The 70,727-nt window shown below is 43.9% G+C and overlaps 2 protein-coding genes and 1 long non-coding RNA gene across 7 annotated transcripts in view; 2 read left to right on the forward strand and 1 right to left on the reverse strand.

Moving 5' to 3' along the window:
* Positions 1–10,600: 10,600 nt before the first annotated feature.
* On the reverse strand, positions 10,601–12,540 carry LOC148223250 (uncharacterized). The gene is made up of 3 exons (XR_015804930.1): positions 12,398–12,540; positions 10,999–11,090; positions 10,601–10,869 (listed from the first exon to the last, which is right to left on the reverse strand). It is a non-coding gene; the product is annotated as an uncharacterized LOC148223250 (long non-coding RNA).
* EPC2 (enhancer of polycomb 2) lies at positions 12,079–47,245 on the forward strand. Of its 4 annotated transcripts, none has more exons than XM_088168405.1 (14): positions 12,079–12,469; positions 25,161–25,320; positions 30,587–30,732; positions 33,024–33,230; positions 33,809–33,957; positions 34,168–34,300; positions 35,202–35,417; positions 35,641–35,730; positions 36,194–36,339; positions 36,435–36,778; positions 40,646–40,782; positions 42,297–42,456; positions 43,987–44,320; positions 45,903–47,245. In XM_088168405.1, exons 1-14 carry the CDS (start codon positions 12,317–12,319, stop codon positions 45,973–45,975), a joined length of 2,448 nt encoding a protein of 815 aa, XP_088024531.1. In that variant the 5' UTR covers positions 12,079–12,316; the 3' UTR covers positions 45,976–47,245. The 4 variants fall into 4 exon arrangements, with proteins under 4 accessions (XP_088024531.1, XP_014747131.2, XP_088024532.1 ...); XM_014891645.2 differs by having other exon boundaries at positions 35,229–35,417; XM_088168406.1 differs by lacking the exon at positions 12,079–12,469 and adding an exon at positions 12,608–12,678.
* Positions 47,246–53,875: 6,630 nt separating this feature from the next.
* Positions 53,876–70,727, forward strand: part of KIF5C (kinesin family member 5C) — a 67,185-nt gene continuing 50,333 nt past the window's right edge. For both annotated transcript variants that reach the window (XM_088168408.1, XM_014891652.2), the window contains exon 1: positions 53,876–54,058. In XM_088168408.1, coding sequence (XP_088024534.1) covers positions 53,933–54,058 — 126 coding nt within the window. In that variant the 5' untranslated portion in view covers positions 53,876–53,932. The remainder of the gene's footprint in view (positions 54,059–70,727) is intronic.

A 70,727-nucleotide genomic window follows, 5' to 3' on the forward strand; every position in this document is an offset into this window, starting at 1 on the left:
CGTCTGGGTCAGGGCTTAAATGCTCCATGAAAATTGGATTGCCATTCCACAGAGCCTTCCAAAGACTTTGGAAATTTATTTCTCCCTTCAATCTCACTGCTCTGCTTTTCCCGATTGTTCCAGTGCCAGGAGAAGACCTTGCTTGTTTCCTGCATCACTGAGGCTGAAATGTTTTGCTTAATCCCAAAAATTCCAGCCCCAAAATAGTGGTGCAAGGGCTTTGCCTGTGGGGAAGCCTCAGCCAAGCAGAGCATTGAATAATCCTAGAAGGTTTTTAAGCTCCATCAGAGCATATTTGACTTTTGTTCTTACTGTTCTGATTGGGATATCACCCCAAGGCAGCAATTGTCTCCTGATTTCCAACCTCAGCGCTGGTTTCCATCTGCTCTGAGATGTTCAGCCTCTCCCTCGGGATGTGTGATCCCTGCTCCCTCTGCAGCCTTCCTTCCATCGGAGCAGGCCAGGCACACCCCCCTCCTCTCTGTCCCTGTGATTGCTTCTCCAATCATTGGTCATTTGGGCAGCTAAATTGGGGGATTTGTTACCCCTGGAGTTTGAGGAGGAGGAGCTGCACTCCTCAGTAGTCTCAGCAAGACTGGCAGTTTCTGTCCTCAATACCTTTAGATCACCTGAGCCATCCTTGGAGCTTGTGCTGCTGTTGGAATCAAGTGAAGTGTGGAGATGTTTGTTGGTTGTTTCACAATGTTTCTGTTAAAGAACTAGGATTAGTATGTGGCACTGGATTTCAAAATAAAAAATATTGATCTAAAAGAAAGGAAGATAAAATTAATGTTGCTACACAAGAAGACACATGAGGTTTTGTGGCACGGGGTTTGTTCCCTGTGCCATGGGTATTTCCAGGTCAGAACCCTGCCAGCTCCTGCAGGGTTGTGCCCCTCGCTCAGGGTGGCACTTTGCCATGGAAGACAAAGAAAAATTAATTTGCAGGCAGAACTTCTGCAAGCAGCAGCTCCAGCTGCTTCCTAAACAACCTGTGTGGCATGGTCTGGTTTGTCCTGGAATATTTCCTCACATTTCCCATCTTTTGAAGGCTTTGAGTCTCTTTTTGTTCTGAAAGCATCTTTGCTATGCCACAGATCCATGACTTAGAGAAGCTGTGGCTGCCCCTGGATTCCTGGAAGTGTTCCAGGCCAGGTTGGGGTTGGAGTCACCTGGGGCAGTGTCAGGTGTCCCCATGGCAGGGGTGGGAATGGGATGGGATTTAAGGTCCCACTCTGCCATCCAGCACTTTCCCAACAGGAGCTTTCCTGCACTGCTTCCCCTAAAGCAGGAATTTCTCCCTGTGTTTGAATTTTCCATAAACACCCATTCTGGTCTGTCTGGCACTGAAAAACTCCCAGAAAAAGATGACAAAATATTACACTCAACTTGTGCAAGGAAGAATCACAGAATCCCAGGATCACTGAGGTTGGAGATCTCCAAGATTGAGACCAACCTGTGACTGATCCCCACCTTGATGACCCAGTGTCATTTTCCATTTCTCCTCTTTGTTTGCTTGTTAATTCACAGCTCAATCCTCTTTATAGTGGGAGATCCTAATAATCTTCATTTATAGGGGTTTACAAACTATTGGAGAAGCATAGGATGTCCTAAGGTGGTAGGATTTACACATCCACAGAGGATTTTCTGGTCAATAAAAGAAATTAAAGTACAGAATTATCTGTTTTTTTCATCTTCCAGCATGTAAATGTTGCAGTTCTGAATATCACATTAAAATATTGCCTAAATCCCTCTTTTAATTTCCAGAGGACCTCACATCTGGCAGCAACTTGCAAAACATTGCAGAACGTTCTGGAAAAAAAATGAAAGTGTGTCAAAGCTTCACCTTCTGCTAGGATGGGACTTAGCAGAACTCTTCTGTAACAGACTGTGAAATGTTTTCTTGGAGCAAGTAATTGCCTTTATGTCTCATAATATGAACCACTGCAAATGATGTTCCTCCCCTGGATGCAGAGGCAGCTCCCGTTTCTATCCCAATAATATTGAATTAATATTGAAGAAATGTGTCGGATTTCACGTCCTGCACGGCAGCTGCAGCTCCCTCAATCATCGTTCTTAAAGAATATTTGCACACATTGCCACCTCTGTCAGTTTAGACCAATTTTTTGTTGTTGTTGTTCTTTTGCAATTTTGCAAAACAATTTCCCTCCCTGGGTGTCTGCACACGTAGGAAAGGCTCTGCTGATTGAGCTCAGCGAGTGGCACTTTTGGGCTGCCTGTTTCTTCTCAGTAAATCAGCCCGGGCAGGAGTTTCACAGAAAATTAGGAGCTTTGTTTTAAGAAAGTTCATTGTTCCTGCAGCCCTGCTCTCTTTTATTTCAGACAAACAGACGTTCCCTGCTTTGCTGGGATCGATGAGTGAGGGGATATATTGGGAAGTGGTGTGGGTTTGAAGTGGGATTTGCTTTGATATTTCTGTGCAAATCCATGTGATGGCTCACTGACTCATACAGCTGAAAATAGGTGGTGATATCAAGCCCAGAATTCTTTACAGATTTTTTTTTTTCCCCCCCTTTTCTTGCTTAGCTAGCTGCTCTTCCAAAAAAATTCAGGTCATTATTCAAATCTGTGCTTAGATTAAAACTCCAGATAGCATCACTCTTACTCACTGATGAATCACACTGGAGCAAATTTTGGTCCTACTGAACTCACTCTGTGTTGCCTTAGTCATAAGTTTGTTTGGCAAATCACATGTCATGCTCGAATTAAGCATTTGCTTAAATAAGATACTTTTAAAATACATTCAGGAAAGTTTGCACATAAGATTTATATAGATAAGATTTATATTGCAAACTTGTCAAAGCAAAACTAGAGAATGAAAAATTCTGTTAATTCTGAGTTAAAACATGAATTTATGTTGTCAGCAACAGACCTAAAGGGATTGCTGGAAATACATGAAATTAAATTTGTTTTCTAAAGTCTGTTTATAAATTAATTTGAAATGTTGGCTTTTGGGAGGCTTTGGAGTAGCAAACTCCCCCTGGATGTAGTGATGCCACCACCACCCACACGGCTCAGTGTCACCACAGCCTCTGCTCTGCCACTGCTGACACCAACTTGACCTTTCCCAAAGATTTTTTTTTTACATTGCTTTATTCCTATGCCAATATCAAATTTGCACTGAATCTTTTCAACTGACACCACATGGCTCTTCACATTAACAGGGCCATTTTTCCTTGAATGAGGATAACAGGAATTTACTGAAATTATAATTTAAAAGCTAAACACAAAATAGGCAATGTAAATAAAACCATTTCCAAAAATAGTTATAACAAAACAGCTGTGAAATTATATTGAAAGGGAGGGCAAGAACTGAGGTGAGGATGGTTATAATAAATTATAGATTATTAATCTCGTGGCAGATGGATCAGGGTTTGGTTGGATGCATCCATAGCTCCAGCTCCTCCCTGCCCCGTGCAGGAACATCCCAGTGAAATGGGATGTAAGCACTGACACGTTACAGGTATGGCTAAAAGAGGGGGAAAAAATGAGAATTTATTCTATTCCAAGCATGCCCTGAATGATGATGTGTGCATGGGAATAGGCCAAATACAGAAATGAGATTGGCAAATTGCAATTTGGCAAATGGCAGCCAAACCAGAGCAGGATCCATGGAACAATGATCATCCAGTTCCTGAAGCTGCAGCAGCCAAGGGCTCCCATCCCGAGCTGGGGAGGAGGAAAAGCTCTGGTGGTGCTGTGTGGACACACACATTTAGAGAGCTGGGGAATTATAGTTTGGGAATTCTTGTCAGGCCTGGATTTCTCCTGACTCTCAGCTCCCAGGCTGACAAGCTGACTGCAGCTTCAGTTAGGGAGGAGTCTCCCAGGGTGACAACACGGTGACAAACAGAGTGGAATTCATCACCAACATTAACCCCTGGTGTCTTTCCCATAAAATACATCCTGAGGTGCTGTCCCAAGGATGTTTTTCCCAATTGTCCAATGAGCTCCTGTCCTGTCCTTGCTGCACTGACACACTTTAAATACAAATTGTCCATACAATAAATTTGGCCTTTTTCCCCCAAAGAGCTCTGTGTGTGTTGCTGTCCTTTCTCTCTTTTTTTAGCACAGTAACCACAGTGCTGCTCAAACACCAGCAAGGCTCTCCCACAGGAATGGGGAGCTGAGAGCTGCTCCTCAGGAAAGGCATCACTCCATGGTGTGCCCAGACCCACAGCTCCTTGTTGTGGCTGTCCTGTCGTGGGGAGAACCTGCTCCCTTCCCAGCTGGTCCTGGAGCAGAACAAAACCTGTTCTTAAAGAGGTGCCAGCAGGAAAGGAAAGCTGGGCATGGAACCACAGCTTCCCAAGCTGGAATATTTTCATGTGGCCCAGGTGACGTGAGGTCACTGTTTGCTTATGCTTGGTACATTACAAGTGGAGTCTGGATAATCCAGGCAGGTTGGGATCACAACTCCTCCCAGCTTTATGGATCATTTTCCTCAGAAAGATTAACCTGTGACTTCAGGAAAAGCTCACAAAATAGCTGCGTGTTTAAAATCGAGAGAATTGGGAAAAGAAATTAATTAACAACCAACCACTGAATACTTGGGGAAAAATGGGAATGGATTAAGTTGAGCCCCTTCAAACCTACCTATTGCATTGTTTTTCAATTGAAGAATGAAACTCTGATGCAATTTTGCTATTATATAATGGCATTATTTTCCATTCCTTTATTTCTCCTTTGTTTCCAAGAATGATTAATTAGTGACACAACTCAGATACCTGCAGAAACATTACCAAACCCAGCCATTCTTTTGTCTTGGAAGATTTTTTTCCTATATCTGGAGCAGCCAGAAGCACCAAACACCTTTTTTGTAATCTCACAGGATTATTTAGGATTTCAGGGTTAGAAATTCCCATCACGCCTGTGATATTCCCTGAATTTCCTCTGGGATGTCTGTGCAGGTTGCACAGAAATGGTCCCAGGTGGTTTGGGCACTCCTTCAGTTCTTTTGGAAGCTTCAGCTGCTCCTGCTCCTCTCTGCATTGGCTCTCCCATAAATCCTGTCTCTTCCCAAGGAGCTGGCCTTCTGGAGGCTGGGTGGGTGTTTGCAGTGCCCTGAGAAGCACAAATATTCCAGAATCACCCAATCAATTTGATTGGAAAAGACCTCTGAGATCATTGAGCCCAACCTGTGACTGATCACCACCAACTGTCACATCCAGCCTTTCCTTAACACCTGCAGGGATAGAGACTCCAAACTTTCCTGGGCAGCCCCTTCCAATGTCCAATCACCCTTTCTGTGAAGAAATTCCTCCTCATGTCCAGCTAATCCTCCCCTGGCACAGCTTAGAGTTTTGTCCCCTCATCCTGTCACTTCCTTGAATAATCCCTGCTTTTCATTTTCAAGCTTCCAAGACTTACATGTGAAAACCGATTTGGAGGAATTGCCTTTCCCTCACTTTCACCAGTGCCCTCTTGCCCTGTCTGCTCTACCCCATGGCCACAATTCAGTTCCCACTTTTCCCTTTTTTTTTTTTCCTTTTTTCCTTAGCGAAGTTCAGAGGAATTTAACGAGCAGCTCCTGCTCTGTCCGTGCTCTGGTCTGAGACACAAGAACACACAATTCCAGGGATGGGGCAGCCACAGCTTTTCTGGACAATGTGTGCCAGGGCCTCCCCACCCTGACAGGGAACAATTCCTTCCCTGTCCCTGCCCTCTGGAAGTGGGAAGCCATTCCCTGTGTCCTGTCACTCCAAAGTCCTTCTCCAGCTTCTAAAATAAACTCGCTGCTCCCCCTTGCACTGAGATTTTTAACCCAAAGCACAAGAGTGAAGTAGCTGGCCGTGCCAAGGGGCAAAGCTGTCCCCTCTTTTCAGCGGGCATGGTGGAGCCTTCAGCCTTTATTTGAGAGGAAATTCCTGAGCTGAGCACGGCTCCCAGTGCTCCTGAGGAGTAAAGGTGTGAGTCTCCTGGAGCAGCTCTTCAGAGCATTTGTGTGTTTATGAAGATCTGGTTGATCTCAATGAAGGGAGATGAATGGCAATTTGGAAGTGGGAATACTGCATCAGCTCTGCTGTGACTGATGTCTGCACAGTAAAAGTGCCTTTTTTTATACTATTTTCTTTAAAAACCCTTTGACAAGGAAGTACAGCAAAGTGAAGCTTGAATACATCTTTAAATCTGCATGTTGATTGCATAACTCCCCACGACAGCTCCAAACTTCCTTTTGTTATTACAAATGTGTGCACAGAGCACTGCAAACATTGTCCCCACTCCTCACTGCCAACGAAACACTTTCATTTTCCTTTTGACTCTTCTTGCATCCCAGCAAATATTTGTGTTTCTTGATGCAGAGCAACTGAGAGATTCTGGTTTTGCTGTGAAGGCTTTCAGCCCCATTTTGCAGGAAAATGGGGGAAGTGCAGAGCACACGGTGACACTGCTCCCATACAAGTGACAAGCAGCTTCCCTCTGATTTGCATCACAGCCAGATAAATGTAAAACCTTCCTTTCTAGGGAAACATCCTCTGACTCCAATTGGCACCAGCAATTTGGGACAGGGGAATTGCTTCCAGGAGACCTGGGTTATTTGTGCACAGCAGGAAATGGTTCTCACAATGGTTCTACCCCAGCTGGGGAGATTTTTGGGGTTTTCTCTGTATGGAACATTAAACATTCCCACTCCAGATCAGCACAAAGCAATGACATCAACCTCAGAGCAAGGTGGGCAGGGAAAATGTTGCCATTATGAATCAGAAAGAAAAATTGTTATATCCAGGCCATTAATGCAGAAGACAGCAATTGTCAAAGGGAGGGTTTGTTGAGGTTTTGTAGGTGAGCTTTTAGATGGGTTTTATTTTTATAAAAGGCACACTTGTTGTATTTTCTAATTTTTTGCTTTTACCTAGTGGAAGGTGATCCAGCCCATGGAATGGGGTTGGAATTAAATGACCTTTAAGGTCCCTTCCAACCCAAACCATCCTGGGAGTCTGTGATTACAGATAAGTCATGCAGTTGCCTGAAAAATTATTTTTTAGAAAGCAGCCCCACTTCTATCCTTGTGCTGAAATCCAGCAGAACTACAGAGCTCTGAGGGGGAAAGGGAGCATCTCTTACTTCTGAGACAGAGTTTTCCAGAGTTTCCTTTATGGCAAGTCCTTCACTCTGGCTTCTGAAATCTGAATAAAAATAAAAACACTTTTCAATGCTTCATGACTTATTTTATTGATATTTTAAATTGCAGGATGGGGGTTGCTTTAATTTTTTGACACAAGATGGGGAGCTCCCAGCTCCTCAAAACACACTGAATAAAAAAAAATCATTAAAGAATTATCTTGTGTTTGCTTTCTGAGGTGTGAGATTTTGGGATAAATTTGCATACATTTGTAAACTTGGTTTGCATGATTTTTCTCGGCTATGTTTTTCTAAGTAACAGTTGAGTAAATCTCTCTACTCTTATTTTCCAAAGTTAAAGGGCATAAATAACATCCTTATTACGAACTGATTTTAACAATACTTTTCTAGTTCCAGTCATAATTGTAATTTTCTTCACTGGTCACTGCCTTGTAAAGTTACCTTTTTCCTGGTGGTAAAACCCCAGATTTCTGTGGGTTTGAGCTGCACTCCTGCAGGTGCTCAATGGTTTTACTTGATAATTCCAAACCAAACTCCTCTGGTTTCATATCTGCATTATTGTGAACTCACTTGTTGAATTGGGTTGTAAAAGAGCCCAGTCAAGAGTAGATTTATCTTTTGAGTCAGAATCCAAGATTTTATACCACAGGAAACAGCTGCAGCAGGTTCCTTTAAAGAGCTCCCGATGCCTGTGGAAACCTCCACACACAAAGCACAATTCCCTTTCATTTTAAACCCATTTCTTGACACAAATAGTTTTGATATAAAACTCTCAAATAGACAGCTTCCTGCTGCTTTTCATCATTGTCCCTTCCTGCTGTAATTTGGGGAATCTGCTATTTTCATAGCTGCCCTTTTATTTCGTTTTATTTGGTTTGGACTTGAGATTTTTAACTCCATTTTCAACTCTTATAATTTTCATTCAGATCTTGAAATCTCCCAGGAAGCTACTCCAGACTCGATTTCAGGGTTTGGCTGATAGGTTTGGGTGACCTTCGAGGGGAAAATGCCCAGGCTTCCAGTTCCCTAAACCCTTGGAATAATTGGAAATAGAAATGGTTGGGAATGATACATTAACTCTGAGCATTAGGCACTAAGCATGCTTGCTGGCTACTTTGATCAAGCTCTTTTTTTTCCTGACAAAACCCCCTTTGAAATGAATAGGACAGAGGTTCCTTTCACTTCAATCAGAGTTCTCAGACACAGGGAGAAAGAAGGACTTCATAACCTTTAAAAAGACTCCCCTCGTCCATTCATGGATCTCCTGGAAAGCTCAGCACTCTCCCTTGTGCTGGAGTTACTAAGCCAGCTCCTGGATATTTTCAGGCTTCCTTCTAGTGAGGATTTGCTTAAACATGAGATCAACCCCCTCTGTAAAGAGCTGGAATCTGGGATTTACAACAGCAGCACCAGCGACACTGGGGATATTTGGTGATGTGGATTGGCAGCGTGGCTTTTCCTACTTGCACCACCTGGCACGATGCAGAAGATGATTCTTTGTGCACTTCTTACCTTGATTATTTGTGTGTATTTACAGTCAAGTCATCAGCACCCCAAAAATTCCAGTTCTCCTTGAACACCTTGAATGAAGGTTTTGGATACCCAGCACCGTGCCTTGGCAGGGGCCATTATCACTTCTGGAATCTCTGTTTTCTGCACTCTGAGCTTTATTTTATTTTATTTTTATTTTTATTTTATTTTATTTCTTTTTGTACTTAGTGGGTAACAACACACAGAGTAAAGAAGCAGGACCTGTTCCTGCTGGATCAGGTTGCAATAATGTACACTGAGATAATCATCCATAAGTGATGCTTCTGCTTGGAGAAGATTAATGCAGTGAGATATGAAGTATTAGGGGGAAAAAAAAACAAACCCAAAACAACAAATAAACAGGATAAATCTGCAAAAAAAGACCACCAGAAATATCCTAGGATTTAGGCAGCTACGGTGAGAACAAGGATTCTTTGTATTAAATGTCACTATGGAGAAGCAGAAGCAAAAGCAAGGATGTGATAAAGCTCCTGAGCCTATACAGCTCTGATATTTCCACTGGTATATATGTTTCAATAAAATGTGAGGATTTTTGGTCAATCCAGTGTTCAAATGTGCATATTCAATTCCATTACCTCTATGAAGATGAGTCAGAATTCAGCTATTGAACAAATAATTTCATTTGAGACATTGTTTCCTTGATTTGTGCATGAAAAGTAAATAATTTTATCTACAGGTGAGTTACAGCTCATATTCTTTTTTACAGCTACAATTCTTCAGAAAACCTCTAATATTTTAGAAGAGAAATTCTTCAGAAAACCTATAACATTTTAGAAGAGATCAGATTATATGCTTAAAAGATGAATGGTTCTGGCTTAAAGCTAAATTAATGCAAGCTGAAACTTTAGTTCTGCCCATGTTCAGCTCTGTGCAATGGCTTTTTTGACTGCATAAAAAACCCCTTCTGTACCCTACAGGGCATCATTTAAAAAACTTGCATTGCTTGTAGAAATAAAATAATGGGATGAGTTTAGGACTAAGAGCCACCTGGAGGGTAAATATGTTTCATTTTTGTACTTTTTAAAAAATTTAACTATTGAAAAAGAGCAGAACACGCACACAAATGGAGAAGGTTGTTATTATCTATTGTTCAGCTGTGCTGACTGAAAGGGGGAAAAAGTCTTCCAGCAGTGAGTAAAATGCAGAAGCACAAAGAGCAAAGTCGTGGTGTCTTTTAAACTGCTCAAGGAAGTGCTTGAGGAGGAGCTGCCTGTTCCTGTCACAGGGATGTCACCTGTGCACTCCCCAGGTGATGGCACCCAGGTGGAAAATACAGCTCGTGCAGGATGGTGTCACAACCACCCTGTGGAATGGCAACTCTCCTCTGCTCTGCTGCCAGATCATCCTGAATTGCTCCAGGCACCAAACCCATCTGGGCTGTGCTTCTACAACGGTGCTCAATTATCATTTCCAAGCTAAACCATTACAAATTTTAAATATTTACCTGTTAATTCTAATCCAAGGCAAGAATTGTCTATCTTGTGAAATAAAACTACTCGAAGGGAATTATAAATAAGTGCAGTCTACCACAGTTTTGCTTTCTGTTTCTTTTCTCATGTTTTTAAAGCTTGATTTGCTCACATGACTGAATACTTACCTGATGCTTTCATAGCAGTAGTTAATATAATTTCCAGATCTCTTTCCCAAGCTAATTTGGGTCTGTGGCTGATGAACACAATGTTCTTGCTGCTCCTTTTTCCCTCCTGTGTATTCCTGTGCTTGTTTCATCTTCCTTCTCTCTCTCTCTCTCTCTAGCTGACACAATTCTTTATTCTTCATTTTGTTAATCATGTGTTTGTCACAAACAGCAGTTGTATTTGCTATACAAAACCATGTAAATAAAAACCACAACAGGTAACTAAAAAGACAATTCAGAGACTGAACTTATTCATTTTTTTAAAAATGGAAATTAGCTACAGTTGGAACAGTAATCCAAACAGTGAAGTTTTGAGTAAGAATTTCAGTTTATTTCAGAAGGTGATACTGACAGCCCCTGTGAGAGCTCTAAGGTGGAGGTGACAGAAGCAGCTGCTTGGTCTCAGGGTATCAAAATAAAATGGAAGTGAGGAGATATTTGAGGTACTGAGAGCCTTGGATGAAGGGTTTTGCAGACTAATGTCGACTCATGCAGGAAACTCTGGATGAGCAGAGGACTGAGGCTCTGTCCAGGTGAGAATTTGGGATTACTAAATTCCAAGTTGCAGGACATTGCTCCTGGTGGAAAGAGTGATGAAGGAGTTTAGTAAACTAAAACACGAGGAGTTCCACATCCATGAGGGTGGCAGAGGATGGGAACAGATTCCCAGGGAGAGCCTGGAGTCTCCAGAGAAATTCCAAACCCACCTGGGTGTGTTCCCGTGTCACCTGCAACAGGTGACCCTGGTTGCACTGGGTGGCCTCCAGAGGTCCCTTCCAACCCTAAATATTCTGTGAGTCTGTTGAAAAAAAGAATTAAAATACTTGTTCAGGAACAAGTTTATATCTGAAATGTCGTTTTGCGTCCCAACCCTTCTGACCTTTTCATGGCTGGAACACTTTAAGCCCACACTGACCAACACACTGAGGAGACAAACCCGCTGGTTTGTCCAGAGTGGGGACACTGGGGGAGATTTTGTGGGGACACTGTGGGGACATGGCAGGGAGACATTGGGGACACTGTGAGGATACTGTGGGGACACAATAGGAATATTGTGGAGACACGGTGAGGACATTGTAGGGGAAACTGTGAGGACACTGTGGGGGATACAGGGGGGACACTATGGGGACACGGCGGGGACTTTGTGGGGACACTCTGAGGAGATAGTGGGGACCCAGCCGGGACACCGTGGGGATCATAGTGCAGAGACATTGGGAAGACACTGTGGGGACAATATAGGGACACTGTGGGGACACTGTCGGGGCATGGCAAGGACACAGCGAGGACACTATGGGGGCACGGGAGGGACAATGTGGGACGCAGTGGGGACACTGTGGAGAAAACGGCGGGGACTTTGTGGGGACACTATGAGGAGACAGTGGGGATCCAGCCGGGACACCGTGGGTATTATAGTGGGGAGACATTGGGAGAACACTGTGGGGACAATAAATATAGGGACACTATAGGGACACCGTGGAGGCACAGCAGGGACATTGTAGGCACACTGTTGGGGCATTGTAGGGACACTGTGGGCACGCGGAGGGGACACAGCGGGGACACTATGGGCACACTGTGGGCACCCGGAGGGGACACTGCAGGGACACTGTGTGCTCACTCCGGGGACACTGCGTGCTCACTCCGGACGCTCGGCGCGCTCCGCTCCCGCCCGGTCCCGCCACCCCCCTCAGGCTCCCTGAGGCTCCCTCAGCCTCCCGCCCTCGGCTGCGCGCGCAGCGCCGCTCCCGCCGCGCGGGCTGCCGGGAGGGCCGAGCGGCTGTGGTTAATGTCCGCCATGTTTGCCATGGCGCAGGGAGCGGACCGAGCGAGCCCGGCGCGGATCTAGGGCTGCGGGGCGTGCGCTGCGGGCTACGGGCGGCCCCGCCGGGAGCTGCGCCGGGGCGGCAGGACCCTCCATGGTGGCGCGGGCGCGGCGCGGGAGCGGCTGGGAGGCGGCGGCGAGGCCGCACTGAAGGCCCCCCCCCCCCCGCCCGCCCGGCCCCGGGGTGTTATTGTGAGGGGGAGACAATGAGCAAACTCTCCTTCCGCGCCCGGGCGCTAGACGCCGCCAAACCGCTGCCCATCTACCGCGGCAAGGACATGCCCGACCTCAACGACTGCGTCTCCATCAACCGGGCCGTGCCGCAGATGCCCACGGGGATGGAGAAGGAGGAAGAATCGGTAAGGGAGCGCGGCGCCGGGGGGGCACCATTGTTTACAGGCACCCCCCGCACGGGGAACCGGCCGCCGGTATTCACCAAGCGCGCTACGCTCGCTCCGCCGCGGGGCGCGCGGGGCGCTGCGCAAACGGCGCAGCGTAAGCCGCGGTCCGGCGCCGCGAGCGGGCCCTGCCGCCGTCCGCCATCTTCTGCTGCGCGTCCCGGGCGCGGGTGAGCGGGGGGGGCTCGGCGTGAGGGCGGCGGGACGGGACGGGCCGGGCCGGGCCGGCGGCAGCGCGGAGCCGAGCGGGGTGCCGGAGCAGCGCGGCGCGGTGTCAGAGCGGAGGAGCGCGGCGCGGGCTGCCGGACAGGCTCCGGCTGCCGGCGCTGCTCGGGATGTCAGAGCGGTGGAGCGTGCTCGGGTTGTCAGATCGGGATGCCGGAGCCGACTCGGGATATCTGAGCGGCACGGCGGGCTTGGTGTGCCGGAGCGGAGTATCGGAGCCGGGGTGCCGGTGCGGGGTGCACGGGATGCCGGAGCAGCCGGGGATGCCGGGGGTGCTGCAGCGGGCTCGGGATGCCGGCTCGGGGTGCTCGGCGCGTTGTGGACTAAAGCTGATACTACTCCTGCCAACCGTGTTGTGAGTGGCTGTCAAGTCGCTCGGGCTGGAGCTGGGGAGGTGGTGGCGGCGTGAAAGTGCTGGGTGCAGCGTGCTGTGCTGTGCCACTGCACAGGCAACGAGCTTCTCCGTGTCCCTCTCCTCCGGCCGGCTGTCCCCGAGCCCGGCGGCAGCTCCGTGCCGCGGTTTGAGCTGCTGTCAGTCCCTGCGCTTGTGGGGCTGAGGGCACAGCCCTCACTCACTCACACACACACACACACATAAACTCATTGTGCACATGTGGGGCTGCAGGGACGCACAGCAGCTTTGGCTCCCCGTGTGGGACAGTGCCTGTGTTGCTGCAGCCACCCCCGGTGCTGCTCGGGGTTATTTAACACCGATGGTTTGTGCTGCTGCTCGCCGTGCATCGCATGGCAGAGGCGTCAGCTGGACGCGTTGCGTGAAGCGTTGGAGCTTTAATGTTATTTCCAAATCCACCAGCCGCTGTTCGGCGTGGACATGTGATGCGTGTTCTGCTTTGTCCGCTGAGGTGAATTTAAGTTTCTGAGGTTTTTGGTGAGCAGCAGGGCAGCTTTGAAAAGGCTTGCCCGCAGTTGTGGTGTCCTCCGAACGTACTGCTTTGTCTTGCTGATCTTCAAACAGTTTTCTGTAAGAGTAAGGTTTATTTTGTGCTCCTGGGAGTTGTGTAAGCTCAGACAGAGGCTGTCGCCTGATGTGTCTGTACTTGCAGAGCCGATAGTAAATGCACCCTCCAGAATTTCCTCAATGAATCCGTGTCTCCGCCTCAGCCAAACCTCTGTGCCTGTGGATTGGCTTTTCCGAGGTTACAGCTGTCAAAGGAGGCTCCGTGCTTCCCTCATTGCTTTTTCTCACCTGACTGGTGGTATTAAAAGGAATCCTCTGTCTTATCACGGTGGGCTTTTATTTTTTAATTTACTGTGTAGAATACACTGTGATCAAAACTTTAGGAATTCCCCAAGAGTGGCTCTGTTAGAAGCTGGGATTGTAGTTAAAAGGAACAGCACTGGGCTACTAATGAAGCAATATTGGAGACTAATTTGGTTTTCTCAGCCTCAAAAGTCTGTCTTGCAATGCTGTGTTTGCATTTAATATTTAAAGCAGTTCTTTAAAAATGCTGTCATTTTGATAAATCGTGTTTAAAATAAAGTTGTTAATGGAGAATTGCTGTAAGAGTTCAAGCAAACAAGCTGCTTATGGGCTGCTTAAATGATTGAGAAGATTAGATTTATACTTCAATAAAACTACTTTAGTGTTGTCCTAAAAAATTGTTTTTCTGTGAGAGGTTTGTTTTCTCTGCCCTGACATGTGTCTCTCTGTTTGATATATTATGTAATAGTCTCAAAATGAAATGACTGAAGCAATATATAAACATAGTGCGAGATGCATCAGCCAGGCAAGATTATAAACTGCTATTCTTAGATTGTTCAGATTATTGCCATGTGGTGATGGTTTCATTCATGGCTTGTCCTTCTCTCAGTGTAGCACAGATAATTCTTAATTATACTTTTCTAAAAAGTGATATAAAAACCCTTCTAGGAAGGGCGGTTGTGGGTGACAGTAGTTAAAATTAGTAGAAATACCTAAACAGCTTTAATTGATAGCAAATTCCGCTGTGATCGATTTGATGTATTTTTGAAAGGGACTTTTTGGAGGGATAGAGAAATCTCTGCACGCTCATTTCTGTCACCTCAATGTCTGGGATGTCTCAAGGCCTTTTTTTCCCCGAATGAAAGTTGTGTGAAGCCTCAGGGTGGCTGCTGGTTTCCATTTGCTGTTCAGAGCCACAGACCTCGTGTTCCTCTGGGAAGCCTTGGTGGCACCAGCAAGGTCCTGTAGCCCAGTGTGTCATTGGGTCAGACAGCACCTCTCGGGATGTATCGCTCTGAAAATCGTCATTATTTACAGATTTGCAGGATTTAAAACGCTTGAGTGACATGTCTGCCCTGTTCTTTACGACCCAGCCTCGCTGGTGCAGGCATGGGATTTAATTAGTTAGTGATTGATCTTTTGTACATACAGAAGTGCAGATTTTGGTCCATTTATTCTTGATGAATATTCTGGAACTGTTTCTGTATGAGTATCTCAGAGATTTATATCCACTCGCAGCGTTTCACAAATCAGCAGCTCATTTCTCTCACTTGGAGATTCCAGCTGTGAAAGAATTAGGTTTCTCTTCTGTAGCATGTTTATGTTACAAATGTTTATAATTTACTCTAAATTAAACCTGGGGAAGAAAATTATGTGGGTTTGTTCTTAAACTCGCGTTAGAGAATGAAGCAGAAGCAGGAAGGTGTGCTTTTGGGAGTTCAGAAACTGAGCAGGGACACTTGGTTGTTTTGGTTTTTTTTCTGATGAGTAAGACTTGTATTTCCTAATGCTAATGAATTGTTTTGACTGGAAAGGGAGAAAGTTGCAGAATAGATAAGCCCTGGTTTTGTTTCTTCCCACATTATTACTTTGTTTTTATTTGAATGCCTATTACTGGAGGTCGCTGAGTTGCACATGGTGAGGTGAAATCCTGCTTGGTAATGAGGCACATTGACACGGAAAGCTCCGGGAAGTGAATTTACCTGAGGTGTCAAAGCTGAAAATGCGGTGGTAATGGGTGATCCCGGGATTGCCTGGTCAGAGCTGTCTGAGCCTTCATCTCAGTCCTTGTTTGAACATCCATTCATTTCCACTTCGGCTTGGCATGGCATCACAGGCCTGAGGGAAGAGAGGAAAAGTGCAGGAATGGCAACTTAAGGACGTGGTTTGACTCTGCAGAAATGCTGACATCGTACCCCTGGGAAGGGACTTTTTAAGGATTTACTGAAGCTGCTGGTCAGAATTACCTACCTGGTACTCAGGTCTGGGTTTAAAAACACAAATACACATAAATCACTGCCCACATGGACAGAACCTGCTCTTAACTGGATGTTTGTGTGTGGGCTGTGCATTCATAACCTGTGGTTGAACCCTCAAAGTTCCTTACAAACGAGAGGCTTTGTAGAACAAAGAAGCCCAGACAGCAGCGAGTAAAACAGCAGGTCAACAGAGGATAACTTCAGCTCCGACCATGCAAATATTCTGTAAAACAGAAATCCCTCTGAAAGACTACATGGGAATCTAAGTGAGAAACTCCAAGGATTGCATTTTCATGCCAAACCAGGTGAAATCAAGAGAGCTCACTTTGCTTAGGAAAGGCATTGGGTTTGTTTGACTAAAATCAACTGGGTTATCTGCTGGGGAAATGGAATTCCCTGTGTAAGTTATTCCTCAGTTAGAATTAAGCACCTGTAGTTATTTACTTACTTGGGGAATATTTGGAGACTGCTAAGATTACTGAAGTATGTTTGGCATTAGGCAGTGAAATGCTGGGTTGTGATTTTTATTCACTGAATTTTGAACTTCAGTTTTGTCTGAGATCTTTCCCTGCCTGTACTTTTCTCCCTCCCTCCCTCCGAGTCCCACTGCTTTGTGCAGTGATGTTCCTCCCAAGCGCACATTTCAGTTCCATTTCCCAGCCATTATTTCAGTTTTCAGCTCTCATCCTTTATCCTTGCTGTGCTATCACCTGAAGAATCTCTGCTCCCTGTTTAATGTCCCGTTTGATGACGGTGAATCAGAATTAACCCCGAGCACTGGGGAGTTCTGAAACTGAGGAGCTTCGCGTTTCATTTGTTGTGGCTGAAGTTAAGTCTGCACCTCACGAGCAGTTTATTAGGGCTTATCACATTAACACCTATCAGCAAACCTGTCACAAAGTGCTCGGGATATCAGCTTAGCCCGGGACAAATGTCATTGATCTCCGAGTGCGCTTTTAAGATAGAGCTGAGCCAGAGGTAGAGGGGACATTGTGCTTTTTGGGGTTTTGATAAAGGCTGGTGACATCCACCGTGGTCCGGCGGATCATCCTTCCTTTCACGGGCAGCCCGTGGGGCTAGAGATGGCCAGTGGAGAAGCGGTGTCATGCCCAGGTTAGGTGGTTCAGCCCTATCTTAACAGCGCACGGGTAATTTAGATAAAGCCGCGTTTTTGCTGCGGGCCAGAGGCTGCGCGGGGTCAGCGGGCAGGGCTGCGAGAGCCGCCCGGGCGGGTTTGGGTGCCCGTGGCCCTGGAGCACAATGGCAGCCGCCTGGATGTTGTTAATTGAGTCACACCTCGGGTCATTATGCAGGAACTTTCCCTGGTGGGAAGGGTTCCTCGGCGGGAGGTGAGATTCCATGACAAAAGCTTAGGGGAGAGCGCTTTGCGATTCGGCTGCGCTGAGCGGAATGGCTCCGCTCTGGGACGTCTCAAACGCCGCGAGCAGTCTGGTCCTTTTCCTTCAATTTAAGGAAATCTTGGAAAGAAATAGCTCGGGCTTCCTTGGATTTACAGAGTGCCAGATTTCACAGTGCTCCTGCTTGGCAAAACTGAGCAGGAAGCAGCTTGGTACAATTTCTGTTTTGACTGAAACCGGTTGAAATGTCCTGCTTGAACAATTTGGATCAACAGACATTAAATCTGCTTACAGTAACCTGTGTTTTAAATTATTTTTCATAAGAAAGATCATTTGACTGGTGCTAGATGTTCAAAAGATTATTTGCAATTTATTTTACCTTGTTTATGCCATAGCATATTTATCTTTCTAACACTTCAACTTTTAGAAAGATAAATAACTAATTTAATGTTTACATAAACCTTGGGTGTCCTAAAAGCCAGTGATGGTGAAGATCAATTGTAGAACTGAAGTTTCTGTACCAGGTAGAGAAGAATGGAACTAGAACTGAATTCCTGTATATGAAAGGGTGTAAGAAGTAGGAAAAATAATTTTGAAAGTATTGTCAGTATAGAATATCATAATTTTTAAAGTAATGTTGACTAGTTCAGAGTCAAAGAAATAAAGTATTTGAGAATATACTATTTGAAAGCTTTGATTTTTGATCCATTTTGCAAATTCCTATTTGTTAATGTCTAATAATCACAGTGTAGTGAGGCTGAAAGTGTTGGATTAAAATCCCTGTCCTTGGCAGGTGAAGTGCTGCAAATGTAAGGCAGCAGAAATTTGCAGCAAAAAAATCGGAGTTCTTAATTCCCCTGATTTCCTTTGTGCCATTCTCATTGTGATTAACACATTTACATCTCTGGTCTCTCAAGTTTGAGTGCTCAGCACCTCCCCATTGGCAGAATTATTCTCTGTAAGATATTTTTGTGTCATCTTCAGTTAAAGATTTGCTCAGCTTCACTTGTGAGACTCTTCCCCAGTCGGTGAAATGCCATTTTTCCATCAGTTTTCCGTATCAGTAAACTGTCCCCTGGGACACACAAAGTGCTTCATCCACGGCTCAGTTCTCAGCCAGCAGAAACACTTCCTCCCCCCTCTCTGTGCTTGTTTTCTCTTGTTTACATTGGAATTTATAATTTGTTTTTCTCAGCTTTGTGCCGTTTCTCTGGCTGCAGCTCACACTTGGTGGATCTTAGACCAGTCTGTGTTGCATAAAACAAACTGTTTCTACTTTGAAGCATCCCGGTGATGTCGGATTCCCCGTGCCAGACTTGGATGTAAACAAACCACTCTGTCTGTAGTGGTATCCAGAGACTGGATAATTAAGGGAGACATTGATACTTCAGAAAGTCGAAAAAAAATAATAATTTATGTTTTTCGAGTTAAAGGTATTTGGTTTAAAATAGATTTTTGTCGTTAAGATTAGAAGGAATTATTAAAAAATTTCCTAAGTTATCCAAGCTGTACAACCAATCTTGAGCATTGTTTTTAATTATAAAATGAAGGATTTCTGCGTGCTTCAGGTCTCCAGCACTCCAGGTAGCATCACTTTAGCAATGAAAACCCCATTTATTTAAAAACTCCGTAAAATCCAAATTCCCTGTTTTAAGTGCTTGCACCTCAGTTAAATAAAAACCTCTGTCTGTTAAACGTGAGCTGGAAATGCTCCCCCCAGGCCGAGGTTAAAAGCAGAGTGCAGAGGAGAGGGGGGAGAGGTGCTGGAAGCCCCTGTCAGCTCCTGCTGGACGATTCCCAGCTCTCCCTGCTGCAAGGAGCAGCTCTGTGACTCACGGTCACATGGAGCTGGTGGTGTGTGCAGCCCCAAACACAATTACAGAATTTGGGTGCCGTGGGTGATATTTGGTTTAATGCAGGGCAGAGCTCGTTGGTGAGGAGTCTCAGCCTTTAGAAATGCAGAGTTCATGGCATAAAAAATGAGAGAATGTTTCTAAAGGTCAGGGCTTTGCCATGGTGCTTTGATTGGGATAATCAGGATTCTTAATGGCATAATTTTTTACCTTATGAGTGATACCAATGTATCCCAAGGAGCTTTTTGGACTACATGTCACATTATTTGTAACAATATTCTCATAAAGCTGTTTTGGGAAAAAAAAAAAAATCCCACTCTAAAATAAACAGAAATTTCTCATCTAGTACCACAAACAGCTTTTTCAGAAGGATTTTTAAATACTTCAATGTATTGTGATACCAATAATTTTATTATTATAAATATATTCATGTTTTGGTAGACTGGGAATTGTGTAAATAATTGTAGCTTTAAAATACAGAGTTTTAGTTGTTGTGGGATTTTTGACATTTTATAGACAGAGACAGTTGTGTGTCCATATGTTCATAAATAGTGAATAATCATTATTTACAGGGATGGGAGATTGCTCATGCTCTCAGATATCACTGCTGTCCCACTCAGGGTGATATTTGGGATATCTCACAGTTGTTTCATGTCCAATTTGACATGGAATGGCTGAAATCGCATTGTTTCCTTTTTTTCTGAATTAAAGTTATTTAGAGAAACATTTACTCCTTCTTTGCTGTTGTGTGCTGCAGATAGGAACACAAAAATGGTTGTGATGTGTGCTCCTGTCCCTTTATCAGGCTCTGTGGGCTCATTTCCACCCTGATTTCCTAAAGTGCTTCACTTGGCTTTAGGGCCCAGAGGGGGAAGAAAGGCATTCCTGGGAATTGTTTTGGTACAAACTGGATTTTTCCTCGTTTAGATTCACATCTCCTCTCCTTTGGAGACATCTTCACCTGGGCCAGAGGTGTCACCCAGGGCTGCTGGGCTGGGAGTGTTGGGGACCCTTCCTTGGGTTGATCCAACATCAGCATTGCAGAGATACCTGCAGGGGATGTGCTGAAATCCTGCCATTGCAGCTAAAGTCATCCCACATTGACTCTGGTGCTGCTTTGGCAAGTTGCAGTTGTTTAACAGATGGGAAAAGGAAAAAAGTGATGGAAAAGGAATCCCAGCCTGGTTTGGGTTGGAAGGGATCTGAAAAATCTTCTCATTCCATCCCCTGCCATGGGCAGGGACACCTTCCACAATTCCAGGCTGCTCCAAGCCCTGTCCAGCCTGGTCTGGGACACTTCCAGGGATCCAGGGACAGCCACAGCTTCTCTGGGAATTCCATCCCCACCCTTCCAGGGAAGGATTTCACCCATTGCAGGGACCTGTGTGAATTTTTAGGATGGAGCAGCCCAATTTGATTCACTTTCTCCTGCTCCCCTCAGTGAGTCAGTAAGAGCAGCCAGCCCTTAGTACATTTTTTTTTTGGTCTGTAGTCACAATTCAGCAGCCTGAAAGGCAAGTGTGGGGCAGGTGGTTCTTGTGATTTTTTTTTTTTTTTTTTTTTAAGAAAGGGTGGGGGGAATATCATGTTAGAAAAACTTGATGTGGCCAAAAGTGACACTGAGAAGTGGTTCCACAAACCCTTTCCACTTGTGTGTTCTCTTTCTTGAGGGTTTTTTCCAGCTTCCTTCCACTGAGTGTTGGAAACTGCTTCGGGAAACTGAGTGGAGTTGTCCTGAAAGCCTTGGTTTGAGTGTGTTGGTTTCCACTCAATATTTGGATTTTTATGGTTTTCTCAGTGCCCTGCATTACTTGATAATTAATCCAATGTTTTAAGGGGACAGCCTGTGCAAGAGGAAGCAGCTCTGATTCCTGACTAGATTAAGTCTCTATCAAATCAGAAAAATGCGTGTTATCAACTTTGCTAATCACTGAAATGCTTGTTTTTCAAAATAAATTGGAAGTGAAGCAATGGCTTCCAGCTCTCAAGGGTGGGAATTCTGCACACGCTGATTTCCTGCTCTGTATGTGACTCCTTATTTCACTTTCTCACTCATTTCACTCGTCCTCTTTCCATGGCAGAGCAGGGGGAGGAAAGGGAGACGGGTCTGCAGCATTGTGTAGGGCTGAAAGGGTTAACAGCACAAGAAAACAAAAGCTGGTGCTCGACTTTACACTTTTGCTCTTGGGAATCTTCTCTAAAAAAAGTCTCTGTGTGCAGAGAGGGAGGAGATGGGGCTGAGGCTTTCCAAGGCAGGGAGGTTTCTGACCAAATTAGCTTTTGAGCTTCCTGACACTTTTTTTTCTGGAAGTGCTGTCGAGAGGTGTTACTCACTGTGCTCGAGACTTTGCAAGATGAGTCTGCACATTTCCAGCTACAATTCTCTACTTTTAGCTTCTGAATCTCAGTATTAAAGATAAAAATGCCTTTTTAAAAATTTCCTAATTCAAATATCATGTTAAACAAGTGAAATATTTAGACTTCAGTACATTTTAATTGTTTTCTTTGTTTTAATTCTGTTCTTGGTGCAGGTAGACTGGAAGGCTGACTCCAGGTTGGCCTAGAAATAGCTTATTTTGTACAGGAAAAGCTATTGATAAATTCATTTTTCCATCCTACTTGTGTGGAGAGCTGTGGGGTTAAAGCAGTGAAACAACCTAAAGAGTTGTAGCTTTGCTTGTATGGTGTAGTTTTAAGAAATGAAGAAGGGAACAGATAAATTCAATCCTGAAGCTTTGTCCTCTGAGGGTTTGTATCCAATATGGAATTGCTCACTGGAGTTTGATATTTAAAATGAACTTTTCAGTGTGAAGTTGGTGTTCAGCCATGGGCATCTCCAGCCATGCTCAACCAAAAAACTCACAGTTATTTTAAAGTTTGATGAAGTCTGTTTCTCAGAGATTACTTGGAGGGTAACAACAGAGGATTTAAAGATTAAGGAAACCCAACCTGGTCTGTAGAGGGTCCAAGGGCTCTGGTTTTTGGGATAAAAGGAAGTAGGAGCAGTGGGGGACATCTCTGAGATGATTTCAACCCAAACCATTCTGTGATTCCATGATATTGGTGAAAAAAGATACAAAAAGTACCATTCAATATTGATCACTGTCAACAGAAATAACTTTAGGCTAATAGGATCAATACCTGTTGATTTATTACTGTTGTTGGACTCTTTTGTAGTGAAGAAACTCCCAGCAGAAAGTTGAGGGAGAAGATGAGATCTGTGGGGTTTCAGGGATGAGGGGAATGGCAGTGAAGGTTCCTTGCTCTCAGCTGGACTTGGAGCCTGGCTCTGAATGCCTGCAACCAAAACTGAATAGTTTATAGACAGGATTGCAGGAATTTTAGGGCTTTTTCCCTCCTGAGGAGAAATGGAAGGAAGGATTGTGGTGTCTCAGAAAGGCTCAGAGAGCAGTTCTGGTTTAATGTGTAAATGTGTTCAGGCAGCAGTGTTACACACACTAAACATTTACATCTCTCTAATGCTGTTGGTTGAAGAAATAGCCCAGTCTAAGCTGTGTTTGTTTGAAATTTTGTCTTCATGCTGGAGAGAAAGGTCTGAATGTGCTTTTTAAGGAATTAATGGGTAATCACTCTTTGTCAAGAGTTCCTTTTTATTCCCATGGCAGCACGTTCTGTTTGCTGTCATCACTGGTTCTCTAATGTTCCCTTATTTTGTGTAAGACCTTTGGATCTGCTTTACTGCAGAACAAAGTGTGAGCTTAAAATACTGTGTGTCTTTCAAAACCATAAGAAAAAAGTGAAAATTAGACCAAAAGTTGTCTTGGTAATAAATCTATCTGTAAAAACACTTCTTCAGGTTTAATAATTTAATTAGCCCGGCTTTCATATAAAAATCTTCAGGGTTTGTTTAAACAGAAGTGTTTCAGGAGTTTAAATTTTCCTGTGCTTGATAGCTAGCAGATTTGAGGTTTTTCCCCCTAATTTTAAAATGTACACAGCTTATCTATCTGTTTTGGGGCTGTGCTGTTTGAGGAGTGCCAGCAGCCGTGCTGAAAGCTGAAATCTCTGTTTGAAAGCTGTGTTCTGCTCCAAGGCTTTTTATAGTGAAATGAGTACTAACACCTATTGTCAGCCTTCCTCGGGAACTCTGTGTGTGCTTCCTGCAGTGTTCCAACACTGAGAACCTCAATTACTCATCTGAATTATCCTTTCATGGCTGCAGAACCGAAAGGTGATGTGAATTTTGGACAGATCGAGCCCTTCCTTAGAACAGTTCTGTGCTGTGGACTGTTGGTACACAGCTCCAGGGACAGCAGTTGAAAGCAGCCCAGTAATGAAACCATTTTTGTGTTGTTGAATTACTCAGCACTGCCAAGCTCTCCAAGACACGTTTTAATGGTGAAATGACAGATTTACTCAGTGTGGAGTAACTCAGGCAGATCACAGCAGCTATTGGATTGCATGCTTGTCTTAATTCTAATAGCACTCACTTGGGAGCCTGATTGATTTAATGTTGCTTCATCAGCTGCAGGAGATTCCCAAAGCTGCTCTGATTTTGCAGGAATTGCATTATTTGTGTTTCTGTAAATCTTAACAATTAAAAGGAGCTCATTTATTAAATATCGTTTACATATTTTAAAAGGGTTTTCTTTCACTCTCCCTTTTTAAAAATACCATTCTGTAGAATTAAAGAGGAAGAAATCTTGTTCCTGAGAGAATTTCCAAGTGGGTAGCAGAGAGTGTGTGAGTGCCAGACTGCCATGTGTGCCAGGCTGCAGTGCCAGCCAGGCACTGGAATGCTGGCACCTTCCCATTCCCGGTGTTGATCCTGGCCTCTTGGGAGTGTGAACCGTGGGGAGGGGCACCCTAGAAAGCCAAAGGGAGGAACATAGAGCAGCAAACGTTTTTTCTGTGTGTTTTTTCCTGCTCAAACAAGTGCTTTTCCCAGCAGTAAGTGTGTGGGAGTGGCTGAGGGGCCACCTGCAGCCCCTGGAACAGGCCAGGTAAGGTTCCATGGATCTGTGACAGAGCTGAGCTCGGATTTCCAGTGGATATTCTGCTCACCCTCCCTCCCCTCAAATCTGGGAAACTTTGGGGGAGAGCAGTAAAAGCAGAATGAAACCTTCACTCCTGGTTCCACCAGCAGTTCCTCTGCTGAGAGGCTGCACTTTGGTTTCTGTTGGATTTGGAGGAGTTGGTATTTCACTTTTCCCAAGGGCTCTGTGGGTCTGACATGTGTCCTGGTGAGGAATGTCACTCCCCTGGACACACTGAAGGCAGCCTAGCCTTGGTGTCTTAGCCTGAGACCCTTTTTAGTGGTTTAAGTTTTAACATGAAAAGTGTTTCAAGAGGGAAGTTACAGCTTAGCTCTGACTTGCAACAGTAGATGGTTGTCAGTGAGTTAACTAATAATTAGCTAATAAAATTATGTGGGGAAAAAAAATCTTAGTGAACTCCTATATTTATTGTGATCTCTCTTTCACCTGAAGTGATTCTGTGGAATTTGTGACTTTTGTCCCATAAGAATAAAATGAAGTGATACCTGTTTGGGGAGTCCTTGCTTTTCAGGTGTTATTCTGTGAGAACTCTTCTTCCTGTTGCTCTTAACTTGCTAAACTTCTAAAAGCAGGCCAGTGAGGATTGCTGGGTAGACAGGAATGATGAAATTTGCTATTCTTTTGACTTTAAAGGCCTGATCTTGCATACATTTTCCTTCTGACAGGTTTGGGTGGGTTTGACTTTTCCCAGCCCTAATTTTCTGCTGAAGTTATTTTGTGAAGTTTGAATGTTTGTCTTTTTCCCAGTCTGGTGGAAGGTGTGGGCTGTGTCTGAACAAAGGGTTCTCCTCACCTGTTTGTAGTTTGAAGATTCCCATCAGTTAGGAACCCTAAAAAATGGAGAACACATCCTGGGAGCAAGCATCTGACCTCTAAAACCCAGCAAAGCCTCCATTCTGTTATCCTGTAGGAAAACAGTGGGAGAAAAGGCTGAATGTCTTTACATGCACTTTGTACACTGATATTTAAATCACCTCTCCCATTTTCCCCCTTGCAGGAACATCATTTGCAACGGGCAATCTCAGCACAGCAAGTTTTCAGAGAAAAGAAGGAGAGCATGGTTATCCCAGTCCCTGAAGCAGAGAGCAATGTCAACTACTACAATCGTTTGTACAAAGGAGAGTTCAAGCAACCAAAGCAGTTCATTCACATCCAACGTGAGTTAAAACATTGTTGTGGGGTTTTATGTTTTTAACCCCTTCTTATTTAACCTGAATAACCTTTGGGTTGAGTCTGAGTTGCTGCAGTGGTCAGGACGTGGGAGGACTCAGAAATCCATGTCCAGATGTCAATTCCAGTGTCTGCTCGAGTTCTGGAAGAATTGTCAGTCGCTGGTGAAGGTGGGGGTTTTGTTTCTGCCTCTGTGCTGATGCTCTGTCCCTGTGCAGCAGCTGCTGCTGAGCCTTGTTCTGCCTCTTGGGCTTCTTGATCCAGCCTCACTTCTTGAGGTTTTTTATCCCTAGTCCTAAGGAGGAATAACTGAAGCTGCCTGGTTGTTTACACTGATGTAGGGAGCAGGAGAAAGGTTGTGCTGCTCACCTGTTAACTCCAAAGTTCTCTCTAAGTGCACATCCATAAACCAGAAGAGGTTTTGTGGTGAAATCAGCCTTTGTCCTGCTGCTCACAGTAAAGTTCTGGCAGGGCAGCTGTGCTGCCATGGGGTTCAGGCTGTTCTGGGTTACACTCACTTCTCTCTGAGTTTGGCTAAAACTGAAGAATTCCATTTCAACACGGAACTCTGAGTTTATTTTATAGATAAAACATTCTGCATGGTCTTAGCTTATGTCTTACAAGATCTCATTAATCTGAACTTGTGGGCTGTGGATTAATTTTCCCACTTCTTTTGGTTGCTGTTCTGTTGACAAGTGACACTTTCACAGTTCAGTTGTTCCTTGGCACACAATTCATGTTTGTCCTTTGCAGGATGTGGTTCAGGGGGTTATTTGGTCACTTGGATTCCTCCCAGGAGTTACCTTTGTAGCAAAACCTTTGATTCAATTATTGCATCATTTCCCCCCAGTGTGGTGAAATGTCCAATTTTTTCCATTTATTTACAAAATAAGAGATTTTTGGAAATAATGTGCTCAGAGTCCTCTGTGATGCAATAGAGACCATAGAGGTGATGGGGAAAAGTCAACTTAAAGGAATTGTTTCTCTCCTTAATAAAAGAAGAAAACTTGGAAGCAAGGCAGGCTGAGTCAACTGCAACCAAGCTGCTGATGGAGGAATGGATTTTATTCTGTTCTTTGTTGGACACTGCCAGAAACACTGAATACTGTTAATAAACATGTCTAAAATGTTAAATATATTATGCCAAAATTTTCTTTGTCTTGTTGAGACTCACAGTCTTTTTGGACAGAATTACAGAAGGTATTTGAGCTGAAGATAAATATTAGATACTGCTCCAAGATAATTTTTCCCACATATTCTGGATGGAGTAGGTGTGATACAAGGCAGCTTTATGCTACATAAACTGCTTAGAAATTCTCTTTTAATGCTTAAAGCATATATTGCAGCAATACCCACTTTGGCCAGGGAAGTTACATAAACTGATGGAAAATACCAGGAGGACACATACTATAATCCATACTTACTGCTGGGTATTTCTGGAAAATTATGTGTTTCAGGGATTCTGGTAGACTAAGATTTTAATAGTTTTTACATTCATTTATTTAGATCAGTGATTCCAAGCAGAGAAAAGTTAATTTCTTTGTAAAACCTAGAATTTGTGAATAAGCAAGGTTCCAGGTATTAGTTGTGGCACCAACACAGGTGATACTGAACTCAATGTAAAGAAAAAATCTTGAATTGTTCTAATTATTCCAGCATGCTTCATAGTTTTCCAAGGATATTTGTAGCATCAATAACATGGAGATACATTTTAAGTTATTGATAATTAGCTAAGAGATGAAGTTGGTAAACTTGGACCTAAATTAGAGCTAAGAGGATGGAAGACAAGTGTCCCCTCACAGAAACAATGTTTATTAAGTGATCCAGTCATCCCTAAAAGGGACTTTCTGTCAAAAAGTTTCTCTTTATTTTTTTTCTTTGGGTGACCCTCTGTATGTATCAGTTTGCTGCCTTGGCTCAGAGGGTGGCAGGGTTTGCTGGGCAGGGAAGGCCCTGGAAGCTCTGGGTTCAGTGGGAACTCGTGCCTGTGGCAGCTTCAGTGAGAGTGGAACCACAGCCTTAATTTAGTTAGCTAAATGAAATGAGTTAATTTGGTTAAATGAAACCCAGTTCAGTGTAACTTCACTGAGAAACAAATTGCATTTGTGTGAGTTGGTATAAACTCAGTTCCTGGGGGAGCTCAAGTAAACAAAAAAGCAAATCCCTCTGGCAGGTACTGCTGGGAGTGGGTGGAGTGGCAGAGGGTGGAACTGGGATGTTGTGTTTGCAGCAGCAGTGAGCAACTCCTGAGCATTCCTGGAGAAAATTCCCAGCTGGAATCACTGGGGTGTTGTGTTTGCAGCAGCAGTGAGCAACTCCTGAGCATTCCTGGAGAAAATTCCCAGCTGGAATCACTGGGGTGTTGTGTTTGCAGCAGCAGTGAGCAACTCCTGAGCATTCCTGGAGAAAATTCCCAGCTGGGATCACTGGGGCCTGTGTGACAGTGCTCTATAGAAATGCAGGTGTTGTGGAGGAGGAAGACTGGATTCATCCTGAGTCAGGAGAATGTCCCAGGGTTTAGCAGGAGGTGTCCCTGTGGGCTGGAACATGGGGCTGGTTCTCCTGCAGGAGCAGGGAGGGAGGGATGGTTCCATCCATGGCACACAAACACCTGGGTCTTGTGATGCCTTTGGAAGCCAGGGAGCTGCCACACTGCAGGCCAGCTCCAGGGTGAAAAATGGCTTTTTCTGGAACAATTGCAGTTCACTCAGTGCTTGGGGAAAGAAGGAAAGTGGTAATTAAGGATGTTGCTGAAAGTGTGTTTTGAGGAGTAGTAAATGAACATCAGGGAGGAGGACACTTCCATGGGTGTCCCAGTGCTGGGACAAGCCAGCTTTGGGTTGATAAACTCCAAAGGACAAGTGGTAGCCTTGCATTTCCTGAGGCCCTCCCACCTCCCCGGGCTGCTGAGAGTTTGTGGCTGTCCTGCAGGTGCTGCTTCCATCCCTTCAGTGTCACTGACCTGCACCCCCCGTGCAAAGCCCCTCCCTCTGAGAGGGAACTGCTCTGGTAAATACAGGTCATGAAAAATAGAACATTGCTGGTGACAGAAAAGCCTGAAAAGTGGGAAATGTGACAAGGGCTACTGCTGTTCTCACAGGAGTGGTGGGGGTTGTGTAAGAAAATGAGACTGGATTTGTTTGATGTGTGGTGATCCTGTTGGATGCCTTTTATCTTACCTTGAATATTTATGACAACAGTGAGCAGAGAGAGAGAGGGACCCCCTGCTTTCAGCTGGGGTGTACCATGGAGTCACTGGAGGTGCTGGGAGTATCCTGCCCTCCCTCCTGGAGACCCAGCACTGATATCCACAGTGTGTTCATTGGTGTTTTAAGATACTTTTTGATGGAATGGTTTTGCTTCTTCTTTTCTTTTTGCTTGTCTTGGTGTCTCCTGGTTGCCTCTCACTTGATCCTGATTTTATTCTGGAAGGTGGATGGTTCAAGACCTTTTAGTGACTCTTCTTTTCCCATTGTGGCAATGAAGGGAAGGTTTCTGGCACTGCTCACAATTTACAGGTGAACAACAACATCGCATCTGCCCTGCTCACTGATATCCTGCCTTGGAAAAACTGGCTGCAAACATTTTTTTCCAGGGTGGATTATTGAATTATCTACTGACAGGCAATAGGTTGACATCTTTTCTGATGTGAGACCAACATGTGCCTGAGGGCAAACAAGCTTTTTGTGGACTGGAATGGTTTTCAGTCCACATGTGAGCAGTGATCTGCTGGAGAGGCAGATGTGATGTTAAAGCTGCAGTTTTTAACTCTCACCCACAGTTAATTGTTGGAGAGCTCTTGGTCACATGCCCAGTGACAGTGTCTTAAATAAACTTGCCATGCAACTTGTATTACTGGATTAATATTGCCAGCACTTCTTGACACATGGTTACAGCCTGTTATTAATTTCTCCTCGAATAAATTGTTACAGTGTGTGGCAGGTCAGAGAACTCTTCTGGCCAAGTGCTCTTGGTACAGTTGGGCAGTGTCTCCTCTGAGAGGTACCAGCTTGAGCTGAAGATGCTGAGGAGCTGCTTTTTAGCCCTTCCCAGCTGCATCTGGCTGAGTTTCTGTGCCTGGATAAATAGATGCAGAAATAAGTACTGGTAGTGGTTGGTTTATTGCTCATTTATTGCACTGGATCACAGAGGGAGGGGTCTTGGGCAAGGCTGAGATGTGGAAGGACACTGCCTGTGGGAAGGAAAACACTGGGATTTGTTTTAAAGACTTTTTTGGGGATTTTTTTTTGCTCCTGGTTTTCTAAGAGTTTGGTTTAAGGTGCTCTCAGAGCACACAGGGCAGCTCAGTAGCAGAGGTTTTTAAATTAGCACTTGGTGTAGCCACAAGTGGAGATAAGATAGTGCTGTTTGTCTATTAAGAATAGAAAATATTTCATCAGGACTATTAACTGCTGTTATTCCAGTGCTGATTGAATTACTGGGAGTGTTGTACCTGATGTGTCACTCCTTCAAGGTTTTATTAGGTGTACAATTAATGTTTCTATTAACAGTTCTTACTGTCATATGCAATTTACTCCTATTTGTTGTAAAATTTTATTTCTGCTGTGTTACCTGAATTGAGAACTTCCTTCTGCTTTTGGTAGGGCCAATAAATTTGTCAAGTGTGGAAACTAATTAGCACAATTAGTAATAAAGACATGAGCTTTGCTGAGAAGTTGAGAACTGAGAGAGCCTGAAGGAATTGTCAGGCTCTACATCCACAGTTGAGGTTGTTTTGGAGAAGTAACAATTCCCATGGGATTGGTGCAGGATTTCTACAGTTACATAAAACAAGAAAAAGTTTATTAAATATTTTAACACTTTATGTTTGGTATACTGTTTAAAAATGGGCAACAGAAATTATATTGGAACTTCAGTGTAAAAGCTTTTTCTCCAAATCTGGAATTTGATGGAAAATGGTTTTAATTCATATTATCTTGCCATGATATTCTGGAGGAGCTGTATTATATCAGCCTTATCCAGCATCTTTGCTCTTGTTTTGCATTAAAATTTCTGTGCCTGTCACCCCTTCAAGTCACTTAAAATGAAATTTCTTGGCTTGCTTTCATATTGAAAGTTTGCGTCAAGCAGCTTTTACCTGCTGTGTGTTACATGGGGAAACTTTTTAGCATAAAACCGTGTTCTGGCAGAGAAGTGCTGGTCTGGAATTTTGTCAGTCATTTTTGATTTCTGATTGCAGATGTGTGTCCAGAGTGTGTCACTTACCCAGCATTTCAATCTCTTGTGTTGCAGCCTTTAATCTGGACAATGAACAGCCAGATTATGATATGGACTCTGAGGATGAGACCCTACTGAACAGGCTGAACAGGAAGATGGAAATCAAGCCACTGCAGTTTGAAATTATGGTTGACAGACTCGAAAAAGCCAGTTCTAGTCAGGTATGGTGTGAAGAAATCACTGAGAGGTTTTGCTTTCCTGGGGGGTGGTTCTGGGTGGGTGCTTGGTTTTATTTCCTGCTAAGAGGAGAAGTGTTTGTGTGAGTCTGCAGAACCACAGAGGTCACCTTGCTGTGTCCTGTGTCAGTGTTGGTAACTTCAGATAAAACTGGTGGGGAAGGAGCTTTTGGGGTTTTGCAGGGATTGATTTTTCAGTTTTAATTCCTGACCCACAGTGTGTTGGAGACACACAGCTTGTTTTACCACTGTTGTCATGGAATAAGCTTGTGATAATTAATAAATGTAGAAATGGCCATAAACACACGAGAATCCAAATTTTGTTATCCTTGTTTCTGCTGGACATTGACTTTGCTTGGTTTTTGAGGGTTAGAAGCACAGACAGTGAATTAACCTTGTGTTAAATCAAGTGTTCCAGGAGGGCAGTGTCTGCAGAAGGGTCTTACAGCCCAAAATATTTACTCCAGAACTACCCCTGAGGGATCAGTTTGTGCAAGTCAGGTGTGGAGTTATTTCCCAGTGAGATGAGGCTTTGTGGAAGTGAAAATCCATTGTGAGATCCATGGCTCTGCCTCAGCTCCTTAACCTGATTTAGTTCAGTGCTGTCTGTTAAAAGGCCAAAATATTGTATTTTTCTCCATCTTAGAGCAACTTCAGAAAGGCAGAGATTTCTTAGTGTGCTGAGAAAATGGGAATGAAGGGGAAAAGAGGAAATACATTGGATGATGTTTGTTGAAAAGGTACTTGGGCTTGTTTGGAGCTTTGATAAAGACAGTTCAGGCCATTCTGGTGATCAATATTCATCCTTCTGGTGCTGCTTTCACCTTTCTTTGCTGCAGTAATGAAATTAAGATTTGAAGATGCTTTTCAAAAATCAAGTATTAGAAGAATGCAAGTTTTTCTCTGTAGATACAAGCAGCTCTTGCAGGTTATAGGAGCCTGGAAAGGAAAGTGGCTGCTGGGGTTTGGGTGCTGCCAATTCCCAGCTGCCATGCCTTACCCCTGGAATATTAAAGGATGTTGCTGGGAATTCCTTCCCTGCCCAGGAAGGGTTCCAGGCTTTCCTCCTGGGTATTCTGATTTAAGCAGGGAATACAAGGACTCTGCATCTGCCAGCAAACACCAGCACACAGGATCAGCTTCACTTTCCCAGCTCTGCACTCAAGGCAGAGTTCATTTATTTAAATTAGAAATATGTTAATGGAAAAAAGGGAGCAAAAGACAAAACTGAAATGATTTCTAAACAATATTTTTTTGTTTATTGAAAAAGCAGTTCAGTGCTTTTCTAATTCTACCATAGTTTGCAAAGGTTTTATTCTGCTCAGGCTGGAATTAACACTTGCAGAGTAGCCATGGTTACACTGAGGATTTCCTTAGTTTTCCAAAATGTGTTGTTTCCTTTTTTTGCTTCTCTCAACGTAGGGACAAGATTCAAGTTTGACACATTGCAAAAGTGCAAATTAAGTTGTTTAGTTGATATTTTTCAAATTATGGGGCAGATGAAGTGCTGCCTGACTTCTTCTGAAGTAGTACTAGAGGTACTATTTTCTTTTTATGTAATGAATGGGTTGAAGATGATATGAACCTGTTGAACTCAGTACTGTTTAGTGATACTTTTGCATTTATTTAGAGTCTGATTTCCATATTAAAAAGTAGAACCTAGATTAAATTTTTATCTTTAAATGACCTGTGTAGAACTACCACCCACTGAAGTAACTTAACAAACAAGTGAACAGCTTTGTGTCTCCAGGCTGGAATAAACAGGGATGGGCATTGTCCTGTTCTATCACAAAGTAAACGTTTGGGAGGGAAATAATTAAGAAGTAAATTTACTTCTAGGGGAATCAACATTCAACTGCAAAGAATTACACATTAATAAAGGTTAACCAATAAGAAACGTTTATTTTTTTTTTTTAGGAAAAAATAGTCAGATTAAAGTGATTCCCAAATCATGACCTGCAGACTGTAGTAAGTTCTTTCTAGCCTATGCTTGTAGTTGTTTCAAAGTGTATTCAGATTTAATGAAAAATTGATGGAGTTCTAGACCATTGGATGAAATAGATGCTGCTGGTTCAGAAAAATTGGGAACTCTAACTTGGGAAGAACAACTGGTGGCTTCAATTTCCATCAATATTTTTTTCATCCCTTTACTGTGGTGCTGAAAAATAACCAGAAATAACGCAGTTTATCCACAAAGTGCACCATTGGTGTGAGTGTGTGATGACTTTGCCTTCACCCCCGTGCCAAGTGCAGCTTTTCCCTGTTTCCCCCTGCAGCTTGTGACCCTTCAGGAAGCCAAACTGCTGCTGAACGAGGACGATTACCTGATCAAGGCTGTCTATGATTACTGGGTGAGGAAACGCAAGAACTGCCGGGGGCCCTCGCTCATCCCCCAAATCAAGCAGGAGAAGAGGGATGGCTCCACCAACAACGACCCCTACGTGGCCTTCCGCAGGAGAACTGAGAAGATGCAGACCAGAAAGGTGATTTGGCACACTCTGCTGCTTGGAATTTTATATTTCTCCCTTGGTAGGGAAAATTTGGATCCCTTGTCCAGCATCTAACAGGGCACAGTTTATTGTCCGTCCATGCTGAAACTCAGAGCAATGCCTGGCACACCAACAACCTGCTGGGTTGGAAGCTTCCCTTTCTGTGAGAAAAGGGGAAAGAATTTCCCAGTTTTTATATTTGTAGCATGGAATGATTGGAACCAGGAAATCTGTGATCACCCAGCATTTTGCTTTGTACACATGCACAGCCTTACTGTGTGTGGGATCAAGGTAGGCTTGAATTCCATGTTCTGACAAATTTCTACTGGGTTGATCTGGAATCTCAGCAAAACATGGGGGGAAATGGCTGAAAAACTCTTCTCAGTTTACTCTTAAAACTGGGCTTGTTTGCTTTTTGTGGCTTTGTTTGCCAAGTAGGATCTGCTTTAGGAAAAGCTGCTTTGGAGTGTCCTCATGAGCCTCGTTTGCAGCAGCATTATATAACTTTATTTTTGCAGTTTGTGCCTCGTGGCTTTTGCTTTTGACTAAAAATTTGTTTCATCTCTCAACAGAACCGAAAGAATGATGAAGCATCTTATGAGAAGATGTTGAAATTAAGGAGGGAGTTTAGCAGAGCCATAACAATTTTGGAGATGATTAAGAGGAGAGAGAAAACAAAACGGGAGCTGTTGCATTTAACGTTGGAAGTTGTGGAGAAAAGGTAAAATTCCAGATTATAAAAACCAAGTGTTTATATTTTCATTAAATGGTTTTGAAATCATCTCTCGTAATTTATTAATTCTAGCACCATAAACTTCAGGAACTAAAAGAGAAGGGGTTTGTGTAGACAATTCTAAGACACTGATTTGTGTCTTTCAGACATTTCCCAGTGGAAATGCATCCCTATAGTTTTAATCCTGGTTTTTTTTAGGTACCATTTGGGTGATTATGGAGGTGAAATCCTCAATGAAGTGAAGCTGAACAGGCCTGAAAAAGAGATGGGCACAACTCCATCATCTCTCCACAATGGGAACCACCACAAAGTTCAAGAATGTAAAGTTAAGGTAAGATTTCTTTTTTCCTGTTGTTCCCGAGATCATCACTCCTTTAGGATCATCACCTTTGGATTTAATTTAATTTCAGACCTGTCTCTGAAGAAATAACCTGAAATATTAAAGAGTTAAAATGCTTGGGGGTGAGGCTGAGAGTTGGAGACGTCTGGAAATTTGTATTTAGCACCTGCGACACCTAGTGGTCCCAGAATTCCATACAAAGCCCAGAATGCCTGCTTCTCCAGGAATTTTGGCATTCCTCGTTGTTTCTCCTCTTGTTCCCAAGCTGAGCTGCTGGAGTTAGTTTCAGTCAGGCTGTTATTGATGAGTGTTAATTCAGGGTAAATTTAAACACTTTTTAAAGCAGCATTGGTGCTACTCCTTCAAATGGAGATTTTGCAAGTGAAATAATCTTTTCAAATGGGAGCTTTGAAGTTTAATAACATTTGTGTTCAAGTGGACAGTTCAATATAGATGGAATTGCTCACTGCAGAGGGTTTATGTGAGAAAAATCTTAAATAGCCAACCCAAATACCATCACATCTGTTCAAAAGTGTCAGCTCTGTGAGAAACAGGAAACAAATTAAATTGTTTCTTTTGAACATGTCCGAGCAGTTCAGAAAATTGAAAGTGCTGGGGAAAAATGAGATCTCAGAAAATAATTGGAAGAGGAATTTCAATGACAAAATATACTGAGTGTAGTGCAGAGTGAGGAGCCTCTCAGGCACTCACATGGGCTTGAGAGCTCTCTGATCATTAATAAATACCTGTAAAAACAATCAGAGGAAAAATTCCGGCGTTTAATGTGTTCAGTAAATTTTGCATGATGTGTCTCAAATTCCCTGCAGAACCTTTGGGAGACAAGCAGCCCTGTCTTGAAGTCCTGGAAGTTTTCTCCTGCTTTAGTTTTTAGAATTTCCTGTTTGTTTTTCCCGAGCAGCATCCTCACCACTCCTCTCTGAAGGAGGAGGTGTCCGACGTTGTCCGTCAGAAGAAGAAATACCTGAAGAAGCCCAAACTGGAGTGTGTGGTGACCCCTCAGCCCCTGGCTGAGCCCTTGCCTGTGCTCAGCAAGAGTGACATCAAACAGTATGACTTCCACAGCTCTGATGAGGATGAGTTCCCACAGGTAAGCACCAAAATCTCAGTGTGCACGAGGCAGGAATTCCACTTAGCTGCCATTTCACCAGTCTGTCCCAACTCTGAATATATTTCAAAGCTCCTTGTATGAACTGAGTTTTCCTTCCAAGCTATATAAACGTGGCAGTTCATGTTACATGAACACAAATTTTTATAATAAATCCAATTATGCAGATGTGGCAGCTGGAGAATGACGTTGTTTTCTGGTCTAGGTACCCTCACCAGTGTCAGAAGCAGAAGAAGAAAATGATCCTGATGGACCTTGTGCTTTCAGGAGAAGAGCAGGATGCCAGTATTATGCTGTAAGAATATGCAGTATTGTGCTGTTCTGTTGGGTTTCTTTAAATTTAAGTTGGCATAGTGCTAATGTTGGAATTCTGTTCCCACCCTCACCACCAAAGCTTTGATGCTTTGGTGAGTCCAAAGACAACTGCAGGAGCGTCCCCTTTTCTGCTTGGCTCTGAAGGGTCCAAGCTGAACTTCCCACTTGCTTAGAATTCATCCTCCTTTCTTTTTGACCTTAGCCTGTGAGTTAATTCCTTTGCCAAAAGCTGTTGAGATAGCTGAAAACTTTTATTTTCATTTTCTCCAACTTTTCCATTGCTGTTAGAAGCAGAGCATTTAACAGCCTCAATGTTAAAGGTTGATTTTTTAACTACTGAAGCTATTATTAGTTAACAGAACATAAACCACATGTTCTGTCCTGGAGCCTGAGCCCTAATCAAAGCACCCTTGGAGTATAAAATCGCTTTTCTTTTTTCACAGCCTCGTTTGGACCAAACGAATTCTTCGTACGAAAACCCAGAATTGGCAGAATTGGACAAACTGAGGTTCAGGCATTGCCTTACAACCCTCACAATCCCAAGGAGATGTATAGGATTTGCAAGGAGGAGGATTGGCAGGGGTGGAAGGTACAGTTGGGTTCTTTTTGAATTCAAAGATTTAAAAGTATGAAGAAGAGATGATGAAGCTAATGATTTTCCTCCTCCTCCTCCTCTTGAATCAGGGTTATCATGGACCGAATATCCACAGAACACGATCCTGTCCTGAGGCAGATTGACCCGGAAATGCTCAACAGTTTTTCAAGCTCTTCCCAGACTTTAGACTTTTCTTCTAATTTTTCACGGACCAATGCTTCCAATAAACATTGTGAAAACAGACTGTCCCTTCCTGAAATCCTAAGCAATATCAGATCATGTCGACTGCAGTGTTTCCAGCCCAGGCTACTCAATCTCCAGGACAGTGATAGTGAAGAATGTACCTCAAGGAAAGCAGGGCAGACTGTGAATAATAAAAGAGTCTCTGCAGCATCTGTAGCTTTATTGAACACCAGCAAGAATGGCATATCAGGTAAGCAAGGATTTGACTGCTTCTGGGATTTAAAATATTGAATTTTGAGGGGTTTCCTTTGTGGCTGGACTGATGAGATCTTCAGCACTTCAGCACAGCTACAACCTGACTATTTCATATTTCTTAAAACATACAGAAACTTCCCACAAACACTTCTTCCTCCTGCTTTTCTTCCATTAGAATTTGAAGTGTTGGATTCAGACATTATTCAAAGCAGGGATTCTGCCCATATGAAGAATTGTTTAGGTCTAATTAAATCTTAATGGCACTAATTGGTCTAACCTTGTTTAAGGGTAGAGGAATGCTCATTATGAATGCAAAACAAATCTGGTGGTTTCTTGGGGAGGGTGGGTGTGGCTCATTTTTGTTGGCAGTTTCATTTTTGACTCAAAGCAAATGTAGGAAGTTCCTACAGTAGGAAGTGCCCTGAGCAGGCATGAAAAGGTCGGAAAATAATAAAAATGTTAATAGTGGAAGCATCCAGTGATGAAAAACTTGCTTTAAGCTTAAATTGAGCAGTGCTTGCATCACTTGTTTCATGAGCTAGAGTTGTAATGGCTCAAGTTTTAACACTGTCACTTCTTTATGATCATAAGGGGGTGATAATGATGTGATTCTCCAAAAATCTGAAAAATTTGAGACACAGCAAATGAGATTTCCTACAACAGCAAACACCTGAGCATATCCCTGTTCCATCCTGCATTATAAAGCTGGATAATGAAATAATAGAATGGACTGACTGAATTCCATAATTTCTGTGGTTGTGGAATGTTCCATCTCTCTCAGAGTTTCAGGAATGGGTATTTATTCTCCAATAATGTATCTCTAGAATTCCTGGGTACTGTTAAATTGTTTTAACAGAGGCACAGGATATTTATTCCAGCCCAATACTTCCCCAGCTTCTCAGTATGGTCACTGTAACCTTTGGATTGTTCTCTGCCATGAGAAGATTGGCACAGGAGCCTTTTCCTCCTGCATGAAGAAAACAGATATAATGCACTATATATTTTATAAAATCATTATTTTTTGAAAGAATTTAAAGGCCTGAGGGATCCCAGCTGGGGCAGAAAGGGGCAGTTGAGTGTGATGGGATTGTTGATAAACACCAAGAGCTGCAAAATGAATAAAACCAAATCTGATGGATTGAAGCCACTTTTTGGAGGAATAGTAATAAACTTGTGGTATAATTTTAGAAATCATCTGAGGAATACATTTAAATTAAATGGAAATCCCTCAGTAGTTGAAGCACATTATGCATGGAATTTATGGCTGGGGAGGACCTTTTTTGTCACAGATTTAAATTACAAACCAGATCCTGCAATTCTGGAACAGGATCAGACACAACAGATAACAGAATTCTTCCCCAAGTAACTGAACTAGCAAGAGGCACTGCAGTTGGATTTTCTCACTAGCAAAAAGGGAATAAATGTTAAAAGGACTGGTCAGAGTCTTGTTGTGCATTAAAAATGAGCACAGGCACTGTCACTGTATTTATTCAAGTCATTCTCTTTGGGAAGGAATTGTTGAAATCAGTTAATTTTACAGCTGATTGGATATTCCCTCCAGAGGAAACGGTGGCAGTACTTAAGCTGATTATTTTAATTTTTATTATTATTTTATTTCAGAGACAACTGGGGAGTTCCTTTGATTTTTGGTGCACAAGAATATTTAAAATTGCTTCTGTGTTACATTTTTCCCTGTATTAATAAAGCAACTCTAGTATTTCCTCAAATGCATTGTACAGACACAACTCTTTTTTTATTTTAAAAGTCTGTGACTACATTTTTTCTTCAAAATACCTGAAGAGTGCATGAATCATGAACCAATTTTTGGAGCTAAATTATTCTCTTGCTCATGTTGTAAGCACTACAAATGAGAAGAGTCAGTCCCTAGGGAGAGGACAGACAAGTGCCCATGATGCTGTTCCCAGCTGAAGGCTTTTGTTTGTGGAACAAACTTTTTATTTTTTAGAGGTATTTTTTTTCCCCAGCCTTAAATACCACATAGGATTAATTCAAGCAATGCCACTTTTGTGGCTGCCTGCAAGATGATCTTTGGATAAAACCTTCAAGTCTTGAGAGAAGTGACATAATCCAAACCTTCCAAGGAGAGAAGAGCCTGGAAGGGAAAGCTGAAGTAATTTTTTTTTTTTTTTTTTTTTGAGCCCAGTCAGGCTCTGATAAAATCAAAACCTCCTGGAGCTGCAGAGCTCTTAACCCTGACCTCAGAGGCTGCCTTGGGACATGGTCAGAGTTTGCTCTTTTTTTTTTTTTTTTTTTTTTTTTTTCCTTCAGGACCCTCCAGATGTTTGATTTGGCAGAAGGAAATGATATTTAATGTGCTAATGAACATCTGCTGGTTTATAACAAGGTGAACAACTGAGCTCAGCCTGGCCACTGGATAAATACCTGAAATTCAGGCTAAGGGAATATTGAATTCTGTATCCTGCAATAGAGTATCCCATGACTTTGTGCTCTGTGGCAAACTGGGAAGGACAGGAGATTGAAAACATGAACTCTCACCTTGTTCTTCAATATCTTTCTATAAAACAAACCACATTTTCTGGGATTTGTTACCTCAGAAGTTAAAAATAGGAATATATGTAATATTCCATAATGCTGTTCTTGGCCCTGGTGCCTTCAGCAATGCCATGTGTTCTGTGAGGAAATGTAGCAGGTTGAGCTGATTTCACTTGGAATTAAATTCTAGGTAAGAATCTGCAAGAGGAACAAAGTAAAGCTAAATGCAAAATAAACTTAGATTGGAAATTATAATATTGCTAGAGTGTAAGAGGAATAATTTTTAAGTAACTGGAATTTTAACCACGGACAACACCATGGTTGACATCTGCTTTAATAATGTAACAATAAAGAAGTTTCAGTTCTAATTTCTGAGTAAATCAGATAGGTTTTCCCAATGGAATTTCAGGACAACCCTGAGTACTAAAAGTGGAAAATTGAAGAGGCAAACCCTGCAGGATGGAAATCTCTGTATTTTAGTGTTAGCTCAGTGTCCCTGGATGGGAGGATCCCTGGTGTTTGAGGTGCAGCACAGCTCGAGTCCTGCAAAAACAGGATTGAGGATAAAATGTTGAAATGTATTCATGGGAATCTTTGAAAAGTGAATTCTTTCTTTATTTGCTCCCCAGAGAATTCAGTTCTTGGGTTCACTGCACACAACTCAGGCTTTAGCATGAAACCCTGTCAGTATTTTCAGCTTACCAGGTGTGCACATTCTTTAGGGAGAGAATATTAAAATCAGCTTTTCTAACTTCATTCCCTTCATGTGTTGGCCCAGTGAAATTACTGGGGTGGCATTAACTTGGTTCACAAAAATCAATTTACTGTGGCACCCCTAAACTCTTACTGCATTTCAGAGAACAATTGGCAGAGAAAATCTCCCGTGCCAGATGTGTGCTTCCCTCAGAGTCCCTGCTGCTGCTGGAAAAGGGACAGCAAGGGGCTGCAGGAAGGGAAATTGTCCAGGAATCCTCTCCCAGTGTTCACTGGGACAGAAGTCACCCAGCTTTGTCCTCAGCTCTGATTTTTTAGGCTGTTCTTCTTTCTTGAAAGCCAGGAAAATAATTTCTCTTAAGCTTTTGCCTAAAGCTACTGGGGATAAAACCACCAAAGATAGAAAAGGCTCAAAAGCAACAAAAGCTCTGAATTCTTTTGTGAAAAATTTATTCCATGAAAGAACACAACAACCAAACACAGCTTGACCTCTCCTTTGCATAATCTGTGAAGATCTTGGGTGCCTCTGCCGTGATTTCTGTCATCTTCAGCCACCTCTAACCCACCCTAGCTGCACTCTTGCCTTTTCCACGTGTGTGTTGTGTGTAACTTGGGGCTCCTTTCTCTCCCATAGTCACAGGGGGGATCACAGAGGAGCAGTTCCAGACACACCAACAGCAGTTAGTGCAGATGCAGAGGCAGCAGCTGGCCCAGCTGCAGCAGAAGCAGCAATCTCAGCATTCCTCCCAACAGCCACATCTGAAAGCACAGGTACTGCTCCCACCCTGCATGTCCTCACACTGCCTTTTCTTCACAGTCATCTCTCTCAACCAAATGTGACATTTGGAAATTAAAACACTTTGCTCAGGGGTTTTTTTAATAAGTTCGGCTGCATTTTATAAGTTGAGGAAGAGGCTTTGTAGCTGAATGTGTTATCAGTGTAAAAATATCAGTGTGTGCTCCCAACTCTTCCTGTTTTCACTGGTTTTGTCCCTCTAAGTGCTCTGAAGAGACTTTATTAAAATTACCTTCTGAAGTAATGTGTTCTGTTCTGAACACATGTTCAGTGAGCATTAAAAATTGGTACCTGTGAGAGGAAAAAGAGAGCTTTGTATATTTGCATATTCTGGCTTCTAAAAGAATCCCATTTTTCCTCTGGAATCCCTTGCAAAGGAAAGATGTTTTTCCATTGCACTTAATATTCTGTTAGCTTCTTCCCAATAAAATATAAAAGCTGTTGCTGATGTCTGTTACTAGGAAAATGTGTATTACTTTGAGCATTTTATATCTAATTGCTTGTGCTGGTTGTTCCTTCCCCTCAATGTTTTCTACTTCAATTAATCAGAGATTCTGTGTTGGCAGATACTGATAACATTTTTTGTAAGTGTAAAGTCACAATGCCAAAATATTTTAAAAAAACAAAAGAATTTTGGATCTTTAAACCCCTTCAAGCTTCTGTGCAAAGCCATTTTCGTAGTTAATATAAATTGAAATGGCAAAATTAATGTTCTTTCCAGTAAGAATGATGAGTTCTTTCCAGTAGAAACTGGACTTAACAGAGTGGGATTCCAGAATGTGCTGGGCAGTTATTCTGTGGCACGAGTCACAGGATGGAGGTACCACAAATGCTGGACATCCTGAGGTTTGCAGCTGCAGAGCATTTGCAGCCTGGAGACTGAACAGAGAATGTTTAAGACATGGAAACATCTCCAAACATAGGGAATCCTGTGTGGTTTGGCTTGGAAGGGACCTTAAAACCTGTCCAGTTCTTGCAGGGACACCTCCCACCGTCCCAGGCTGCTCCAGAGCCCAATGTCCAGCCTGGCCTTGGGCACTGCCAGGGATCCAGGGGCACCCTGTGCCAGGGCCTGCCCACCCTTCCAGCCAGGAATTTCTTCCAAGTGTCCCATCTAACCCCATCTCTGGCAGTGGGAGCCATTCCCTGTGTCCTGTCCCTCTGTCCCTTGTCCCCAGTCCCTCTCCAGCTCTCCTGGAGCCCCTTCAGGCCCTGGTGGGGGCTCTGAATTCTCCCCAGAATCTTTCCCTCTCCAGGCTGAGCAGCACACAACAAAAGTGATTTATTGTGCTGAGTTGAGTGTGTTTAACCCTCATTTGGACACTGATTTCCAAGTTGTCATCACTCTGCTGACACAGAAATATTCCATGCTGTGGTGCATTAGGTCACGTGTAGAAACTGTATTTATTTATTCCTTTTCATTTATTTATTTCCTTTTCATTTTGGACTTGGATGATTGAAAAAAAATCACCTTTTCCTCTTGCTGCAGGGCTCCAGCACCTCTGACAGTATGTCCAAAACCCTGGATTCAGCCAGTGCCCACTTTGCTGCCTCTGCAGTGGTCAGTGCCCCGGCCCCCGGGCGCAGCGAGGGAGCCAAGGAGCAGAACACCAGCCACAACAATATCAACGGTGTTGTCCAGCCTTCAGGTGAGGAGCCCTTGAAAATGCTGCTCTGGAATGAGCTGACAGTGTCAGCTGCTCTCCATCAATTGATCTTATTGGTGGTTTCTGAAATGTTAGTAAATAACAATAAAAAAATCAGATCTCTTGGTCGTGATAGTTTTCAGTATTCTTATCTATAGTACTTTGGAGTAGTGGTTTGAATCGTGGAATATCCTGAGTTGGAAGGGACCCACAAGGATGATCAAAGTCCAAGAATCCCAAATCCCACCCTGTGCCCGAGAGCCTTGTCCAATCTGTGCTGTTAAAATGGATATAAAACCACCAAGTGCTCTTTACCTTGGAAGAGCACTGTTTGCTTTTCCTTTGGTAGTCTTTATCTCCTGATAATCTGTTCTGATCAAAAGCCTAAGTGACAGCATTTTAAAACCAGTGTGAGTGTGTAATGAAAGAATAAATCAACTGCTTAAAACATTTAAGTACTTTGAGAAGGAAATGGAAAAGTTGATTCATTATTTGATTGTTACCTCACTTATATATTCAGCCAAAATTATACTAACCAACCTTTACTGGCACTTCTGGCAGCACTGTAAGCCTCAGGTTTCACTGCATTTAGGATTTGTCCCAAGAAGTGCAGCCATGGGCACTAAGTGCCCCCTCCCAGCCCTTCTCCTCTGGTGCTGCCTCCACGATGCCAAGAGGCAAATGGGATTTGGGCTGCCAAGACAAAGAAGAGGCTTTTAAAGTAATTTGTTGTTTTAGCAGCTAATGATGTGATTAGTTTTATAGACCTTCTGCCAGGCTGGGTTAATGATAATATGAAATGAATAGAGGGAGAAAAAACTCAACTGAATAAAATCAATAAACTGGAGCAGTTCCAGCAAAGAGAGGGAGAGAGATGTGTGTGTAATTCTCTTGAGTTCATATCCAAGAGGAGAGTGCTTGGAGGGTGGAACATCAGGCACATGGTGATGCCTTGGAGTGGCTCCCTGGAACAGAGGCTAGACAAGATCAGGAGAATAAAAGTGGGTGCACTTCTTTGTGCCTTCAATAGGTACATCTTGAGCAGGCAAAGCTTCCCAGGGGCTACACCCAAAATGAACGATGGTCGTGAGTTTTTCAGATAATTAGAAGTTTGGTCTATTTACATATCAAGGGTTAATCGTCCAATTGCAGCTTTAGGTTATGAAGTCATATACCCCCGGTTTGCTTTCTCCCAGCTCACTTTTGTTTGCACTTTTTGAGGCCTGAGGCAGTCAGGTCTGCTTGAGTTTCAGGCCTAGAGGGATTGTTTTGTCTGAATAAAAGCTGACAGGCTATGGAGTTTTAGAGTTATACACTAAAGCAGTACAGGATCTGAAAAATATAAAAGCTAAATCCTAAGGCATCAGTGGGAGTGTGCCATGCTGCACTTGTGAATTTTTCCATTTTGTGAATCTGTAAAATACGAGCATTAATAACTTACACACTCAAAGCATTGCCCTTGAGGTTAATCTTTTGACTTTTCATCTAAGAAACGTCACCTTTTTAACACCCACCATTTATTCTGCTTAACAGGAACCTCCAGAACTTTATACTCCACCAACATGGCTTTATCATCCAGCCCAGGGATCTCAACTGTACAGCTTGTAAGGACAGTTGGCCACAGCACCACAAACCACTTAATCCCAGCCTTGTGCACGAGCAGCCCTCAGCCTCTCCCCATGAACAATTCCTGCCTGCCCAGCGCCGTGCACCTCAACAACGTCAGTGTTGTGTCTCCTGTCAATGTTCATATCAATACACGGACTTCAGCTCCCTCGCCAACAGCCTTAAAACTTGCCACAGTTGCTGCCAGCATGGACAGAGTGCCAAAGGTAACTCCCAGCAGTGCCATCAGCAGTATAGCAAGGTGAGTGGGGATGGGGTTGCAGCAGTTCCCATTCGGGTTTGTTGGAATCGTGGGATTGTTTGGGTTGGAATGGGCAGAATCAAATTCCAACCTCACCTGGTCAGAGCAAGCACTGAGTGTCACCTCCTGTGGACGCAAATTTAGAGAGTTAGGGAATTCCAGCTTGGGAATTCTTGTCAGGCCTGGATTTCTCCTGACTCTCAGCTCCATTCCCAGGCTGACAAGCTGACTGCAGCTTCAGTTAGGGAGGAGTCTCCCAGGGTGACAACATGGTGACAAACAGAGTGGAATTCATCACCAACATTAACCCCTGGTGTCTTTCCCATAAAATACATCCTGAGGTGCTGTCCCAAGGATGTTTTTCCCAATTGTCCAATGAGCTCCTGTCCTGGCTGCACTAACACACTTTAAATACAAATTGTCCATTCAATAAAGTTGGCATTTTTCCCCAAAAGAGCTCCGTGTGTGTTGCTGTCCTTTCTCTCTCTTTGCAGCACAGTAACCACAACCTCCCTCACCTCCCTGAGCAGTTCAGTGTTTGACAGCCCTTTCCAGGGAGAAATCCTTCCTGATGTCCCACCTGGCCCTCCCCTGCTGCAGCTTCAGGCTGTGTCCTCTCCACAGTCACACCCAGCTCTGCCCTAGAGGGGATCTGTTCCACCTCTGTCAGCACAGCCATGGCAAAGCACAAGAGCTGATTTTACAAATTAATCCCTCAAATAACTCACCCTGCCTTTAGGCACCAGTAATTTTGGTCAAATTTTACTGTGTTTGTATTTTAACCATTTCATTTGTCCCTTCTCATGCAGCATTTTCAGGTGGTTCTGTCAAACTCTTCTCATGTTCCCTGTCAGTCATTGTGTACCAATATTGTAAGGCTGGCACATGTATTTTTATGTTTACATATGGATATATGTGTTACATATTTATGTAAAACACAAACCAGAAAAATGACAACCCTTTCATAATTCATAATTGTTTAGATTGGAAAAGACCTTTAAAATGATCGAGTCCAACCATTAAGGTATTTATTCTCATTAAACAGCAGCTCTGTTATTTCAGGGTACTTAGAGGATGTTCATAGGAATGGCAGGAGCTTTGCATTTGGCAGATTTTTCTGAAAATGGCAGTATGTGGGTTTTGTTTGAAGTCTCTCCTGGATTATGTGATGTTTCAAAAAACAAAGTCATGTTTGTGAATTGGAAGAGTAAAAATGGTCATTAGTAAATGAGTAACGAGTCAGTGCAGAAGCTGAATGGGCAGGGAATTACAGCACTTGGTGCATTGAGGGAATAACCAATGCTGAGTTATCAAAGCTTGACATTGTTCCTTCAGAAGAGCTTTGAGGAATTTAATCTATAATTTAGGTTGGAATGGACAGTTAAATGCAATAATCTTGCAGAAGGAACTGCATTGTTGAAACACAGCAGTTGTTGAATGTATTTACTTCCAGCTAAGGTTTGCAGTGTGTGTGTGTGAAAGTTCCTGCCTGCTCCAGGGAACAGCTGTGTACAAACATGAAAGAAATAAATAAAAGTGAGAGGAGATTCGTTGTGACTGTGCCATTTCCCTTCCCTCACAGAGAGAACCATGAACCAGAACGCCTGGGCTTGAACGGCATCGCAGAGACCACAGTGGCCATGGAGGTGACATAACCTCCAGCAGTGTCCCCAGCTGTGGTGTGCTCCTTCCTGTTGCAGCTGAATGCAAACACAGCACTCTGTGGCTCACACAGAACTCACACAGACCTGAATGGACTCGGATTATATCGTGTATTAAGTCGATATATAATGTACATTTTGTAAAATTGGGAAAATCACTACCTTGTAAAATAGTTTATTTGTATCATCAATATTATTTCTGTTACTTGAATAGTAGATATTCATCATCATGCTTTTGCACTTGAATTTGCAACTGAATGGATTAAAAAATAATTCTTTAATGGGATCATGAGCATGACATGGGATCCTGCATCACTTGTTTAAACTATTTATTTTGCCATGTTTACATTTTGTATCTTGTACAAATAAATGCAACTTTGTGTCTAAAAAAAAAAAGTTAAAGATTCATAGCTAGGAAACAAAATTCTTGTAATTTTTTTCTAAAGGAAATGTAAAGTTTTCACTTGGTTCATTTTGTTTCACAATTTGACTAGATGGACTTTTTGGTAAATACTTTAGTGGCATTTCACTGTCAAATATGAAGTTCAAGGCAAAATAGTATTTTCTATTACTGTGCAGGGGAAAGGGATGGATCGATACATGCAAATTTAATGTAGTAACTCACTTTTCCATATATTTTGAATGTATATTTCTATTTATAATACCAGTTTATAAAAAATAATTACACAGGAGAGGAAAAAAAAAAAAAAAAAAAAAAAAACCTGACTAGGAAAATTATGCATCTGCCACATCTCCAAATGTGCAGATCTGAGAAAATTTTCACCTTGATGCCATTTTATCCGAAGACTGCGTATTTTAACCGGCTTTCAAACTGTACCCACACCACATTAAAGGATATTTTACCAGGTATGTATTGCATTCTATATCATTGCAATAATTCATTATTGGATGTCTAGCTATCGAGCCATCCCAGGTGGTGGGGGGGGGTGGGGGTGGGGGGGGGTGGGTGTGGGGAGGGTGTGTGGTGGGGGGAGGGAGGGTTGTGGCAAGATTGTCTTTTCAATTTTGGAGAGTTTTCCTGTGGCTACAAGGCAAGTAACGGGTTGGAAAAAGTCTGACTGTAAGCGTTGGACACCTTCGTAGTGTAGTGTTTTAGTGACTTTTTTTATACGGTTCTTGTACATTAGATACGTGTAGTGGTGTTTCCGAATGTTTGTTTATGCACTAGTTCAGACAACTTTCCCTGTTACTTGTTCTTGATAAGTGAAAACTGCAGGGAAATAAAAATACATATCAAAACCTGGCCATGGTGCATATGTGGTTATTTCACAGTGTGTGCAAGCAGCGATTCTGAGCCTTTGATCCTGGCATATTGCACTTCTTTGCAGATCATGGGGTAATTCCGTGCTGGGCTGGGACCTGACACCTGGGAAAATGGGCAATCAGAGTTTCTCACCCTGCCTGGTGAATTTGTGCCGTTTTACTCTCTCCATTTGGATGTTTCTGTATTCCAAATCCCAGGATCACTGAGGTTGGAAGGAACCTGGAGATGTTGTTTAGTCCAGAGCCACCCTCCCAGGAAAATTTGACCTGTGCAATGCAGTCAGTGTATTTTCCATCTTAGCTTTCTATATAAATAACTGTTTTTAATCCAAGCTGTGTTTAAACCTGTTTTGTCTTGCCTTGTGTGAATTAAAAGTCCTGGCAGCTAAAAACAATTTAAATCTCAGAGCTCATCACCAACTCAGATGTCTAAAATTACCTGGTTTTTTTCTGCTTAACTGATGCTTTATTTTTATTCCATATGATGTCTGCAGGGAGAGGTGAGGCTAGATTATTCCTGTTGGGAATAGAGGATCCCACAGCACTGCCTTGGTCAGGTGGGGCATGGTGGCAGCTTTGGGGGGCACCTGTGGCTTCACTGGGATTGCTGCTCCCTGAAAATTCCTCTTTATGTGAAATTTCCAGCATTTGTGTAGAACTGGGCTCATTGCAGGGAATGGCTGATAGTCTGAAGTATAAATGAATTTGGGTTTTTTTTGAAAGAACTGTTGAAAATCCGAGTCTGTAAAAGAAAAAAAAAAATTATTGTCCTTGATATCTAGGAATAACCTTGCTTCACTACCATCCCCAAAACCCTTTGGAGGCTTAATGAAAACGGGAAGTAATTTCCTGTGCAGATTGAAAGCTGTACACTTAGCATGGACTCTTCTCACTACAAAGATCATTTTCAGTGGATCATTTTCAGGGAAAATTGGGCCAGAAGATGTCTCTGAGATTGCTGTGTATCTCTGATTTCATGTGGTCTAATCCTCATCTAATTACTTAAAAAACCTTTAGCTGGAGCTTCGAATTTTTAATGGATTTTGGGAAAATGTGAGGTGCAGAGAAGGATTCCATAAAGTCCCAAGGCTCTGATGGTAAGTGCCAGATGGGGAATGGCTTTCATTTAAAGGATTAGTGGTGATGAAACCTTCTGGGAAGCAGAACTGGAATAGTCATTGCAGAATTTCTGTGTGCCTCAAGTGCAGGAAAAGGGGAGGAGTGGTGGATGATGCTGCAGGCCATGGAAATCTTCATTAAAAAGAAGAAAAAGAGGGGAAGGACTGGTGCTATAAAATATTTTATCCTTTGTCCACTGACTGAGGTGGTTTTGTGCTGTTCAAACATGTTGAGGATATGATGTTGTTCAATTTTAATTTCCTTATTTGTGCATCTGTGCAGCAGGATTGGAATAGGGATTCTGTTCTGGTGTGTATTGGGAATATCTTTCAGGTAAGATTGTGAAATCCTGGCTTATCTCCAGCAATTTATGCTGGACTTCACATCACATGCAGAGTTTTAAATGTCAGGACCTAGAAAATGGTGGTTCTTTCTCTGATAAGATTTGTATTTATTTCTGGATTGAGGGGAGTTTTGGTGTGTGTTAAATTGTCATCCCGACAGGCTCCCTTGGATTTGCCTGCAGAGGAAGAGTTTCAAAGCTCAGTTTCTGCTACTTTGAGGGGTTTGCAACATTCACACTTTTAATTGGGAAGACTGGGAATAACCTTGGCAAATGAAAGCCAGCAAAGTGCTGCTTGGGAAAGCAGGAAGATGAGGGAGAGAAAATTTTTCCTAAATTAGGTAAACTGAAGAAGATCCAAGTGTTTCCATCAGAACAGAGGAACATGGAAGATAATCCCTGCTGATCCGGGCAGCAGATGAGGTGGGAAACATTGGATGTGTTCCCTGCAGGAGCCCAGCAGCAGTGGGGGATGTGGAGACCCCTGCTCTGCTTGGGTTGTGCCATCCTGCTGCAGTGACAGGACCCAAAATGTCCTTCCCTGATGGGAGAGCTGAGCAGAGCAGTTGCTTCTGAAGTGCCTTTCAGGAGGAAAAAGGAGTTTCAGGATACATTCCCTGTTTTCTCAGTGACTTGCTTATGTCTCTAAATGCAATCTCTGTGTCCTTTAAATGGTTTTTAATGGTTTAATCTCAAAAAAATTAACGAGCACACATGTAAGTTACATTTTGCCATGAATTTAACTCAGTTAACCAGTCTGTATTGTAACTTAGTAACTCTAGTTTAAATAAAATGAAATTAATGTAGCTGAAATAGGACTAAAATCTGAAAACTAACGGGGAGTAACACTGATGTAAACCCAATCTCTTTTGGAATCCTTGAGTTCCAGAATGGGATTTGTCGAAAGGGACCTTAAAACTCCCCTCTGCTATAGGCAAGGACACTTTCCACTGTCCCAGGCTGCTCCAAGCCCTGTCCAGCCTGGCCTGGGACACTTCCAGGGATCCAGGGGCAGCCACAGCTGCTCTGGGAAATCCATTGCAGGGATTTCCATTCACAGCCTTACAAATTTCCTGAAGTTAGGATTGTTTCTATGACTAAGAATATTAAAATCTGTTTAGTCCAGCCTGCCTTCCATCCATGGGGCTCTGGTTTAACTCCAGCACAAGTGGAATTAGGGAGGATGATGGAGAAGGAGGAAGGGAGGCAATAACGGAGGCAATAACAGAATTCGTACCAGATAAAGCAGCTTAAATCCTTTTGTGTGGTGGGAAACCACAACCTCTGCCTGTCCCCACTCCCTCCCTGTCAATTCGGGAATATCAGTGAAAATATCCGCTCTGTGCCTGCCCAGGAGAGCAGCGAGCGAGCGGGGCACAGCTCAGGCTCGTGTGTGTCACATCCCTGCCGTGTGTCCCCACTGCTGCCTCTTCCCAATGTCCCTGCCGAGCCCCGAATCCTCTGCCGAGCCCTGAATCCTTCACTGAGCCCTGAATCCTTCACTGAGCCCTGCCCTGGGACACTGAAAACAGCAGCGATCCCCCTCCTGATGCTGATCCGACCGGACTCGGCACACGGGGGTGTAAATCACGGCTGGAAGTGACACCAGAAGATGGCATCAGCTGCCTGCGATGCTGCTTAACTCTTTCTGCGTCTCCACGGAGCACTCGGGCTTCGAGATTATTGGGTGTTTTTAGTGCTTTCCTGCCCATTCCGTATTTTTATGGTTGCTTTATAACTTCCTATAATGTAAATACAACAGGGGTTTTTTTCTTCTTCTTTTTTTCGAGTTGCAATCATTTTATTTAGGTGATTTATTAACCCAAATGTAAAGATGGTAACTCGGAAAAAATGTTTTGTGTACTCACTAATGACCTGAAACGTTTTGCTGTTTTATACAGTGGTAAAATCGATTTATTTATTTTGAGCAAACCCTTTTTTTAGGTGGGTTAGCACGCAATATATGACTGTGCATAACGTGAATAATTTATACAGAGATTGAGATTTATGTGTGTACTTTACAGTTTCTAAAGTGAGCCTATATTGAAGTGTTTTGCAAATGAGAAACAATTCCTGCCAAGCTCTTTCTCATGGAGTATCTTTGGAGTGCCAGGGCTCCATTTCCACATCCAAACTTCTGTGGAGCTCTGAGAAAGGAACCCTTGTGTCCTGACCCCAAAGAAATCCTCCCCTGTGTGATCCAAGGACATGTTTGGTCTGGGATAATCATCCCCAGAGTGTCAGTGGTGCAGATCCCGTTCATTTTGCTGTGGGATTTTCCCCCTGCCTGGCCAAACGTTGCCATAGCCCAGTCCCTCCTGAGCTGTGGCTGTGTCTCCGTGCCTTTGATGTTCCCTGGGGATTCAGATCAGATCATTCCTAACCTTCACTTCCCCCTGGCTGCCCCCTCAGCATTTCCCAGCTCATTTTTTCCTGTTCTCCAGCCCGCTTTTATTTATTTTTATTCCTGCTGAACTCTTTCATGCTCTGCCTTTGCGAGCATTCCCTGGTGCACTCTCAGGGTCTGCTGGTGTCAGTGCGACATTAACTACGGGTGACATTTAAAACTGCCTTTTGTCACGGCCATCCCACCCTTTTGGTCCCTCCAGGGAGAAATCCTTTCGCACCCCTTTCCCCTGAGCCACGTCTGAGCTCTGATGACACAAAATCTCAGATTTCCTGTCCCCTGGCCGCTGCTGAGGCACGGGGATCAATGGGATGTGCATTAACGCTGCTGGCCCTGCTGACAACTCCTGCCCTGGCCCTGTGAGCTCCCTGCACGGAATTGTTCAGCACAGCAGAAATTCAACCTTGCTGCTTCTTCCTGCAGCTCCCCCCCAACTCCAGAGCCCAGAAGCTGTGAAGGGAAGCGATGGAAATGCTGAAATGTTCCCTCGTTTCTGTGGGATCGCCTTTGTCACAATCCGTGTCCTGCTGTTGTTCGCGTCCTTTGTCACCTTTGTCCCCTCCTCGGTTTTCCTGCAGCCTCAACCCCTTGGCTGTGCCGGTGGCTCCCCTGCAGAGAAATGGGATTTTGTCATTCCTTTATGATCCCGTCCTCGAGGAGGGGATTTGTTATTCCTTCATCATTCCCATTCATTATTCTCTTATCTTGGGGTGTTTACTGAACCGAGGTTGGCTCAGGTGAGGAATTTCTGCAGGAAAAATCAGAACTTGCTGTCAAACCGTATCTGATCTGCCAGGGTGAGCTGAACTGGAGAGCTGGGAAAGTGGGAAAAGGAGATAACATCCACGTTCTCGTGGATTTACTTTCGCGGTGCTGGTAGGAAGGCAATTTCCATATGTTCAGGTATAAGTAAGCTCAGAAAAACGTGTGGATTTCTTGTAAGTGCATAGCTGAAAAATGACCTGGTTTGAGAGGTGAACGAAATGAATGAAGGTGAAAACAACGAAGTATTTAAGCTCTGCTTTTTTTGTGTTTTCCTGCTTTTTACAAAGCAGAGTCTCACCAAATTGTCCATCCCACCTTCAGGCACCCAGCCCAACCTGGGAGAAGCTCACTGACCTATAAGGAGGTGCTGATCACTCCCAAATCTGCCTGAAAAATTCATTTTCCTACCAGGCTGCTTCACCTAATCTGGTAATAAGTAGCAAAAAAATAGCAGCAGCTGGGTGACAATTCAGTATTGTCTGCACTCCAGACAATGTCACATTGTTTGTGACAACACTGCTGGGAAAAGATGGCTCTGTGCATTCTTCCTGATGGCAGATTATACCTGCTCTAATAGAAAAATCGAGTTTTGCTTATCTCACTCCAAAATGAGCTCTCCATAATGGAGGAAAATAAGGATTAATTCATCCAAAGTCTTCTCTTTTATGACTAAGCCCCTACTTGTCATGACTAACAAATTCGCTATTCAGGGTAAAAGCTTGAAACGTAAGAGAAAGAAAAGGGATAATTGGTAATGCAGGGGAATAAATCCCATTATGTAATAATGATTTATCACATGCTGCACGTTGCTAACTCTCCCCCGTGGAATTGCTTTCAAGAAGGGTGTGAGAGGCTTTGTTCCAGGCTGCTCCTCACATCCACCCCAGGTAACGACTGCAAGAGAGGGAGATTTCCATCGAAGTGCTGTAAAATTGTCCACCCTCACCTTCATTGTACAGCAGAGAGTAATCGAATAAAACTCTGGTGGAAACCAGCACCAGGGGTTGCTGGAGCCTGGGCCATGGCTGCAACTTGCCAGAAGACATCGTGGATGTTTGGATTGTTCTTGAAGCGGGAGATTCTTGTAGGGAGAAACTGATGGAGGAGGAGGAGGAGGAGACTTCCCGTGGCATTTCAGACTTGTTTCAAATCATGTGAATGCAGGGAAACAAATGAGACAGGACGGGGATTGCAGGGGATCTTAGCAGTAAGGAAGGAGCATTTTTAGGGAAGGAGGACAAGGACAGCACCCCCGGTGAGGAGGAGCAGGCTCCGGACTCTGCTTTTCCCAGATGCTGATTCACCGGCGGCATCGTGACAAAACTTCTTGTAAATTGAGCAAGGTCAAAGCGTCGCCCAGGGGCACCATTGCTGCTGCTTTTCCTCCCAGGAACGAGCCACCGAGTGACATTGCAGGAAAAAATATCCTTTAACCTGGTTCTAGGTCCAGTTGTGTCAGAGACAAAGGGACAAAGACGCCAAGGGGAGATGATGCCAAGGGGAGATTTGAGAGGGAACAAATCCAGAGGGTCACCACGAGCTGATATGGAAACAAGAGCATCTTCCCTATGGAATGCTGGGGGAGAAGGCTGTGAGGAGAGCCCATAGCAGGCTTCCAGCATCTGGGAAAAGCTGGGGAGGGACTCGGGGATTTTTAGTTTAGCTAGATGGAAGAAATCCTTCCCTGAGAGGGTGAGGAGGACCTGGCTGCCCAGAGCCGCTGTGCCTGCCCCCCTGGATGTCTGGAAATGTTCCAGGCCGGGCTGGACGGGCTCTTGGACGAGCTGGGACGGCGGAAGGAGCGGGACCGGCAGCACCGGGAGGATGCTCGGGGTCCCTCCCAGCGCATCCCTCGCTGATGCTGCGGGGGGAGGCCCCGCGGTGGCCGCGCAGCCGCGCCCGAGCGGGGCCGGTGCGGGGCGTGTCCGCGGGCTCTGAGCGGCTGCGAGGGCTCCGTGCCCCGCCCGCCCGCGGCCCCAGCCCCGCCGCCGCTGCCGCACCTGCCCCGCGCAGCCCCGGGCCCGCCCGCCGCCATGGCGGACCCCGCCGAGTGCAGCATCAAGGTGATGTGCCGCTTCCGGCCCCTCAACGAGGCCGAGATCCTGCGAGGGGACAAATTCATCCCCAAATTCAAGGGCGACGAGACCGTGGTCATCGGGGTGAGTCTGCCGCATCCGCGCGGGTGGGGCGAGCATCCTTCGGCGCGGGGCGAGCATCCTTCCTCGCTGCCCCCTCGAACCATCCCCGCTGTCCCCTCGAACCCTCCTCTCTGTCCCCTACCCCTTCCCGCTGTCCCCCGACCCTTTCCCGCTGTCCCCCCGAGCCCTCCCCGCCGTCCCCGCCATCCCCTCCATTGTTCCCGCAGCCGCGGAGCAGGATGGAGGCGGCGGCGCTGCCCGAGCCCCCCCGGCGGGGCTGTCCCCAAGCCGCCGGGCGAGCGGCCCGGGGGTCCCCGGGGGTGCCGGGGGTCTGGGGGGACCCGGGGGGCGCGGGGGAGCCGCGGGTTCGGGCGCTGATGTCATGCCGGGGACTGGGCATGCTCGACTGGGGCGGCCGCCCGCGCCTCCGCCGCGCCCCTGCGGCAGCCGCCGGCACCGGAGTTATCCCGGGAGCCGCATCCCGGGATCCGCAGCCATGGATCCACATCCTGGGATCCCCATCCCGAGATCTCCATCCCCGGGAGCCGCATCCCGGGATTCCCATGCCCGGATCCCCATCCTGGGATCTCCATCCCCGCATCCCCATCCCGAGATCCCCATCTCCGGATCCGCATCCCGGGATCTCCATCCCGGCATCCCTTACCCGGGTCCACATTTCGGGATCCCCATCCCCGGGAGCCGCATCCCGGGATCCCCATTCCCAGATTTCCATTCCCGGCTCCGCATTCTGGGATCCCCATCCCCAGGATCCCCATCCCGAGATCCCCATCCCCCGATCCCCATCCCCGCATCCATATACCGGCATCCCCATCTCAGGATTCCCATCCCAGGATCCCCATCCCCAGATCTCCATCCCCGCGTCCCCATCCCGGGATCCCTCCCCATCCCGGGGTCTCCATCTCCAGATCCCCATCCCCGCATCCACATATCGACATCCCCATCCCAGGATCCCCATCCCCTGGTCCTCATCCCGGGATCCCTCCCCATCCCCAGATCTCCATCCCGGGATCCTCATCCCCGGATCCCCATCCTCGAATCCCTCTCCATCCCCAGATCTTTATCCCAGGATCCCCATCCCCGGGTCCCCATCCCGGAGTCCTTCCCCGTCCCCAGATCTCCATCCTCAGATCCCCATCTCGGGATCTCCATCCCCAGATCCCCATCCCAGGATCCTCATCCCCTCATCCCCATCCCCCGATCCCCATCCCCTCATCCCCATCCCGGCATTTCCATCCCCGGCAGCCCCGCAGAGCGGCTGCGGCCCCGCTCTGGGCAGCGCTGCGGGATGTGACCCAAGTTGGGGATTTATTTTTTTCCGCGTTTAAAAGGAACGAAATGAACCCAAACCGCAGCCGCTGGGGCCCGGCTGCTCCCGGGGTTTAATGGGAACAAAGGGTCGGGATGTGGCTCCTTCCCAGCCCGGCATCTTCCCGGTCCCTCTCCCGGGGCTGCTTTGGGACGGGGGTTCAGGGGCAGATTTTTGGGTTCATGTCCAGCCAGCCTGGCCTGCGGTGCTTTATTTCATGTCCTGGTCATCTGCGACATCTATTTCATATTCTGGTCATCAATAACGTGTTCTGTGCTGCACGGTGCTGAAGAGGCTCTAAAATGAATTATCAGCACAACTCCTTGCACTGTTTGTTAAAATTCTCACCAAAACCTCGAGGTCATCAGAAACTTTGCCGGTGAAAGTTGCAGAACAGCTGCAAGGAAAAAAAAAAAGGGGTGAATTATGAGCATGAACAGCTTGATGTCGTTGTATTTTTTAATATGAAATACCCCGTGTCCTGCCAAATTAATTGTCTTTCTGTGAAGGTTAAAGCTGTAGCACCCCCAGCAGCCTGTTAACAATAGAAAAATCAAATTGGTTATCAATCCTGCCCAGCAGCTGAGGGCTGGACTTGGCCAGCAAATACTGGGAGGGAAAATGTATCTGTGCCACTGGATAAAGAACCAAATGTCAGCAAGTTCCCCTCCCCCCTAAATAAATAAACAAACCCTCAGACATATTAAAAACAGATTAAAATGCATCTCCTGTAAATCCTTTACAGTGCCGTGTTTGGAAGAGAATTGCGGTTTAGAATTCTCTTTTTCCCGCTCATAATGTGGCTTTGTCTATAAAGTATCTGTTGTCTGGGAGAGCAGCAACTGTGATGCTTTGGAAAAGGTTTTTGTGTCTTTCGGGCAGGAGATAATTCCTTTCTTGAGGGTTAAAAAAAAAAAAAAAAAAAAGGAAAAAAACAAACCCTAGCAACTGGTAATTTCCTACCATGGAAATGAAAAACAAACAAGGAGAGTGGATGTATTTATTTGTATTGATATTTATTTTACGTGGATATTCAGGTTGGGGGGGTTATTTGCTATCTTGAAAAATCTTAGAAGCTCCGAAGCTTAGAGTTTACCTTTCCCTTCCTAAGGCAAAAATTGTAATTATTTGGGATTTTAATCAGCCCAGCCAATGCAATGTGTCCTCAAATCCAGCTTCTGTTTCCCAAGGAGGAGCCATCAGCTGGAGTTCTGTGGGAAGAGCTGGAGTTTGCTCGAGTGGAAGTGAACACAAAAAAAAAAATCTTCCCTTGTTCTTTGTCCTCTTTATTTGCAGCCCTGAGCTCTGCTGTAACTCGATCCCCAATGGATCCCACTGCAGCAGGAGTGGGAAGTGCTGCTGGCTTTTTTGGTTTTTTTTTTTGGTTATTTTTTGTTATTTTATTGGTTTGGAGTGGCTGCTTTGCTCCAACAAATAACACCTGGCAGGGGCAAGGAATCCTGATCTGTGGAAAGGCACCACCAGAGCAGAGTTCCTTCTAGGAAAAGCAGGATTTCAGTCTTCAAAAGCTCTTAGGAGCAAAAATAGACCTGGACCAACCACTTTTTTTTAATGTTTTTTTTTTTGTTTTACTATAGCATTTGAAAACACTGCAATGCAGCTTTTAGTTTTGATCCGTGGTTTGGAAAGAGTTCTGTTAACATTTTAAAAACCAAATTCCCCTCAGAGGAATTATATCATTATGTAAGAAAAAAAAAAATATATATATATAACTGATTTAAGGGAAACATTTATTTATTTTTTTTTCTGACTAGTTAGTCTGAATAAATTTATTTCCTCCCAATAAACACAGGGAGAAAGCTTTCTTCCTGAATTTCCCACTGTCATCTCCTGTTACACTTCCCTGGGGCCTTGGGCAAAAAAAAAAAAAAAACAAACCAACAACAAACAGATCATGACTTGGTATTTCTGGGAAGGAGCAGCAAAGAATCAAAGTTTAACCACTTAGGCTTGAGTTTGCTTAGGCTGGGCTGGGGCTGTGGGGTCCGAGCTGCTGCAGGGGCAGCCCCGGGGCCGTGTCCTGGCTCCTTTCCAGCCGGATCAACCCCTGCCAGTTGGGATTTCACCCCGGATTTTGGGCTTTGTGTTTATTTGGTGTCCATCTCCAATTTCCCTTCTCTTAAAGAGGATAAAAACCTCGGTGTTTCTGTTCTGCCGTGGAGTTTAAAACACAAAAAGCCTTCGAGGTGAGTCTGCCGTGGAAGCAGGGCAGGAAAAGGGGAGAAATCCAGGGATTCGTGCTCGGCTGCCCAGGAGCCTCAGGCTGCAGCTTCATTTTATCTCTCTGCTCCTCCGCAGCCTCAAGGTGACTCTGATGGATTGTGGAGGCTGACACACCTAAAAATGGGGTTTTTTTGGAGCTCTTTGGAGAGGGAGGCAGCTCCTGGAGCGTGGCTGTGTCCCGTTCCTCCAGGTGCTTTTATCCCTGAGCGCCTGGGAAGGAAGGATGCAGGGAGCTGGGATAATCCCAGCTTTAGCTTTGTGCTTGAGGTTTATCCTTCCAGCCAGGGCTGGTGGAACATATTTCAGGATTTAGTTGTGGAGGGTGGCGGTGTTTTCATGTTTTCACCTCGTTTTTAGCTCAGGTGTGGAGCAGCCACTTCCTTTGAGCCGGGCTGATCCAGGGGGGGCTGTTCAGGCAAAATTCTCCTGTTAGGAAGCAGAACATCCCAAAGGCAAAGCTCGTGTTGTTCCCAGGAAGGGATAAAAGGCTCTTCATTGTGGCTGTCAGCTGCTTTTGGTGCTGAGGGAGGGATTTGTAAAGCCCAGCTTAGCAGGATCTGCTGAGCTCTGCAGTGTCCGGCTCAGGCTGAGCCTCCCCCTTCTCCTCTCCGCCCATCCCGGGGGGCTCCAACCCCCGGGAAAAATCCGGGAGACCTCCAGGATCAGGGGGAGCATCCCCCAGGACTGGGCTTTACTCGCACCGGGGGAATTCTGTTGTCTCAGGCGCGGAATATTGCACATAAATAACGAATGTGCCTCAAAGCAAACACAACCCTCCCCTGCCGTGGTCACTGCTGCTCTGCGGTGTCACATTCCAGGAGAGGCACTCGGGAATTCCAGTGCAGGGCTGGCAGCTGGATCATCCCTGTGGGTCCCTTCCAGCTTGGAATATTCTGTGAGAGAAAGGAAAATAAAAATTCCTGGCTGATTGCTGGCTGAGCAGGGTCATGGTCCTGGTTTTTAATTTATTTTTTTATTTTTTTTTTTAATTTATTTTTTTTAATGCTTTCTGCTATAAGTACTTTTTGGAATGTCTCATGGAGAGATTCTCACTTATTTTCATCCCTGAAATATTTGGATATGCTTTATCTTTTATTCCATATGTACCAGTGAAATCAGCAGAGTTCGAGCACGTCCTAAAATCCCTCCTGTTCAGAAATCCCTGAGTGCTGCTAAACACCTGTCACTCTGTGGGTAAAACACCTCAAAAAAAATTTCAAAAAATCCTGGGGATAATAGATAAATGGCTAGTTAAAAAAATATATAAAAATGAAAAATTTTCCCTATTTTTAAAAATTTTTGTGTGCAGCTTTCACCAAAAGCCAAGGGTCCATCTCTACCCCTAAAGACACAACCCCGGTGGCTGTGGAGGATTTGTTCCTATAAACAACTTGTGCAAAAATCTCTTTTTTTGGGGTGGGAGCTGTGGTGCTGTAGGGGCTGGCAGTGGATTGGAGGCGCTGCCCTCCCTCCTCCCGGGAGCCGCTCCTTTGCTCCCAACATTTTGGTTTTTCCTCTTCGAGCACTGAGCAGGTTGGGCTTGAAAACTCCAGAGAAAGATTTTGGGGACACAAATCCCCGGCTGAGCTCGGGGTTCCTGGGGGAATGGGTGATTTCAGAGAGAGAGGAAATGTTTTTGTGGCAGCATTTTGGTTTCAGAAGGGTCCCCACCACCCTCCCTGCACACGCCAGGATTGGATTTTCCTGCAGCCTGGAATAACTCTGGATCTCGCTGTGCTCTGCTCATCCCCTGTGGCTCTGCTGCTTTCAGGTCACACTATTTCCAGAGCTCGGGACTGACAGGTCTGGCTCTGCCTTTTTCTTTTTCTTTTTTTTTTTTTTTTTTTTTTTTGAGATGGTTTTGCTCCATTATTTTTTTTTTCTTTTTGGGAAGAACAGAAGCCTGTGGATCACATCCCCGTTTGTTGTTTGGGGAAGAGCAAACACGGGATGATCCCTCTGGCTCCGCATCACTTTTTTATTCCCTGCACAAGAAACAATTTCATTTTCCTGAAGAGCTGGTGTGGCTGTTCAGGGAGCTGCTCCCAAGTTTGATATTTAAATAATTCCTGTGCTCCACGTTTATTTTCAGCAGTTTGTGTGGAAGATTACAATCAGGGGCCGAGGAGGGGTTTGGTTCTGTTTTTCCAGCGTGCTGGTGAAGAAGGGAACTGTTCTGGGGCTGATTATCAAGAAATAAATTTATTTCTTGTACAGGGAGGCTCCCATGTAGAGCTGAATCAAAAGTACAACGTTGCTCTGCCGTAACGTGGGTGGAAAAAAATCAATGTTGAAAAAGATTTCTCCAAATATTTCCCACTGTGCCTTTGTGTAACCCCAGACCCAGAGGTACCGGGGATGAGGGGCAGCCACTTCAGCTCCTGGGATTCTGTTGGAACTGACCCCGTTGTTGTGAGCCAGAGAAAATTCCCAATAAATTCCAAACCAGCGTGGATTGGGGGGGGTTTGTTTGATTGTGCCCGGGGCTCCTGAGCTCTTTTCCCTCTGGAATGTTTATTCCCGGCAGGGCTCAGCTCACCCAGCCCGGCTCAATGGGGGTTTTATGGGTGAGGTCGCTCCTGTGTTCGCTTTTCTGTTCTCTGGAAGAGCTCAGGTGTGGAAATAATTCCTATTTCTGGATGGTGCTGCCGGAAAGGTGATTTAATCAGAAAGAAAAAACCACATTTCCTCACCGAGGAAATTTCCCTTTTGTGTTTGCTCAGGGCAGCCTTTTTTTCTCTTTTCCCCAATCCCCTTGGGGCACCCTTCTCTGAACCACCCTGCCAAAAATACAAATTCTTACTTCAGCCTTCAAAACCTAAAACACAGCTGATGGATTTCAACAAACTGAACTGTCACACCACAGGAAAATGGAGTTTCCAGGCACCTTGTCATGTCTTTTCCCTTCTGGTAACTCCTGCTGGATCCTTTTTATTTTTTTTTTAATTTATTTTTTTAATTTATTTTTTATTTTTTGGTTTTTTTGGAGCCAGAAGGTTTAAACATCATTCCTGGGTAGATCCTTTTCCTTCCCCTGGGATGCACCAGCCAAACACGGGGGCTTGGATTTGTTTTGGCAAGAGTTTGTTGAGCCTGGTGCAGTGAGATTTGGGGGCATTTATTTATTTGGGGTGATTTATTTGGGGTTATTTATTTGGGGTTATTTATTTATTTGGGGTGATTTATTTTTTGGGGTGATTTATTTTTTGGGGTGATTTATTTATTTGGTGTCATTTATTTGGGGTGATTTATTTGGGGTGATTTATTTGGGGTGATTTATTCGGGGTTATTATTTGGGGTTATTTATTTATTCGGGGTGATTTATTTGGGGTTATTATTTGTGTGCCCCACTGGAGAGGATTTTTCCCCAGGGGAAGCTCCTGTGTGTGCTCACAGCTCCCCGAGCTGGCTCAGAGTTTCAAACTGTGCCAGGAGAATAAAAACTGCTCAGCAAAGAGAAAATTAAAGATGTTTTTAAAAAAAAAAATAAAAATTGTAAGGATGCAGTGGCACTTGCTTTTCTCTGTAGGAGTTTCTGTGAGGCTTGGGAGGAAAGATGATTTCATTTTGCTTTTTCTTCATTTTTTTTTTTTTTAACACTCCTGGTATTATCCTCGTGTCCTTTTTGTCATGAAAATGTCTCGCTTGGGGTTTGTTTTCTGCCCAAATTCCCGCTTCTGTGCTGCCCAAGGTGTCTCCAACCTCTGCCATCAATTCCTAAAAAACCCCACACGATCCCACCCCCGTTCCCAGGGCTCGGCCCTGCCTGGGGAGTTTCTGCTTCAATCCGATACAAAAGTTCATTTTTATTCGGAATTTGGTGTGAATTTTTCCTCTGAAGATCCCTCCCAGGCAGGGGAGGATTTGTTTGTGGTTTGTTGCGTTTTTCTGAACATCCACACGGATGGGTTTGGGTCAGTTTTTGCTGGGTTTTTTTTTTTTGAGCTTGACATGTTTGATTTTAAAGTCACCCACAGTTACCTCCCCAATACTTTTTATTTTCTCTTTTTGCTTGGTTTGGTGTTGCTGCAACCTTTTAAAAGTCGGGTTTGGAGGCAGAAAAGTTGCCCAGTAATGGTTTGACACTTTGGAATTGGCAATGTTTGTTATTCCAGCTCCCCTGGAAGGTTCACGTGGGATAATGGTGCTCGTCTGTGAGCTGGGAAAATCCCTTAATTCGCTTTTGGAGAGTGAAAACATTGAATACTTAAATAATCCTGGCAAAACAAAGCAAACACAGCAGCAAAAAATTGTCCAAAATGGGATCCTGGACAGGCTTAAAGGAGTGGGATTGCTGATGGGCTCCTGGTTTTGTTCATCCATTCCTATATATTTATATTTATTCTGTGTATTCTATGTAGATATATTCTATATTCCAAATTCTATATTCCAAATTCTGTATTCCATATTCTATATTCCATATTCTGTATTCTATATTCATTCTATATTCTATATTCTATAGCCTATATTCCAAATTCTATATTCCTATAAATTATATATATTTTTCTATATATTCCTATATATTCCTATATTTTTATATATTCCTGTATATTTATATATATTCTGTATGTTCTATATAGATATATTCTATATCCCAAATTCTATATTCCTCTATCTATAAAATATATATTTATATTTTTATTGATATTATTCCTATATATTCATATATATTTATATACATTCCTATATTTTTATACATTCCTATATATTTATATATATTCTGTGTATTATATATAGATATATTCTATATTCCAAATTCTATATTCCTATATTTTTTATATATAAAATATATATTTATATTTTTGTTGATATTATTCCTATATATTCCTATATATTCCTATATTTTTATATATTCCTATATATTTATATATATTCTGTATATTCTATATAGATACATTCTATATTCTATATTCTATATTCTATATTCTATATTCTATATTCCATATTCCATATTCCAAATTCTATATTCCATATTCTATATTCCATATTCCATATTCCATATTCCATATTCCATATTCCATATTCCATATTCCATGTAGATAGTGATGAAATCTATTCCATATATATTCTATACGTCCTGTATCTTTGTTTTTTGGCTTTTTATGGGAAATGCTCGTGGTTGCCATCGTATTCCCATTCAAGTCTCGCTGATTGGTCCCAGCTTCACAAAATGTTTCTTTTCCCACCGTGAGCCGGAGCGACACCAGGAACGTGGGATTTTTATTCCCCCCGTGAGGAATGAGTATCCAGAGACAAAACCTGAAATATTTAATAGGAGTCTTTGCTAGAAGCGATTCATTTTTTTTTTTTTTTCAGTGCCTCTCTCTCTGACTGCCGAGAGAATTCTTTTTTTTTTTTTTTTTTTCCCTGGTGACGATGAAGGGCAGGAGATGCTCCTGGCTCAGGGAATGGAGCGAACCTTGAAAATCCGGGCTGGTTTTGAGGCTGCTGCAGAACATTTCTCCTCCACCAGGAGGATTTGACACCAAAAACCACATTTTGTTACATCTTCAACAACCCCAAAGCCTCCGACACCTTTCGTGCAGTGCAAAACATTCCCGAATTTGGGAGATGTCGTTGCTATGGCAGCGTTTTCCAGTCACAAAAACGTCTTTTGGCAGCTCCTGAGCTGGAAACCCTCCGGTTCTGAGGGGTGAAAGTTGAATTTCAGAGCCGCCCTGATCATCCTGAATTATTCCCTCGCTCAGAGCAGGAGAATTGGAGAATTCCCTGAATTGGGGTGATTGGTTTAGGGGTCATTTTTAGCCGGGCTGATGCCACAATTTGGATTTTTCTGCAGCTGGAATCTCTTTGCAGCCCCTCCTGCACCGCAGGGAGGGGAAATCTCACCTTGTCCACCCGTGAGGATCTGTGCCAAAAATCCTCGAAGGAAATCTGGATTTTTGTTAATTCACCTCCCAGCCACCTCCATCCTACACTTCTCTCTTTTTTCCCCTAATCCCCTTTTATTTTACATTTCTATCTCCCCTCTCCCCTTTTTTTCAATTTGCATTTTGCTTGGTTTTCTCCTCTCAGGACCTCTCCTTATGTTTTATTTTTCTATTTTCTTCCCACTTTCTGGGTCACCCATCAATATCCAGTGTAAAATTCCTGTCACTTGGCTTATTATTTCTCACTTCATGGCATCTTTCACGATTTAGCTTCAAAGCAAAACGCTCCAGTGCTGCAAACAAATCTTAAAAGCAGAATTAATCTCACTACACGGGAGCACGTGGAGAAAACATTTTCCCGGAGAAAAATGTTTGCTTGTGTTGGTGATGGAGGATTTTTTTTTTTTTTTTTCTCTTTGTGGCTTGCTTTGTGTGCAGCCCAGATTTTCTGAGCTTTATGGGATAAGCTCAGCCATAAACTTAAAAAAAAAAAAAAAAAAAAAAAAAAATTTAAAAAATCGTATTTTTGTGCCTTGTGTGATTGCTGGAGCCGTGCGGGAGGAAGGTGGGGATGCTGGGGGAAAATGAGGTGGTTTGGAGGCAGAATGGATCAGAATCACCAAATTTAGGATATTTATGCTTTCCTGAGAATGAGCCATCCTCTGTTACGTTTTCTGCTGAATCCTCGGGCAGTTTCACCAAAAGCAGGGCCTGGTAAATGCAGGAGCAATCTCCTGCTCATCCTTTTTCCTCAGCAAAACTGGGATTTGGGGTCGGGGATGGGGTTTGGGGTCGGGGATGGGATTTGGGTTTGGGGTCAGGGATGGGATTTGGGGTCAGGGATGGGATTTGGGGTTTGGGGTTTGGGGTTTTGGATGGGGTTTGGGGTCGGGGATGGGATTTGGGTTTGGGGTTTGGGGTCGGGGATGGGGTTTGGGGTTTTGGATGGGGTTTGGGGTGCAAAGTTTGTGTGGAACTGGGAAAGCTGGGTTTGAATTCTCAGGGAGCCCAAGCAGCAGCTCCTGTTTGTGGGGAGGGAATGCTCCTCGCTTTTCTCTGATTTGTTGGGGGTTTGGAGGTTGAAATTCCAGATATTTCTGATTTCTGGGGCGGTGGGAGCTGCCTGTGCACACCTCAGGCTGGTTTTGAGAAAATCAGTCACTGTTTGGGGTGGGAATTCAGAATAAATGATCCTGTGCTGGAGAGAGGCACCTGCAGTGCCTGGGACCTGCAGCCCATTGCTCTGTGCTGGGCTTTTTTTTTTTTTTTTTTTTTTTTTTTTTTTTTTTTGTTTTGTTTTGTTTTGTTGGTTTTTTTTTTTTTTTCTTAAAATGGTGCCAAATGCTGAGGTTGAAATCCTGCAGAATGGCTTGGGAATTTCCCAGGAAGAGCAAGTGCTTAGGTTAATAACAATAACAATAAAAATAATAATATCTATCTATTATTAATACTATATAATATTATTTAATTTAATAATATTATAATTGATTTATTGATTTATTTAATTTATTTAGTATTAATTTATTATTTATTTAATTACTAAATTCTAATTTCATATTAATATCAAATCATTAAATCACCCTCTTAGCGATCATTTTCACCCAGTTAATGATTATTTGTACCCCCTTTACCCCCTGCTAGTGGCCAGCCCCGATGTCTTGCAGGTTTCTGCTGTTCAAAAATCAGAATATCAGGCCTGGGATCCATAAGGGCCGGCAGGTGCTGTGTTCACAGGGTTGTCATTTTACACCTGGTGGCGTTTTCCTCCTCTTGCTGGTGTCAGGAAGCAGCAGCAGAGTTTCCCCCATGGCTGCAGGGATTGAGCAGCACCAACAAAAAAAAAAATGGCACAAGGAACTGATGGAGTGATAATAGAATTCCAGCCTGGTTTGGGATAATCCAGCACAAATTGGGGCTGCTCTGCTCATCCCACAGATGTGCTCTCTGCAAGCCCCAATGCATTTCTTGCTGCAGGGACACAGCACCAAGGGTCATGAGCCAGAAAATCTATTTTTTGCTCATAAAAAAACCCCCCAAAAAATCGCCAAAGAAAGGCCCAGCAGTGCAGCCCAAAAAGGGAACTCTGCAGCTCTTTGTCCCCATGGAGAGCACGGGAGGGTGTTGTGCCGTGTGTGTTTTGCCAGCTCAGAAATGTGATTTTTATTCACATGACTGGCAGAGTTTGGGCTGCAGTGACACACCCAGCTGTGCCTCAGGCTGGGACAAGCTGGAGGAGCTGCTCCTCCTACCCAATTCAGGGCCACTTGTAATTCCCCTCGAATTTTAATTTCGATTTAAACAAATCTGAGTCTCTCGCTGACTGACTTCATTGATCAGTGATGCAAAAACTCAAATATTCCTTTTTCCTCCCGGTGCAGCAACGGGAGGAAGCAGCAATTCTGCTTTGTGATGATTTTGTAAGGGATTTTTGGTCTCTAATTTTTTAATTACCTGATACAATTTTATTTACTGGGAGAGGTTTGCTGAGCATCACCAAACCAAGCCCTGCAGAGATCATGGCCCTGCCCCCCAAAAATAAACAGATTTTCCAAACAGCACTGAGGGGGGGGTCTCTGTTCAGCAATTTCCTATTTAAGCTTTCCTAGACCTTGATACATCAGGGAAAGAATCTTTACTTTCAAAAATATTATTAAAATTCGTAATTTTTCTATCATTGTTTCCCAAGTTGCTTGAGGAAGATTGGATGGTTGGTGCCAAAAATTTTGAGTAAAATTCACTCTTTTTTTTTTTTTTTTTTCTTTCTTTTATTCTCTGTGTGGGGTGGGAATGAGCAGATTCCTCTTTCCACAGGGCTGGAATTTGGTGTCTTTGGGTTATGGATGAGAGGAGCTGGAGCTGAGGCTCCAAACACTGGGGCTGTGCCTGGCTCTGTGTCCTCTGTCCCCAAATCACCCCCCTGAACCTGGGGGGAGGGAAGGAGGAGAAGAAATTGGGCGAACAGGAAAGAACTGGAAGGTGAAAGAAACCAGAAATGTTAGAGGGGGAAGGAAATTTGGGATTTTACCGTGGGGATCAAACACTGCGTGAAACATCGATGTTCCTGTGCAAGAAAATCCTGCAAGAGCTGATCTTCTTCGGTGTTCCAATTAAAAATGGGGTTTGAGCAGGTATTTCGGGTTTGAGCAGGTATTTCAGGTGTGACACTCGGTTTTAGGAGGTATTTTGGGTGTGACACTGGGTTTTAGGAGGTATTTTGGGGTGTGGCACAGGGTTTAAGCAGGTATTTGGGGTGTGGTGTGGGTGTTGAGCTCATCTTTTGGGCGTGGCATGTGATTTGAGCAGGTATTTTGGGTATTATGTGAGGTTTTGACCAGATATTTAGGGTGTGATGTGTGGTTTGAGCAGATATTTTGGTTTTGAGCTGATATTTTGGGTGTGGCACAGGGTTTTAGGAGATATTTGGGGTGTGACACTCGGTTTGAGCAGGTATTTGGGGTGTGTTGTGGGTTTAGAGCAGATATTTTAGGTGTGGCACAGGGTTTGAGCAGGTGTTTTGGGTTTGAGCAGGTATTTTGGGTGTGGCACTGGGTTTTAGGAGGTATTTTGGGTGTGACACTGGGTTTTAGAGGGTTTTTCAGGTGTGGCACAGGGTTTGAGCAGGTGTTTTGGGTTTGAGCAGGTATTTTGGGGTGTGACACTGGGTTTTAGGAGGTATTTGAGGTGTCACACAGGGTTTAAGCAGTTATTTGGGGTGTGGTGTGGGTTTTGAGCTGATATTTTGGGTGTGGCACAGGGTTTTAGGAGGTATTTTGGGTGTGACACTCGGTTTTAGGAGGTATTTTGGGGTGTGGCACAGGTTTGAGCAGGTTTTTGGGGTGTGGCATTGGGTTTGAGCAGGTATTTCAGGTGTGACACTGTTTTATGAGGTATTTGGGGTGTGGTATGAGGTTTGAGCAGGTATTTGGGGTGTGGCATGGATTTTGAGCAGGTATTTCAGGTGTGACACTCGGTTTTAGGAGGTATTTGGGGTGTGGCATTGGGTTTGAGCAGGTATTTCAGGTGTGTTGTGGGTTTAGAGCTGAAATTTTGGGTGTGGCACGGGGTTTGAGCAGGTATTTGGGGCGTGACATGGATTTTAAGCAGGAATTTTGGCCGTGGCACAGGGTTTGAGCAGGTGTTTTGGGTTTGAGCAGGTATTTTGGGTGTGACACTGGGTTTTAGGAGGTATTTCAGGTGTGGCACAGGGTTTGGGCAGGTGTTTTGGGTGCTCCAAGAGGCTTCAGCAGATATTTTGGGTTCTCTCAGGTATTTTGGGTGTGCCAAGGGGTTTTAGCAGATGTTTTGGGTTCTCTCAGGTATTTTGGGTGTGGCACGGCCCTGGCAGTGCCCAGGTGCCCCAGAGTAGTGAGAGGTGGCACAGGGGGCACAGACCCGGCCCTGCAGGCTGATCCCTCCTCTCCATCCCTGCCGGCAGAATTTTGGAACCCACAAATCTGAGAATTTTGAGATTTCTGGCACTGATCCCCCCAAAAAACATTGCTTTTGACCCGAGGCCTTGGAGAAGTTTCCAAATTTGAGTGATGGAGTTAAAATCGGGGGTGTGGAGTGAAATAGAAGTGTGTGATCTCACATGGTGAAGGGTTTGGAATTTGGGGTTTTTATAATACAGTAATGGGTATGGGATAAGATGGAGGATTTTGGGTGTCTCTTTCCTCTTTCTTCCTCCTTCTTCTCCATGGTTTCAGGCAGTAATTATTGATTGGATAGGAAATCCCACACTGCAGTCACAGAGGTTTGGTTATTGGGTCAAAAGTATCAATAATACAGCTGTTAATTATCTTTAAAATACTTTATAACCAGCTGGATTTCCCTCAATTTTGCTCACTTTTAGCTGGTGGCTGGAAGCGTTGCAGAACTCTTTGTGTTTTAGATAAAATTTAATAAACAACCAAGCCCAAACACGAGATAATTCATCTCCTTCGTGTTTTTAACCCTAACTCTGAGTAAAGACAAAATAAAATAGACAAGCCACTAATTAAGTGGTGCAATTACCCCATTTACACAGACAAAAATCATCCCCAGCCCTGTGCTGCCCTTCCAGCCTTTTGGAGTGTCCCTTTTCCATGGAAATGCTGCAGGGAAGTGCAGAATTCTGGGTGCTGCTGTTGTTCTTTTGCGATTCTGTGTTTTCCATTCCTGAGGTTTTTAAGCAGGTTGGAGGCTGTCACAGAGCAGGGAGAACATTCCTGTTCCAGCCCAGCAGTTTTGAAATCGCATCCCTAAACTTCCAGCTAATCCCTAAAATCCCAACTTCCCTGCTGGCTCCTCGGTTTGGAGGTGAGGGAGCGAGCTGGAGTTAAATTCCCGTGAAATTGTGAATTTTGGCTGTTGTCTCTGGCGGATCGGGAGCGCACCATTGGTTATTCCGATTATTTTGGTTATCCCGGAGCAGAGGGGACAGCTCAGCAAATGTTTTCTCTGCAGGGAGGAGCAAGGATCCCCCTGTGCCACCCCGGCGGGTTCTGGATTGTTCCCTGATCCCTCAATCCTGGTTTTTGGAGCTCCAGGGGTCAGCAGTGACCTCTCCTGCCCCGGGCTCAGGATCCCGTTCCAAATCCCCCGTGGCCCCACAGGTGACAGGTGACAGGTTTAACAAAGGCGAGATTCTGGGCACAGCTGGGATGCGGCTTTGGAGCTCCTCGGGGCTTTCCCCAAATCCACTTGGTTTGGGACTTTCCACCTCTTCTGATTTTCTTTTTATTTTCTTTTTTTTTTTTTTTTTTTTTTTTTTAAATTTTTTTTTGGGATATCCTAAACCCTGCTCCACCCATGACTTGTCCCCTTATCCTTCTTGCATGGCTTTTATTTTCTGGCTGGGAAATTTTGGTTTTGTGAGAAGGAAACCATAAATAACAACAACAACAACAACAAAACCCACTCGGTGGTTTAAGATCAGTTTCGAAGCTTGGAATTTTTACAAAACAGACAATAATGGAATTTAGGTTGGAAAAAAAAAAAAAAAAAACCTTTAAGAAGATTGAATCCAGCTTTTCCCCAAGTGCCACATCCACATTTTAAATTTTAAATCCCTCCAGGGACGAGGATTTCCTGATGGCTTGGTCACCCTTTGTGGGAAGAAACTTTTCCTCTTATCCCCAATTCTCTTTTCCTTTTTCTCTTCCTCAATTACTCTGAAATCACCTTGGGGTCTCAGGCCTGAAGAATTATGAAGAATTATTTCTTTCTCTTTTCTTCCACAAAGAACATTTTTCCGTCTTTTCTGTCAAAACTGTTCATTCGTGCTCTGTTATAATCAAATTAAATTCCCAAATTCTCCCCTCCCGTTGTTATAAGGGACCAGGCCAACTGAAATGCTGCAGAAAACTGGAGAAAATTTGGATTATTTTGGGTCTGGCAAGTGTAAATCAATAATAATGAAGGAGCTGCTGCTCTCTGAGCGTTGCTGTGTCAGAATTATGCAAAAATGTTGCTCAAGAGGATTTTTTTTTTTAATAGCTGCCTTTTTTTTTTTTTTTGGAGATTTTTATCCTTCCAATTAATTTCTGGAAAAGTCTTTTTTCCACGTCGTGCATCAAGGTGGGAGAACAGCTTGAAAATAATCCTCGAGGTTTGATTTCCTGAGTTTGCAGATTCAAAAAATAAAATAAAATGATGCTTTCTGAGGGGGAGGAGTTAAAAGTTCTTTGTGCTGAAAGTGGATCACTGGCCACGAGCCAAACTCCATCAGCTCCACGGAAATATTCAGAAAAGAAATCAAAAATTGAGCCCCCTCTGCAAAGGCAATGCTGGCTTTGACTCCTGTTGCTCTGCAGGGTTCCATTTATTTCCCAAATGAGTTTTAGGAATATTTCCATGATTTAAGGATTTTATATTTTATTTTATATTTTATTTTATATTTTATTTTATATTTTATTTTATATTTTATTTTATATTTTATTTTATATTTTATTTTATATTTTATTTTATATTTTATTTTATATTTTATTTTATATTTTATTTTATATTTTATTTTATATTTTATTTTAGTGGGGGGTTTTTTGTTTGTTGTTTTTTTGTTTTTTTTTTTTTAATTTTTCAAATTTTTTTTTTTTGACACTTTGGTTTGACTCCGTAACATATTCAGGATATTCTGAATAAATCTCCTCATTCTTTTTTTCTGAATTTTCCCCCACTGATTTGCTGCTGTCCCAATGTTTTTCCAGGGCAGGCTGACATAGGAGAGGGATTTGGATGCCAGCAGCATTTC

Source organism: Sturnus vulgaris, chromosome 7 (assembly GCF_052056855.1).
Source record: "Sturnus vulgaris isolate bStuVul1 chromosome 7, bStuVul1.hap1, whole genome shotgun sequence".
In the NCBI taxonomy this organism is placed as follows: Eukaryota; Metazoa; Chordata; class Aves; order Passeriformes; family Sturnidae; genus Sturnus; species Sturnus vulgaris.

Coding starts and splice junctions, on each gene's coding strand:
- EPC2 (XM_088168405.1), top strand. CDS start 12,317: ATGAGCAAACTCTCCTTCCGCGCCCGGGCGCTAGACGCCGCCAAACCG. Junction 12,470..25,160: donor TGGAGAAGGAGGAAGAATCG/GTAAGGGAGCGC, acceptor TCCCCCTTGCAG/GAACATCATTTGCAACGGGC. Junction 44,321..45,902: donor GCCATCAGCAGTATAGCAAG/GTGAGTGGGGAT, acceptor CTTCCCTCACAG/AGAGAACCATGAACCAGAAC.